The sequence below is a fragment of the Castanea sativa genome, chromosome 2 (genome assembly GCF_040712315.1).
Source record: "Castanea sativa cultivar Marrone di Chiusa Pesio chromosome 2, ASM4071231v1".
Lineage (NCBI taxonomy): Eukaryota > Viridiplantae > Streptophyta > Magnoliopsida > Fagales > Fagaceae > Castanea > Castanea sativa.
In genome coordinates, this window is record NC_134014.1 from 963,137 (window position 1) to 1,024,839 (window position 61,703).

Below are 61,703 nucleotides of genomic sequence, written 5' to 3' on the forward strand. Positions count from 1 at the left end.
TGAAGCTCAACAACTCATGTTTTGCGGTTGAGTCGACTAAGGCGTCAATCCGTGGGAGCGGGTAACTGTCTTTAGGGCATGCTTTGTTCAGATCCGTGAAATCAACGCACATTCTCCACTTCCCATTTGACTTTTTGACCATTACCACGTTCGCCAGCCAGTGTGGGTAGTACACCTCTCGTATGAAGTCCGCTTCTCGTAGCTTCCGCACTTCCTCTGCTGCGGCCCGATCTCGCTCAGGAGCAAACACGCGTTTCTTTTGTCGGACTGGGGGGAAGGAAGGTGATACATTCAATTTATGAACTATGACGGCTGGATCTATTCCCGGCATGTCGTCATGGCTCCATGCGAACACATCTTGGTTCTCTTTAAGGAACATTAAAAGCGCATGTCGAATCAGTTGGTCGACCGAGGTTCCTATCCTGGTGGTTCGATCAGGCCTTGAATCATCTAGTTGGACTTCTTCCAATGTCTCCACGGGTTCTGCCATTATTCTCTGTTCTTCGATGCTCATTGTCTGTACAGGGTCATCCATCTCCATCATGGCCACGTAGCATTCCCTCGCAGTTACTTGATTTCCGCGTAGTTCTCCAACCCCATGTTCAGTGGGAAACTTGATCATCAGATGGTAGGTTGAAGTGATGGCTTTCCATGCGTTGAGTGTAGGTCGTCCGAGTATGGCGTTGTATGCTGAAGAACAATCCACCACTAGAAAGGAGACATTTTTAGTTATTTGTCGTGGGTAGTCTCCTACCGTCACCTCCAATGTGACGGATCCTAAAGGATGGACTCGGGTTCCCCCAAAGCCGACGAGGGGCGCGCGTGCCGGGATCAGGCGCTCCTTTGCAATCCCCATCTGCTGGAACGCAGGATAGTAAAGGATGTCTGCTGAGCTCCCGTTGTCTACTAGAACTCGGTGGACGTTGAAATCCCCTACCTGGATGCTAACCACAAGCGCGTCGTCATGGGGGTGGTGAAGGCGCCGGGCCTCGTCTTCAAAAAACTCGATGCTGGAGCCGTTTCGCCGTATTCTTTCTAATGAAGGTCCCGTCGATTGGACACTTTGTACCGTTCGTAAATAAGTCTTTCTGGCCTTCTTGGACGATCCTACTGAAGCGTTGCCCCCCATTATCATCCGTATGTCTGCTACCGGTGGTCTGGGACGCTCGTTTTCCCGTCTAGGATTCTGCTCCTGAGGATGATCAGTTCTTTCCTTCCTCACGAACCTTTGCAACCTTCCTTGCCTTATAAGGGCTTCAATCTGTTGTTTCAAATCAAAACAATCCGTCGTATCATGGCCGTGGTCCCGGTGAAAGCGGCAATATCTATCTCTCGACCTCTTGTTCGGATCTCCCTTCAACTTACCCGGGAATGTCAAGCTTCCTTCATCTTTGATTTGCATTAGCACTTGGTCAATTGGGGCTGTGAGGGGGGTGAAACTTGTGAACCTCCCTGAAGGCGGTTTGGGTCTCCGGTCTTCTCGTCGATCTCGGGTTCTAGCCACTTTTCGTCCGTTATCTGGTTTCATATCTTCCTCTCTCTCCCTTTTCTTTGGTTTGTAGTCTTCTCTGGTCCAAGGCATCCTCCGCGTTCATATACTTCGTCGCCCTGTAATAGACATCGGACATAGTCTTTGGGTCATTCTTACATAGGGAAAATAAGAACTTACCCTCTTGTAACCCGTTTGTGAATGCTGCCACAAGTGTCTTGTCGTCGGCCTCGTCTATCGAGAGGGATTCCTTATTAAAGCGGGCTATATAAGACCTTAAAGTCTCACCCTCTCGTTGTTTAATTCCCAATATACATGCAATAGACCTCTTGTGCCGATGACTTCCAATGAAGTGTGACACGAACTGTGCACCTAATTCCTTAAAAGTGCCGATGGAATTAGGTGTCAACTTGCTGTACCAATCCCTCGCAGGCCCTTTCAAGGTGGTGAGGAAAGCCCTGCACATGATCTCGTCCGGTACACCCTGAAGATGCATTAGAGTTCTGAAAGACTCCAGGTGATCCAACGGGTCCTTGGATCCGTCATAGTTTTCCACATGGGGCATTTTAAACTTCGAAGGGACGGGGTATGAATTCACCAACGCTGTGAATGGTGAATCCGTTCTATGGACTAGGTCGTCCAGATTGCTGGATACCCTTCCCTTAAGAGCGTTCATCATGGCATCCATACGTTCCCTCATCTCCTGCATCTCGGTGGCTATGTGAGTCGGCACTGTTTCTAAAGCAAGTGGTGGATTGGTTTCTTGTCGCTCGGGTCTAGTTGGAGCGTTGCTGCCCTCAGGTCTTTCCACGTTCCTTCCTTCGGGGCTAGCGCCCTCTTGATCTTCCTGTGGTGCACTCTGATTTGCGGTTATTTGCCGCAACTGTTCTTCCAAATCATGATTCTGCTTAGTGAGGCGCTCAACCGCCGCCGCAAGCGTTTGGACCTGCCTTTCCAAAGCGGTGGCACGTGGTTCGTCGCCTTGATTGTTGTTCGTCGCCATCGATCGGGTGAGTGCCATGCAACTCTTTGTCTCAGGGATAGAGCGAGGCTAAAAATAATCAGAAGATTTTCTTCCTCTTTCCCACAGACGGCGCCAACTGATGATGCCGAAAATATCACCAGTGAGTTGCAAGCGCTCCTCAAACGAAAGCAATACCTGCAAAAAGAAAGCAAAGGACCTATAAGAGAGCACCGGTGTGGTGTCGGCCAAATGCCCTCCGAAGGTCAAGTTAGAATCTCGTTCCTTTAACCCTAGAGTGCTAGAGTTAAGAATATTATGCGTACCCTCATACTTAGGGCTTCTAGGGTATTTATAGTGAGTAGAATTACCTTTCTTTGAGGATACAACTTCCTTCTCAAGTTCCTTTCCATATAGGAGTCTTCTCAAACGTGTGTCGCAAGAAGTCTAAATATACACGTTTGCGTGGGGATAAAGCAAAAGCTTATCTGAAGTATATCAAACGACATGCCACGTGGCATCCATAATTAATTTATACAAGACGGATATTCAGCAACACCTAACCGTCATAGCTGGGTCAATCATGGTGTCGATCCGTCCTCACTGTTTCCGTCCGTTTACTATTTTTATCCCCTTCAATATATATACATATATATATATATATATATATATATATATATATATATATATAATTTTGAGAGAGAATATATGTATATATTATTTTGAGAGATAGTTTCAATCGATGTTATAATAAATGTTGATTTCATGGTTAGAAGTTACAATTTTTTTTATTAATGTTATATATATACTATATTATATGTAAAAAAATGGAATTTGGTAAATAATCTTACAAATATATTTTGCGCATGTGTAGGTTATTCTTTGGATATATATATACATATATATATATATATATATATATATATATATATATATATCTTGGCCCACTTGAAATTTTTTTTTTTTTGGCTTTGCTACTTATTGTGAATTCAAATTAGCCAAATAATCCTTCTAAAAAAAAAATAAAAAAAAAGAAGCCAAATAATGGTGAGTTCCAGTTAGTTCAACTGGTAAAGTCTTGTTTACGCAAAAAACTGATTGGTATCTTGGTCTGATGATAAAGAGCTATTATCAGAAATGAATGTCATAGGTTGAAACTCCTCTAAAAAAAAATTAGCCAAATAATGAAAACTTTATAATAGTTTCTCTAATGTGGTGTGTTTTTATTGGTAATAATGAAAATTTAAATGCCAGAGAGGCTTACTGTATTCAAGCTAATTATTCTTATTATGGCATCAATATGCTGTTTTTGTCTTCATTTGTTGAAACCCATGTTTTCTAGAGAGTAAAGCTACAGATGTCTGCCCTGAGCAAATTTGTCCAATTTTTCATATTCAAATTTCATGTATCACACGATACAACCTTGTTTTTGTTAATTTCTTTTTAGTATTTTCCTCTTTTTAAAAGTTTATATATATAAAATTTTTATTTTGAAAATCTAATATTTTGTGGAAAAAAAACTGTGTTTTTTTTATTTTATATATATATATATATAATTTTTATTTTGAAAATCTAATTTATAAGTGAATAAATTAATTTGAAAATTAATAAGAAAATGGTCATATTTTTTAGGCAATGTTTTTGGGAGTTAGAGTTGCATTTTTACTCGATTATCCTTTAGTTTTGTCTCTACTTAAACATAAAGGTGTAAGGGGATTTTTGAACTAAAAAATGTGGAATCCAAACAGAAGAAGCCCCTTAAATAACAGTGTAGATAAATTTTTTTTTAAAAAAACATAGTTTTTTTTTTCCACAAAATAGGACCACTAACAAAAAAAAAGTCTCATCACACGCGCTAGTATATATAATTTTTATTTTGAAATTTTAATTTATCAATGGATGAAAATTATATATATATATATATATATATATATAGAAAATAAAATAAAACACAATTTTTTTTCCACAAAATAGGACCACTAACCAAAACAAAAACTTCATCGCACGCACAAAGCGCCTGCGATGAGGCTAGTTACATTTAAAGAAAGTACTATCGAAAATGAAATATTATAATAATAGTCTAAAAATATGTGTGTATATATACATGTAAATATTATTTTGAGAAATAGCTTCAATTGATGTTATAATAAATGTTGATTTCATGGTTAGAAGTTCATTTTTTATTTTATTAATGTTATATATATACTATATTATATGTAAAAAAAATAGCATTTGTTAAATAATCTTACAAATATATTTTGTGCATGTGTGTAGATTGTTCTTTGGAGATATATATATATATATATATATATCTTGGCCCACTTGAATTTTTTTTGGCTCTGTTACTAATTGTGAATTCAAATTAGCCAAATAACGAAAACTTTATAATAGTTTCTCTAATGTGGTGTGTTTATATAAACTTTTTATTTTGAAAATCTAATATTTTGTGAAAAAAAAACTGTGTTTTTTTATTTTATATATATATAATTTTTATTTTGAAAATCTAATTTATAAGTGAATAAATCAATTTGAAAATTAATAAGAAAGTGGTCCTATTTTTTAGACAATGTTTTAGTGGGAGTTAGAGTTGCATTTTTACCAGATTATCCTTTAGTTTTGTCTCTACTTAAATATAAGGGTGTAAGGGGATTTTTGAATTAAAAAATGTGGAATCCAAACAAAAGAAGCCCCTTAAATAACAGTATAGATAAAATAAAAAAATACAGTTTTTTTTTCCACAAAATAGGACCACTAACAAAAAAAAAAAAGCCTCATTGCACGTGCTAGTATATATAATTTTTATTTTGAAAATTTAATTTATAAATGGATGAAAATTATATATATATATAATAAAATAAAACACAGTTTTTTTTTCCACAAAATAGGACCACTAACCAAAAAAAAAGTCTTATCGCACGCGCGAAGCGCGTGCAATGAGGCTAGTTACATTTGAAGAAAGTACTATCGAAAATGAAATATTATAATAATAGTCTAAAAATATGTGTGTGTGTGTGTGTATATATATATATATATATGTAAATATTATTTTGAGAAATAGCTTCAATCGATGTTATAATAAATGTTGATTTCATGGTTAGAAGTTAATTTTTTATTTTATTAATGTTATATATATATATATATATATATATATACACAATATTATATGTAAATAAATAGCATTTGTTAAATAATCTTACAAATATATTTTGTGCATGTGTGTAGATTGTTCTTTGGAGATATATATATATATATCTTGGCCCACTTGAATTTTTTTTTGGCCCTGCTACTAATTGTGAATTCAAATTAGCCAAATAACGAAAACTTTATAATAGTTTCTCTAATGTGGTGTGTTTTTATTGGTAATAATGAAAATTTAAATGCCAGAGAGACTTAATGTATTCAAGCTAATTATTCATATTGTGGCATCAATATGCTATTTTTGTCTTCATTTGTTGAAACCCATGTTTTCTAGAGAGTAAAGCTAGAAATGTCTGCCCTGAGCCAATTTGTCCAGTTTTTCATATTCATATTTCAAGTATCACGCGATACAACCTTGTTTTTGTTTCTTTATAGTATTTTCCTCTTTTAAAAGTGAAAAAAAAAAACTATTAGCAATATAAGCAAATGATTCCTTTATTAGCTTTGATTCTTATCCATGATCTTCTAATTCAATCGAATCACAGTTGCCATTATCATTTTCCACTTTTCACACTTACATGAAATAACCATGAATAACCATTACATGTTAAAGATAACCAAATAATGAATAAGTATTCCACAAAATAATTATTTCTTTACTGGATTTATTGTAACCATTTCAAACATGCCCTCATACTTTCCTCATGGGTAAATAACCTTAATTTTAAAACTATTTAACAAAATATTTCTCTTTTTAAACTATTCAGCAAAATGCTCTTATTTTTGGAAGTTGATTTTAACAAAATCGAGTTACAAGTGAAAGTCGACATTAACAAAGTTGAGAATTTAAGTGGAACTCGGCATTGCTAATAATGCCGAGTTCTACTTAAAAATACATATAGAACTATATTTTGATGATATCAAATTTTATACATAACTTAAATTTGTAAAAATTGAGTTCTAAAATCGAGACATTTTGTTACATAATTTGAAAAAAAAAGTATTTTATTACATAGTTTTAATTAAAATTAAAGGTATTTATCCATTTTGCCCTGACTTGAGTTTAAAAATGGAAAATTGCACCAATAGCTATAAGGCCATAACATGGCTGCCTCTTAAGATGGCCCAAAAAAAAAAAAAAAAGCTGCAACAACAACAACCAATCCAACTACCATATCATAGGCCCAAACTGAACCCACAACAGGTTTTGGACCACAGTCCAGTTACCAATAATTCCAACTTCGGTATATATACCCTTCTGACACAACAGGCCCATCAAAAAAAAAAAAAAAAAAACCATGAATTTTTCCTCATGAGCTGGCTCTATAAATGCCACACAATTGAACTTATCCCCCAAGACATGGAACTGGTACAAATTTTACTTTTTAGTTTCATACAATCATACATAATTGTGTCTTCTGCTACTACTGCTACTGCTGCTAATACAGCTGACGCTGCTACTTCTTCCATGACAAATGTTTTTGCTATAGGGAGGTACAAAACAGTGCTTCAAACAGTGGAAACTAGGAGCTGCACCACTAAGTCTACACTTGCTGTCCCTCCTCCAAAGCCACTTTTGATTGCTAGGCCATCTGAAGCTGGAGAATACCCAATACTAGTGTTACTCCATGGTTACCTTCTTTACAACTCATTTTACTCTCAGCTTATCCAACACATCGCTTCTCATGGATTCATAGTCATTGCCCCTCAGGCTAGTCTCTCTCTCTCTCTCTCTCTCACGCATGCACAATTTTGTTCAGTCAAACGCTTGCTTGGCATAGTTTTTAAGTTTGAGTAAGTATGAACCATCATCATGATCACCTGCTCACTTTTTTATATACAATTACTATATTGGTCTTGGACTCTCCAAGTATGTTGACACACTTGGTGATCATGGAAATATTTGCTCAATTCATTAGTTTTGATTTTGGCCCCCACTGCATTGGATCTACGAATCACTGCCACTGAATTAGATTTTTATGGTATAACAATTGAAACAATTGTTTATTTTCCTTTGGATCATACAATCTGTGTGACTTTTTGTACTATTTCGTCTCATAATTCCAAGAAGTGGCCCCCAGTCAAGACCAAAAATAATGCAGGATGTTCATATTACCTTTGATTGCCTACCCCCTCAAAAAAAAAAAAAAACCTTTGATTGCCTTGGCTTAAACAGGGATTTCAAATTCAAAACAGCAGCTTCCAACCCCATTTTTTTCGAGAATTTTGAGATACTTCAACAAAGAAGGCAAAACATGAGAATTATTGACCTATCATTTGCCCTTGCCAAAATAATGAAAGCTTCATTTCACTAGTGAGACGAGTTTATTTTGGTAATAGTGAAAAGATAAATGCCAAAGAGGCTCAATTTTCTCAAGCGATATATTTTGGAGCGGTTCCAATGACAAAAAAAATTACACAGTTTTTTGTCTCAACTCTGACTAGGCAGATTAGGAATGTTTTCCTGTCATTTACACATAAATCCACAACTTTTTCTTCACTAATCACATTTTACAAAAAAGTTGCATAATTTTTTGTGTCACTAGGCTTTTCCTAGATTCTGGCATCAATGTGCTGTTTTTGTTTCATTGTTTAAAAACCATGCGGTTGATATTTCTCCTTTCTTTAAATACTGGAGAGTACTCAGAAACGCTTGCCCTGACTCCTGAGCCACTTGGCCCAATTTTTCACATTCAAATGTCTATATATCACATGATACACACTTGTTTCGTTTCTCCCTCTTGCATTTTCTTCTTTTAAAAATTAAAAACCGAATTAGCAATATGTGCAAATGACTCCCTTTCGTTTTGATTCTTTACTTATTCAAATGAATCACAAACATCATCAACTTTTTCCGCTTTTTTGCACTTTGGTATAAGAGAGGGGCAGGGGAAGTAGGTCCAGACTCCAAAGCCAGTAGTCATTTATAATTTTGTTAAGCATTTTGAGATTTCCACAATAAAAAGAAAAGATTGAACAATGGTAGAACTCAATTTGGACATATGGTACACTTTGAAAACCAAGATATCTCTTAAATTTCAGGGGAACTTGCCTCCATGCTATGATTGGTTTTGGTTAGCTATGTATTAGTATGTACTATGATTTGTGATTTGTGCAGTTGAAACATCTTATTTTGCTCTGTCTATTATCATTTGAAAATGAGCTGATATGTTCCAATCCTATTACCAAACCCAAAGATTAAAAATAAATAAGCACAAAAATTAGTGAAAATTATTGGTATATGTTTGGCTAATAGCAGATTTCATCTTTGTAATCAATAGTTATACATCTTGGCCGGACCGGATACAACTGATGAGATTAAGTCCATGGCAGCAATAACAAATTGGCTATCCAAAGGACTCCATTACTTGCTTCCACCACATGTTCAGCCAAATATAAACAAGCTAGGACTTGCTGGCCATAGCCGCGGAGGAAAGGTTGCTTTTGCACTTGCTCTTGAAAAGGAATCTACTTCTCTTAAGTTCTCTGCCTTAATAGGCCTTGACCCAGTTGATGGAATGGACAAAAGGAAACAAACCCCTCCACCAGTACTCACTTATGTCCCTCATTCATTTGACCTTGATATGGCTGTAATGGTTATTGGGACAGGTTTGGGTGAGGTGAAAAAGAATCCTCTATTTCCTCCTTGTGCTCCTAAGGGTGTGAACCATCAGGACTTCTTTAATGAATGTCAAGAACCAGCTTGTCATTTTGTTGCCAAGGACTATGGTCATCTTGATTTATTAGATGATGATACTGAAGGGCTTAGAGGGAAAACTACATACTGTTTGTGTAAGAATGGCAAGTCTAGGGAACCCATGAGGAGGTTTGTTGGAGGCATTGTGGTTGCATTCATGAATGCTTACCTGCTAGGTGATAACAAAGACTTATTGGCTATAAAAGACGGGCAAAAGACTGTACCAGTGGAGCTCAAAACTAATGTATGTATAGGGTGAAGTTTAAATGTAGAGGCTGCTATATTTGTTAGCTTATAGGAGTCTTTATATTATTTACCTTGAATAAGATTGCAGTTGAAAGTAAACTGCCTTAATTGAGCAAATTTTATTCTGAACTAAACTTAATTTTTGAAGTAGAATGCTTTGGAGATATAAAAAGTTTGTAGTAAGTGAAATATTTTTGGGACTTTCGCCCATAATAGGTGTGCCAATGATTGGCTGATAATCATAGGAGGGACATTCTTACATAGCACGATTATGTGGCTTACTGGACTATTTAAGTTTTTTCATCATAAGAGTCCTCGATAAATGATAATCAGTTGACTACATTTTTTTCCCCTCTCGAGCATAAGGTTGGTGTGATAACTTTTATCTACTGGCTACTTGGCCTTGCTTCCAAACTGTGAATTTTTGTTACATTATAACTTCTCTTCTCTTTTGAGGTTAAGGAAAAAATGAGCATCTTTTACAAAAATTGGATGATTTTGTTTTAGTTACAATTGACCATAGTGGGTAAAGATTAACATGTTAGGCATTGTTACAAAACTTAGGAGTGTCATTTCGTCTATAGTTTGGAGGTGAATGTTATTTTGTAGTATTTGAAATGAGGTTGGTGTGATTTAGCTATTTTTAAGTGAAATAAGCCAATAAAAAGTGAAAATTCCAACAACAAAAAAAAGCCCCAGAGTTTGTCCCATGAAATGAATTAAATCCCAAAATTTGCCCCAGAGTTGGTCCATCATGAGTCTTTGCCGATTAAAAATAATATACTTAAAAGGGGAGTTATTGAAGGTGGTAGCTGTGATGGTTGTAAGTTTGATCTGATGTGGAGGATGGAATTCATGCCTTTGAGTTACAGCTAGGGAATGTTATATGATGTGTCCAGTTTGGGAAGAGGTGAGGATTAAGCGTCAAGCAATTTGTGGATTTTGTAGATCTGGGTAATTTAATTTACCTCATTGGTAATTTGCAATGCCACTGTCACTGTGTGGAGCAATAAGTCTTATTGCTGGCCCAAGGCCTAGGCAACTTAGTAAGGCGTTAAACAAAATATAAAATTCCCTATTAAAAAAAGTTCTTCCTTTGTAAAAGGCCCAAAATTTTATAAAAATATAACATTTTTTTAATAATTGATACTTTTTTTTTCAGAGTGACGCTAAGATATTACAAATTTTACTGTAGGTTTAATTGAAATATTACTAATCGTATAAAAAAGTAATTCAAATACAAATAAATTAAGTTGTTGAAATTCATCAATTACAGTCATTATTGTATTATATTGTGAACATTTTGTAATATCTTTAATTTTTTTTTTTCATTTCTAACAAGGCTTCTAAAATAGGAGATCAATAGAAATTTAAACCAACTAAAACCCTAAAATGTTTCAAAAAAGATGCTACAAATGTGATAGATCATTAATAATGACTAATCTCCTCTAATAGTATGAGACCTTAATTTTTGTAAACTAATCTCCTACAAAACCACACCCCAAATAATATCTATCTCTTTCTCTTAAAAAGAATATATAAAATTAAAATTTAGATTACAACTATGCTTAACTATGCATAGTCATATATCCAAGTTAAAGTAAAATTTTTTTTTAAATAATTTTTTTTTGTTCTTTTTGTTTAAATTTATGGTTCAACTATGATATTCAATTCTCTATATGAAATTAACATTAGTTTAGTTAGTATTATTCATCAAATTCTGTATTTACATCAAATTAGTCTTAATTTAATTAGTATTATATAATTTTATTTAATTAATGTGTACATATAAAAAGGCCTCATATAAAATTTTCACTTTAAGCCCCAAATTTTCTTGGGCCGGCCTTGCAATAAGAGGAATGGAGATTGATTTGAGAGGGATGCCCTGCCTTTAAATCAAACTGTGCACAAAGCTAATGCGATGCTTTTGGAATTTCAACAACTGCAAAGCTAATGTAATGTTCTTAATATATATTTTGATTCTCCAAAACAAAAGTCCATGAAGCCTTGGGAAATTTTGACACCAATTAAATTAATTGATTACCTAAGTATATTATTTTTTTGATACAAAATGGTAGTGGACTTTATTTATTCAATCAATATCATGCTTTACAATGAAAAAAAGAAAAGATAGGCATTTTCCTAACTAAACAATAGCCTCCTCATTCTCTTTTGCCGCGCTAGTAAAAACTAGAGCAACACAGTTAACAGAAACAAAGGATATACTAATAAAATGTTCACATATAAGCTTAATATCCTCCAAAATCCAAGCCAATGCAGAGTTATTGAAGTCCACCAATTCAGCAAGTGTTTTGACAAAACAAAAGAGCCTTACGCATGACGTTAATTAGAAAGCCCACACCAACAGAAGACTTGGACCAAGACTGTGAGAAAGCAAGGTTTAATTTACCCAATTACGTTAATTATGCATAAATCCAATTAACATGTGATGGACACAACTGTACCGGAGATTTTAAGTGCAAAAAATATATAAATTTGACAAATTGTCTTCACACCTCCGTATCCTCTAGCATTAGGAGCAGCCAAATTGCTCCATATGCCTCCAAAATCCCTAGGCAAGAAGCAAATTGGGAAATCATTAAGAATCATTTTCATCACCAAAGTGTAAAACCATAAAGAAATAGACATGAGTCACAATTGTGTTTTTAATTTGTTGTACACAAAACACCAGCTATTAAAAAATAAAAAGCCTAGGAAATTATGTTTGGTTTAAATGGATTAGGTTTAATTTGGAGATATTTGTGAGTAAATCCTAGTTTTACTATGGTGTCTTTCAATATACATGTCTAGTGTAACATATTTGTTTTAATTTTTAAACTTACATATGACCCTCAGCTAACTCTTCCAAAGTCATATATATTGCTGCCTCTCCTTTCATGCGAATTATTTCATGGATTCTAAATAATCTGTTCCAAAGTTGTTTTCATTAGAATGAGAACAATAGAAACAACTAAATTTGTTCAAATTGGTTACAAATAAATACTATAGGATAATAGAAGAGAACCATTGGATCCAAGCAATAGCCCAAACACATAATGACAGTCAACAATCAGAGTCCAACTAGTTGGGCAAAGATAAGCTTACACTATGGCTCGAGCATAAGGGATAAGCTTTCAGAGCCCAGTTGATTGACATATATTTTAAAATGTGTTGTTTGTTGGCATTTTTGACAGTGTCCAGAGCAATCTAAGAATGCTCTTTAATTTGCCAAGAGCCCAAAAAACCAGAATGCTCTTTAACCGAGTTTGTTTCCCTTTGAATTCACTAAGCTGCTTTGCGAGGTAAGGTGTTCTTTTGAGTTTTACGGATGTCAATAAAAACAAGTGTAGAGTTTTATGGTCCAACGATATTATCTAGACTCGTTTATGTGGAGATTGTGGATTTGAATATTACCTCACTTATTTGTTTTATATAACAAGAAACTAATCTTCAAGATTTAGATATCGATGGCAGTAGATTTGAAGCAAGTATGTTTTATAAATTAAAAAAAAAATGATCATAATTTCTTTTTGAATTGTGAAAAAATGGTTAGTAAGAAATCAACAATCTACCAATTTGTTTATAGAATAATTGTACTTATTCTTTGTTGTTTTTACTACCACTACAAAACTATTTTTAGCGGTAAATTTTGTCAAATTTATTCTTCACAACAAAAAGAAAGATGATTTTCTAAACAACTATTTGATTTTGTATATTGAATTCAGCACAAAACTAATCATAGATTATTTTCAGAATTTAAAAGCACACCGTGATCTATTTTTTATTATTGAGTGATTTAAAATCTAAATATTTATATTTTGCTAACAATGAATGAATAATAGTTTTATGAAACTTAGTATATTTTTCATTCTTGAATTTAAAAAAAATTGGCTTATCCTTTAGTCCCAAAAACTAAAATCCGAATTCCACCGCAATTGGGTTTGTGGCACTGGCTTTGAACACCAAGATATTGGTCCAACTACCTTAAGGCAACCTGTAAATGGCTTCAGTCACCAAGATCCTTAGACATCACCACTCTTGTCCTGCTTATACAAAAATACAATGCTGTCGCAAAACTGTTTGATTTTGATGGCTTGGGAGGAAATTTTTTGTTCCTTTAGGATCCTCATTACAATTTTCAGGACCACAAGTCTTGTCCAGATACTTTGGTGTCACATAGCTAGATTGAGCTACGATTTATCAAACAGTGACCAATCACGACAACCGACTTGAACTATGGCACTGGTTTGTACACGATGATACTCAATATTATGTGAAAGCGATTTTTTTCAAAGGGTTCAGGTTCAGTCCTAGAATTCCTATGGGTAAATTGGCAAGCAATTTGTCCTAAATACAAATAGAATTTATTGCTTGTATATGGGCTTGATTGTGATGGCAATCAGCATGTGCTTTAGGTAAATTCATTAAGGAAAGTGAAAGTTTTGGACTTTCATCATAGGTGCAAATGAAAATGAGCCCAATATTGTGACTGAAAGGGGTCCTGTTATATAATATAAGATATCTTTTTGCTAAAACTGTTACACAATTGCACAAGTAATGTGCTCATATGAAAGAGTGCAATAAAAAGCAATTGCTAATTTAAGGGATTTGTTTGTTTAATCAATTGAAGTTCTATGAAAAATGTTTTAACTTCGGAGTAATATATGATAGTTGCTGCCCTGGGGATTTGTATGTACAAAAGATATATATATATATATATATAACATTAGAGAGCACATCCGACATGATCCAAGAGCATCGGCAATAAAAAGGTTGGAAGATGTTGACATAAGACATTGTCCCATTTTTTACCCTTCTCAAATTATTGGGACTATTGGAAGATGTTGATATTGCATTACCTGGTTATTCATATCAATCCATTAAACTGTCTACGATAACATCAGCAGCAACCTCCTTTGCAAGCCCACAAAACCATTTTGCAACTTGTTTTAAAAATTTCTGAACCATGCTTCTTTTCTTCTGTGGCGGATTTCCAGCATCCGACGCGGGTGGAGGAGCGGCAACACAAGAACACGGTGCCGACATCTTGAAGTAAGAAAAGATGACAAAGCTAGAGAGAGAAAGAGAGTAAGAAAAGATGACAAAGCTAGAGAGAGAAAGAGAGTCGAGAAGAAATAGAGTCTGATATCATACAAAGAGAGATCAGAGAAGTTTGGGACATTTATAGGGCCTCAATAGGCTCAGTCACAATACTCATCAATATGCAGATTTTGTCTTAGCAACAACAATTGCATTACGTTATACCATAACTAGCAGCAATATCATAATGAAATTTCCTACAGCAAATATGTTGATTTTGTCTTAGCAACAAAAGAGAAAATATATCATACTATAACTAGCAGAAATATCATAATGAACCTCAAATTCAAAACAGCAGCTTCCAACCCCATTTTTTTCGAGAATTTTGAGATACCTTAACAAAGAAGGCAAAACATGTGAATTATTGACCTTTCATTTGCCCTTGCCAAAATAATGAAAGCTTCATTTCACTAGTGAGACATGTTTTTTTTGGTAATAGTGAAAAGATAAATGCCAAAGAGGCTCAATTTTCTCAAGCGATATATTCTGGAGTGGTTCCAACGACAAAAAAAATTACACAGTTTTTTGTCACAACTCGACTAGGCAGATTAGGAATGTTTTCTTGTCATTTACACATAAATCCACCACTTTTTCTTCACTAGTCACATTTTACAAAAAAGTTGCATAATTTTTTGTCACTAGGCTTTTCCTATATTCTAGCATCAATGTGCTGTTTTTGTTTCATTGTTTGAAAACCATGCGGTTGATATTTCTCCTTTCTTTAGATACCGGAGAGTACCCAGAAACGCTTGCCACGACTCTGAGCCACTTGGCCCAATTTTTCACAATCAAATGTATATATATCACATGATACACACTTGTTTCGTTTCTCCCTCTTGCATTTTCTTCTTTTAAAAATTAAAAACCGAATTGGCAATATGTGCAAATGACTCCCTTCCGTTTTGATTCTTTACTTATTCAAATGAATCACAAACATCATCAACTTTTTCCGCTTTTTTGCACTTTGGTATCGAGAGGGGTAGGGGAAGTAGGTCCGGACTCCAAAGCCGGTAGTCATTTATAATTTTGTTAAGCATTTTGTGATTTCCACAATAAAAAGAAAAGATTGAACAATGGTAGAACTCAATTTGGACATATGGTACACTTTGAAAACCAAGATATCTCTTAAATTTCGGGGGAACTTGCCTCCGTGCTATGGTTGGTTTTGGTTAGCTATGTATTAGTATGTACTATGATTTGTGATTTGTGCGGTTGAAACATCTTATTTTGCTCGTCTATTATCATTTGAAAATGAGCTGATATGTTCCAATCCTATTACCAAACCCAAAGATTAAAAATAAATAAGCACAAAAATTAGTGAAAATTATTGGTATATGTTTGGCTAATAGCAGATTTCATCTTTGCAATCAACGGTTATACATCTTGGCCGGACCGGATACAGGCGATGAGATTAAGTCCACGGCGGCAATAACAAATTGGCTATCCAAAGGACTCCATTACTTGCTTCCACCACATGTTCAGCCAAATATAAACAAGCTAGGACTTGCTGGCCATAGCCGCGGAGGAAAGGTTGCTTTTGCACTTGCTCTTGAAAAGGAAGCTACTTCTCTTAAGTTCTCTGCCTTAATAGGCCTTGACCCGGTTGATGGAATGGACAAAGGGAAACAAACCCCTCCACCAGTACTCACTTATGTCCCTCATTCATTTGACCTTGATATGGCTGTAATGGTTATTGGGACAGGTTTGGGTGAGGTGAAAAAGAATCCTCTATTTCCTCCTTGTGCTCTTAAGGGTGTGAACCATCAGGACTTCTTTAATGAATGTCAAGAACCAGCTTGTCATTTTGTTGCCAAGGACTATGGTCATCTTGATTTATTAGATGATGATACTGAAGGGCTTAGAGGGAAAACTACATACTATTTGTGTAAGAATGGCAAGTCTAGGGAACCCATGAGGAGGTTTGTTGGAGGCATTGTGGTTGCATTCATGAATGCTTACCTTCTAGGTGATAACAAAGACTTATTGGCTATAAAAGACGGGCAAAAGACTGTACCAGTGGAGCTCAAAACTAATGTATGTATAGGGTGAAGTTCAAATGTAGAGGCTGCTATATTTGTTAGCTTATAGGAGTCTTTATATTATTTACCTTGAATAAGATTGCAGTTGAAAGTAAACTCCCTTAATTGAGCAAATTTTATTCTGAACTTAACTTAATTTTTGAAGTAGAATGCTTTGGAGATATAAAAAGTTTGTAGTAAGTGAAATATTTTTGTGACTTTTTGCCCATAATAGGTGTGCCAATGATTGACTGATAATCATAGGAGGGACATTCTTACATAGCACGATTATTTGGCTTACCGGACTACTTAAGTTTTTTCATCACAAGAGTCCCTGATAAATGATAATCAGTTGACTACATTTTTTTCCCCTCTCGAGCATAAGGTTGGTGTGATAACTTTATCTACTGGCTACTTGGCCTTGCTTCCAAACTGTGAATTTTTGTTACATTATAACTTCTCTTCTCTTTTGAGGTTAAGTAAAAAATGAGTATCTTTTATAAAAATTGGATGATTTTGTTTTAGTTACAATTGACGACAGTGGGTAAAGACTACTATGTTATGCATTGTTACAAAACTTAGAAACGTCATTTCGTATATAGTTTGGAGGTAAATGTCATTTTGTAGTATCTGAAAAGAGGTTGGTGTGATTTAGCTATTTTTAGGTGAAATAAGCCAATAAAAAGTGAAAATTCCAACAACAAAAAAAAGCCCCAGAGTTTGTCCCATGAAATGAATTAAATCCCAAAATTTTTAATTTTACCATTTTAACTCAAGAATTTATAAGTCAAGACTCATGACAATCTTTCCATTCCTCTGATATATGATGGGAGGAAAATTTTCATTAGTACTCATTACATGTAAACAACACTATTTAGTCTAGTCAAGTATATTCTCTCTCTATTGTCCATTTTGTCTTTCTCTCTCTTTCGTGTCTCATCCTCTCTTCAAAAAAAAGTTATTAAGTGCTCATTTTTTCTTATATTGATGATGAATTTCACTATTAATTTAATTAGTAATGATGAATGGGAAAGGAAGAAGCATCATCTGACCGTGACTGTACTCTTCTTTTCTAAAAAAAAAAAAAAAACTTTACTGTTGAGAGAGAGAGAGAGAGAGAAGCTCAAGTTGGTTGGTTTTATTTTTTTGAGGCCTTCAATTCTAAAGTCCAATACGCAACCCAAAAAGGGGGGGGGGGGGGGGGGTGGCTGTTGTGTTTTGTTAGCCCAAACTACCAAACCGAAAAAGTGAAAAGAAATGGATCCAATTTGTGTCAAATTCTAAGCCCTAAAGCCCAAATCCGAGACACACACAGACATACAGAGACTGAAAGAGAGAGAGAGAGAGCGAAGAGGAAACCGAGAGCGAAAGAGAGAAGGAGATTGAGAGAGAGATATCTATTTTCCGAAACCCAAAAACAAATATACTTCGGCGGCTCCAGGGAGGCATTTTCGGCGTCTCCGGCCACCCTTCAGGGGATGAAGATGTATGTAGCTTAAGCTTAAGCTTAAGCTTTTATCCCTTTTTGTTTAGAAACTGACTGAAGGTGGGTCATCTTTGTTTTGCTTAAAACTGTTTTTGGTTTGGCAGATTAGAAGCGAATGCAGGTGCGCTTACGAATTACGAAGTAGTAGACTTTTTACGCTCAAAAGGGGCTGCTATCGATTCTACTCGCGTTCTTGCTCAAGTTTCTCCTTCCGAATACAAGGTCTTATTATTCATTCTCTTCTCTTCTTTTTCTATGTGGACTGGACTCACCCCCACTACACTTTTTTCCACTAAAGGCTGCGACTTTAGTAGGCTTATTATTGACGTTTTTATGTGCAGGTGTATGATTATTTGGTCCAGACTGCTGCTTGCAATCAAACCAGAGAGCATATCAATGACTTCGTCGACAAGTGTAAAATCTATGGCCTTGCAAAGGCTGAGGTCCTTAATATCATCAACATTAGGCCTACTTCTATCATTGATATTTATACGGTAAAATTACTTGGAAAACCGTCATTTTTTCCTTTTCTTTTGCTTCATATCTCTTTTGTTATGTGCCATTATGTTTGTACTTATGCCCATGTAGTATTTGAGCTAGTTTGGAACCTTGTGTTCAAATATGTGTAGGGTGATTCAATAGGGATTCACACATTGTCTGTCTGTCTCTGTCAATTCTTGAGTAATGGATATTTATTCATCAGAATTGGGAAAAACAATAAAATGTCATTATTTGTCTTGGAAGCTTGGTCTCGTGCTTCTTTAACTAGAGCTTAATCACCTTCTAAAATGATGAAACATTGGCCATACACAAATAGGGTTCTTTTAGAGCCCCCCCATGGAAGATCTCGAAGGGTTGGTCATTGGTGAATCAGACTTCCTGTAACTTTCTTGCTTGCATGAAGAAACCATCAACTCTATCTATGTGACATTCCATTTACCAAAATGACTTTGTTTTCAAGTGATAATTATTTGGGTTCAGTTTTCGTCTGTATAAAAATGTTGCATCGATGTAGTATTTAAGGCAATATATATTAATTAGAAATGTTTTTTTTCCTCGGATATTATGAGGCAGAGCTGTATTGAGTATATTTTTTAAGCCAGAAACCAAAATAGAGTCATTGGCCTGAACTTAGTGAAAAATATCCTGTGCAGAGAGTATTTTTCCTTGAAATTCTCTTGGTGGAAGCAGATCTTCTTCTATACAATTTACTTGATTCCTTGTACTTTATTCTATTTATTTTTTAATGCTGAGCTCTTCTCTTGTATATTTATCATGTATTTTAGTTGCATGCTTTTGGTGTTCTTGATAAGCTTAACAAATGGTCTTAAACGATCTATCCCCTTTTTCTTGATTTATTCATATAATAGTGACATGGGGCTCTTTCTCCCTCATAAACTGCTAGCTGATTGCTGTCCTCTTTTTTTGGATAATTAGCTGATTGCCATCCCTTTTTTTAATTGGATAAGTAGCCAATTGCAGTGCTTGATAATGCAATTAGCTATGAAACTCTGAATACTCTAGTTCTACATGATAAATTCAACTTAGTAGCTGCTTTTGTTTAAGCCTCCGTTCTTATATTTTACATGTCATTTTCTGGGGGATTTTTGGAGGGGGTAGAGTGGGCTGTTGAGGTGTTGAGCAGTAAAGCATTTTATGTTGTAATTAAGGCTTTTAGAGGCATATAGTTGGAGTGAAGTGTGGGATTTCTTGGGGGCCAGTGGGCGACAGATATGATGAGCAGGCCTCATGGTTGTATTATTTGGAAAAGAACATCAAAGCAGGTTGGAAAGGGCATTTGCCCTTTTCTTTCGGTTTATGGTAGTGGACAATAGGAGTGATGGTTTTTTGTATAACAGGTAGTGTGGGAAGGTTCAGGTTTGTTTCTTGATTTATTCTTAATAGCAGTAATAACATTCTTATTTGGGATACTCAGAAGACAGAGGGAGTCATTCCTTGAATCCCAAGTTTGTTTGAGCTTTCCAGGGCTGGAAATTAAAGTCACATGTTTCTCTGATGGGCCTTCTATACTCTAATCTCACAGTGGGTGAAGGAGTTGATAAGACTTTTGGAAGCCTAACTGAAATAGTATATTTGATGTCAAGTCTTTTTTATGAGGAAATGAAAGGATATGATGACTTGCAATTTCTTTGGAGAAGTATTTAGTGTAACAACGTTCCTAAAATGATTGTAAATTCAGTGAGGAATCAGTTGAAACCCTACTGCTTCATTGCTCAAACTTGTAACAAGTTGTGGTCTTTCATCTTCTCTTTATTTGGAGTCCATTTGGTGATACCCAAGAAGGTAATTAATTTGTATTTTGGTTGGAAAGAACTTTATGGGTGACATAAGAGTAGCTTGGTGGGATGCCTTTTGCCTCGTTTCGATTATGTGGAGAGAGAAAAATAATAACACTCTTAATGGTGTTGAGATTTATACTCTCGAGCTTAAAACTCTATTTTGAAATATTTATATGATTGGATATTGTCTTATGGTGGTGCAGCCCTTGTCTCTTCTTCTTCAGACTTTAGATCTCCTGAATATTCTTTTGTAATCGTTAATTTGACTTTCTGTATGCTTGCTGCATTCATAATCTTTGATATAAGCTTAGTGGAGTTTCCTTGGCATGTAAATAATTCTACAGTGATATCGGGCAACATGATGACCCGGCCAAAGTACAACTGTACAAGACTAGCTCTTGCAAAAGTAAAACAGTTGGACAACGGTTGGTATACTTTTAATTCATAGATCCATGAAATTGAACAATATGTGAAGCTAAAAGAAAATGGGTTGCTACATTTTTTTCATAATTAAACCTGATGACGATCAGATCTGAATACCCCACTTCTGATCTTACACTTTTTGTCAATTGTTCTCCTCAGTTTAAGATTAGCCATACCTTTATATCCCAAGTTAAGATTGTTGGGTTTGGTATTGTCTAATGTTGTTAAGAAGTTGAATACACAAACTGTATTATTTATCTTGTTGGACAAGGAAGTTGATATTACTATCAACCTGTTACTGTAATAAGTTTCTCTGTCAAAATTGTTCCGGAAAAATATCTGCTTAGCCTGCCCCAAATTGGTGTTTGTTAGACAGCTTCAAATTGTTCTGAAGGCATGTTTTTCGTTTTAACAGACGGTAGAATATTATTGCACAATAAGATCAATGGCTACATGAGTAATATTAATTTTTCTTGTTAATATAAATAGGCTTCTGTGCAATGGGTTGATTTTTTATTTTTATTTTTAAGAAACGTAAGAAATTTTATTAAAAAAAAAAAACCAAAGATTGTCTTGTTCTGTAATCTTCCACTTTATGTAATAATTTTGATTTGGATGAAGTGAATCAAGGTCTTTGATAATATTTTATTACTGAAAAAGCAGAATGACACCCATATTGTCATAAGTGGGATATGATAATGAACATAGGTAACCCAATGGGACTAATACTGAAAATGATGTAATACAGGAAAAAAAGTCTTTAAGCATAGCAGTACATACACATTAATTTGTTGGTTTTCGGCTTAATTTGATGGGTGTGTTTGAGGCCTAAAGAGTAGCCAGCCAAGACTACTAAATTAGTCTATGGCTGTAGCCTGTAGGTTCGGTGTGTGAGCGCTTTTAAAATGTGGGGGAGGCCCACCAAAAAATGTGGTTGAGATTTGAGGCCTCTTTTGAGGTGGCTTGAAGGCCGAATTTGTGGAAATGGAGTTTAGGCTTTTTCCTCTTAAAGCTAATGACTCCATAAAAATAAAGTGCTGAAGCTCAAGCTCAGAGCTACTGTATCTACTCAACAGTTATAAGAGGCATTATCTTGTTGATGGATTAAGGAATCAAAGTTTAAGTTCAGCGAGGGAGGCTTTAGTAGCATCCCCTATATTTTTACTAATGAAGCTTCACTATATTGAAATTCATTTGAGGTTTATCCTTTGCTCAATCTCCATAATAACTTAATCTAGAACATGTTTTATTTTGTATATATAACAAAATAGTTGTGCATATAGACAGTACAGTCGTTATTAGTTGCACAATCCATTGAAGTAACCTGTGAACGTGATTGCTGAATTTGCTGCAGCATGAAATCAACATTTCATGCGTGTAAAAATCAATTACAGACTGAAACTTAGTTGACTACCCTTAATCGAATAGAAATGAGAGAACAACCCAAGAGTATTGGACACTGGACAGGGTCTAGCATGAGCAGATGATTATCCAAGTAATGAATTTGACTAGCATGATTCAAGGGTGTGGTTAAAACAGTTGATTATGAACGACATGGCACTGTCATTTCTGCAATACATAAATCATGCAAAACATATGGCAAGATTCAAGTCCAATAACCATTCTTTTTTCTATTTAATTGCACTAGGAAAGGATGCTTGATAATCTGCCTTGTATAGCTTGAGTTACTGCTTGGAAATTTCTCTAGGCATATAGAAAATCTAGAATATAAATTGAACCCTCTTTCCAAAACCGAGGGTAAGATAAACAAAGAAAATCCCACCATGGAGAAGCTAGGCAATAATATAGATATGACAAAACAAAGATACTGTGCTTAATTGGATTTGCATTATTAACCACACTTCTCTTCAATTGGGTAAAAAAGGCTCAAAGTTTCTATATCAATATGACTGTTTGAAGATGCAAAGATATGAGATTGAGAGGAAAAAATGAAGGCTTTTAGCTGTCAGCAGCATCAAGTAAATCGAGAAGGCTGAGAAAGATGTTGACAACATCTAGATACAAGGCAGCTGCAGCCCAGATATAATCATCATAGTAGTAGCGCTTGATTATATTGTCAGTGTCATAAACAAGATAACCGCAGAATATAAGTGATGTCAAACCACTGTAAATCATCATGGACATCTTGCCCAGAGGGATAAAGATCTGTTCATTAAGAAGAGGTTCCATTAGTCCAAATTTGGATGAAGGGTGAGAGAGGAATCAAAACAAGCTGGGAAGTCCCATTTACCTGAATGAGTCCAAACACTACGAGCACAAGGAGAGAAGCAAACAGAAAGGGTCCTAGAAAACTGAAATCTTTTCTTCTCTTCACTGCCTAGAAGGTGTAGAGAGTTAGGCTAACAACTGCAACACACGTGAGAATAGCAGCCTCCAAAATAATTCGTCCTGTTGACAACAAAATAAAGTTTACTCTAAAATAAAAAACACACAACTTGCATTGATTTTTAAGTTTTAACATCACAATAGTTATCAAGTAAGTAAAGGCTTACACTAACTAAACAAAACTAGATACCGAAATACTATTAGAAGAATGTCATCAACATTTTGTTACAAAAATTTAACTAATCAGCATATTCTCAAAAGTTCTTTCTTTTTTCAACTCTCTAAATTAAGCATGTTAGATTGTCTAGAATAATTTTTGTGGTCAAAACATGGATATTGCAAATAGGAACCTGCTTGTTTCAAAGTCCAAAGAGTTCATGAAGAGAAACCGATTCCAACCAACTGGTAACAGAGGTAACAAGAGAATTATATTCATATGGAAGACAGGCAAGAATATAAGAGTTAATTTCATAATCTCCAAGTGAGATTAAGGTAGAGGGAGAGGAGGGAGACAATTGTTTTTGGAGGAGGGGCTGTTCTGCCATGAACATGATGGAGGATTTTGTTGCCATTAATATAGGGTAGAATAGCTGTTTTCCAAGAAAGGTATTTGTCTTTGGCAAGTTTGATTTGGAGATGATTTGATGGAGTAAGTGTTGAGTAGGATTGGGAGGTGGTAGCTGAATCAACAGTAGAGGAGGAAGATGAAGAATTTGACATGGTTGGACGTGAGTCCATTTGCTCTGATAGCATAAAGAGATTTGAAATGTGTAATTAGATTCTAAATGTGATATTTGCTTCTCATGAAATCATTGGGAGCTTCTTCTTGGATTTATAACAATTGAAAATAAAAAAGACATAGTTGTTATCAATCTCCTGTAACTGTTATCTGACATGTTTGATGGTTATCCTCTTGTGGTATTTGACTTAAATTGTTCTGATATGTTACTGGAGTTGTAATCGTGTGAGAGGATGGCTTTAATGGTGTTTGATTCAAATTCGAATTTGTTTTAGCCGTGTGAGGAGATGAGGATAAGGATGTCTCAATAGTCAATAGTAAGTAAGTGCTCAAAAAGCCAGGGGCATTCCACCAATTGTATGTTTCTGGAAACTAATTGTATTGTAACATTGTTACATGTTTAACCTCTTCCAAAACACTGTTAAGTCTCAAAACTATGTTTTCCATGACTAAAAATTGTATTAAACTAGGTTGACAATAAACCACAAAAAGACTTAAAATAAGGCATGGTTAACTAATGCAACTATAACATATACAATGTTCACAAAATGCTAATTGCAAAGACATATGTTTATATATGAACAATAAGATTATGATTAAGAATTAGGAACATAGTCTCAATATTAAATAAACAGGGGCTTCATCAAATTCCTTATCAAGCATCTGTTTCACATGTTTCTCACCTGAAAATGAGATCAATGAGAAACACAGACGTGTGAAATTACTAACTAAAGTATCCACCACAGATTAATGAAGATCAGTTTCTTAATTCCAATAGTGAGGAAAGAGGGAATTTCTTGAAATAATTTATATAACACCAAAATTAGGCCCTGTCTCCTTCAATTAGATATATTCTAAATCTCTTTTATAAATTATTTTAAATATTTTATCATGATTCTTAAAATTCTTTAACAAAATGAAGATTCACACGCATAAACATTAAAGCTGCCCTTAATAACAGACGCCCTTTTCTTCCGTAACATAAACCATATAAAAAATTAAAGATCAATTCAAGCAATATACACAAAACAAAAACCAAAAGGAGAACTAAAGTAAATTGGAATCATCACCACAAATCACTGAAAAATGCAATTAAATAAAGATTCAAACTTTTTTTTTTTTTTTTTTTTCATCAAAGAAGGCTATAAAAAAGTATAAATCTTTATTTAATTTTACATAACAAGAAAAAAAGAAAAAAGATTGAGGTAAAAGTATTCAATACCTTTTGTAAATGCACAAGCAAGTCCCACCGCAAATGAGATTGAAACCGTAAACAGCATGAGAATGAAGAAGTTCCAAGGGTGATGCTTGTGGTAATAGTACAAGGGGCATAAAACTACATATCATAAAACAGCACAGAAACAAAGTAACTGAGTATCAAATTCAAGAACATGTATAGCACGCGCTCAATGTGCAATAAATATACACGATTTTTTTTATTTGATTTGAAATATACACGGTTTTTGCATGGTATGATTTTTTTTTTCTTCCTCTTTTATTTTTCATTCAAATATGAAAATTTTATATTCATGACAGTAATTAACACTAGCCTTTGAGCACGCGCTCAATGGGCAATAAATATACACAGTTTTTTTTTATTTGATTTGAAATATACGCGGTTTTTTCATGGTACGATTTGTTTTTTTTTTCCTCTTTTATTTTTCATTCAAACATGGAAATTTAATACTCATGACAGTAATTAATACTAGCCTCTGAGCACGCGCGAGACTCTTCTATTTTTTGGGTAAGGGTTAATTTAGAGTATTTATTATAATTTGGGATTACTACATTTTTCAATCACAAAAAAAAAACCTAAGGGTGTGATGAGTATTATGTGTTATCTTAGATGCTTATTTTACGTATCTAGAGGTGTGATGAAAAATTATATTATCACACATAATACTCATCACACCCCTAGATACATAATATAAGCATCTAAGATAACACATAATACTCATCACACCCCTAGGTTTTTTTTTTTTTTTTTTTTTTTTTTTTTTTTTTTGTGATTGAAAAATGTAGTAATCCTAAATTATAATAAATGCTCTAAATTAGCCCTTACCCAAAAAATAGAAGAGTCTCGCGCGTGCTCAGAGGCTAGTGTTAATTACTGTCATGAGTATTAAATTTCCATATTTGAATGAAAAATAAAAGAGGAAAAAAAAAAAACAAATCGTACCATGAAAAAACCGCGTATATTTCAAATCAAATAAAAAAAAAACTATGTATATTTATTGCCCATTGAGCATGAACATGATTTAACCATTATACTCCTAGAACACGCATCTCTATCGTGACAAAATATGCACATATATTAATAAAACCAAAAAAAAGAAAAGAATAAATTGGTACCTGAAAAGAAGTACTAAAACTAAAACAATAGTTAAATTTCAAGGTCATTAACTTTTAAACTAGTTTTTTGCTTTTTAGCTTTTATATATAGTTTTTTTAAACCTATTTTTTTTTTAGGTACAAGTATACTTTTGCTAACTTTCAACAAAAATATAAATAAATTGTTTCCAAACAAATACTAAATATAGACATGATAACATGTGCAATCTATCAAACCTTCTTGTCTTGTGCAAAAACTATGCCAAAAATAGCCCAGAAATCTAGCATCATAAAATACTTGAACCTACCTATTTTCTAGGATTGTCTCTAATGGTAACATCTTTTATATATATATATATATATATATATATATATATATATATTTAGAAACAAACACAAACGCACGGGAGAGGAAATGTCATTCTAACCCAAAAAATATTTTGGTAAATTTTTTTTTGAGTAAAATATTTTGGTAAAATTAAAGTTTAAGCTCCATAGTTTAGGGATTGTAACAAATTAAACCTAAAGGTTCAAAAAGTAACAATCAAATCCTTTTTCTTTTTGGCAAAAATACCATTTTAGGCGTTATAGTCAATTTTGTCTTTATGTTTTAGTAACAATCAATTTGATCTATGTTATTTTCAATTTATAGTCAATTTAGTCTTTACCGTTAACTAACTAATTGAAAATGTGTACATAGCTAAAGGATTGCGTAATTGGCACATTAAAAGCTTACATAACTACTAAAATAATAGTGTTTATTTCTATAAAAAAAAACTATAAAATAATAACAATAAAATTATTGGGTATTTAAAAATAACACATTAGCATTTATTATCATTTTCTAATTAAGCTTCCATGTTAGCATTTTAATTGAAGAAAAAAAATCACAAAAAATATTACAAAAAAAATACAAAAATTAAAACAACAAGATTTTCTTTTATTTTCTTAGTAACCAAACATGTAAAAACAAAAATACCTACAAAATCCCATATCAAACCTAGACTAAAATCTAGGAAATTCTAGCATTTTGCCCCTATTTGTAAAAAATTTGGCAATATGCCCCTGTTTTGAAACTCGATTTACTCAAAATCAAGTTCAGCGTCGTTATAAGTCCTTAAAACGTCGCTATAGGGAAAAAAAAACTTGCATGGAACTAGATTTAGAAAAAATCAAGTTTCAAAACGTCGCTATAGGTCCTTAAAACGTCGTTATAGGGCTCCTTAAAACGCTACTATAGGGCTGAACTCGATTTAGAAAAAATCGAGTTTCAAAACAGAAGTATGGACCTAAATAATTTGAAAACAAGAACATATTACCAAATTTTTTACAAAAAAGGAACAAAAGGCTAGAATCTCCCTAAAATCTACTTTCAATTGTCTTCTTCATTCTATATTCCCAATAAAGGTAAACATGAGTCTTTGCCGATTAAAAATAATATACTTAAAAGGGGAGTTATCGAAGGTGGTAGCTGTGATGGTTGTAAGTTTGATCTGATGTGGAGGATGGAATTCATGCCTTTGAGTCACAGCTAGGGAATGTTATATGATGTGTCCAGTTTGGGAAGAGGTGAGGATTAAGCGTCAAGCAATTTGTGGATTTTGTAGATCTGGGTAATTTAATTTACCTCATTGATAATTTGCAATGCCACTGTCACTGTGTGGAGCAATAAGTCTTATTGCTGGCCCAAGGTCTAGGCAACTTAGTAAGGCGTTAAACAAAATATAAAATTCCCTATTAAAAAAAGGTCTCCCTTCGTAAAAGGTCCAAAATTTTATAAAAATATAACATTTTTTAAATAATTGATACTTTTTTTAAAGAGTAATGCTAAGATATTACAAATTTTACTGTAGGTTTAATTGACATATTACTAATCGCATAAAAAAGTAATTTAAATACAAATAAATTAAGTTGTTGAAATTCATCAATTACAGTCATTATTGTATTATATTGTGAACATTTTGTAATAACTTTAATATATTTTTTTCATTTCTAACGAGGCTTCTAAAATAGGAGATCAATAGAAATTTAAACCAACTAAAACCCTAAAATGTTTCAAAAAAGATACTACAAATATGATAGATCATCAATAATGACTAATCTCCTCTAATAGTATGAGACCTTAATTTTTGTAAACTAATCTCCTACAAAACCACACCCCAAATAATATCTATCTCTTTCTCTTAAAAAGAATATATAAAATTAAAATTTAGATTACAACTATGCTTAACTATGCATAGTCATATATCCAAGTTAAAGTAAATTTTTTTTTTAAATAATTTTTTTTTGTTCTTTTTGTTTAAATTTATGGTTCAACTATGATATTCAATTCTCTATATGAAATTAACATTAGTTTAGTTAGTATTATTCATCAAATTCTGTATTTACATCAAATTAGTCTTGATTTAATTAGTATTATATAATTTTATTTAATTAATGTGTACATATAAAAAGGTCTCATATAAAATTTTCACTTTAGGTCCCAAATTTTCTTGGGCCGGCCTTGCAATAAGAGGAATGGAGATTGATTTGAGAGGGATGCCCTGCCTTTAAATCAAACTGTGCACAAAGCTAATGCGATGCTTTTGGAATTTCAACAACTGCAAAGCTAATGTAATGTTCTTAATATATATTTTGATTCTCCAAAACAAAAGTCCATGAAGCCTTGGGAAATTTTGACACCAATTAAATTAATTGATTACCTAAGTATATTATTTTTTTGATACAAAATGGTAGTGGACTTTATTTATTCAATCAATATCATGCTTTACAATGAAAAAAAGAAAAGATAAGCATTTTCCTAACTAAACAATAGCCTCCTCATTCTCTTTTGCCGCGCTAGTAAAAACTAGAGCAACACAGTTAACAGAAACAAAAGATATACTAATAAAATGTTCACATATAAGCTTAATATCCTCCAAAACCCAAGCCAATTCTAAGGAGCAGAGTTATTGAAGTCCACCAATTCAGCAAGTGTTTTGACAAAACAAAAGAGCCTTACGCATGACGTTAATTAGAAAGCCCCTTTTGAGTTCTGGATTAGAAAGCCCACACCAACAGAAGACTTGGACCAAGACTGTGAGAAAGCAAGGCTTAATTTACCCAATTACGTTAATTAAGCATAAATCCAATTAACATGTGATGGACACAACTGTACCGGAGATTTTAAGTGCAAAAAATATATAAATTTGACAAATTGTCTTCACACCTCCGTATCCTCTAGCATTAGGAGCAGCCAAATTGGTCCATATGCCTCCAAAATCCCTAGGCAAGAAGCAAATTGGGAAATCATTAAGATTCATTTTCATCACCAAAGTGTAAAACCATAAAGAAATAGACATGAGTCACAATTGTGTTTTTAATTTGTTGTACACAAAACACCAGCTATTAAAAAATAAAAAGCCTAGGAAATTATGTTTGGTTTAAATGGATTAGGTTTAATTTGGAGATATTTGTGAGTAAATCCTAGTTTTACTATGGTGTCTTTCAATATACATGTCTAGTGTAACATATTTGTTTTAATTTTTAAACTTACATATGACCCTCAGCTAACTCTTCCAAAGTCATATATATTGCTGCCTCTCCTTTCATGCGAATTATTTCATGGATTCTAAATAATCTGTTCCAAAGTTGTTTTCATTAGAATGAGAATAATAGAAACAACTAAATTTGTTCAAATTGGTTACAAATAAATACTATAGGATAATAGAAGAGAACCATTGGATCCAAGCAATAGCCCAAACACATAATGACAGTCAACAATCAGAGTCCAACTAGTTGGGCAAAGATAAGCTTGCACTATGGCTCGAGCATAAGGGATAAGCTTTCAGAGCCCAGTTGATTGACATATTTTAATGTGTTGTTTGTTGGCATTTTTGACAGTGTCCAGAGCAATCTAAGAATGCTCTTTAATTAGCCAAGAGCCCAAAAAACCACAAGAGCCCAAAAAACCAGAATGCTCTTTAACCTAGTTTGTTTCCCTAAGCTGCTTTGTGAGGTAAGGTGTTCTTTTGAGTTTTTATGGATATCAATAAAAACAAGTGTAGAGTTTTATGGTCCAACGATATTATCTAGACTCATTTATGTGGAGATTGTGGATTTGAATATTACCTCACTTATTTGTTTTATATAACAAAAAACTAATCTTCAAGATTTAGATATCGATGGCAGTAGATTTGAAGCAAGTATGTTTTATAAATTTAAAAAAAAAAAATTATCTTAATTTCTTTTTGAATTGTGAAAAAATGGTCAGTAAGAAATCAACAATCTACCAATTTGTCTATAGAATAATTGTACTTATACTTATTCTCGTTGTTTTTACTACCACTACAAAACTATTTTTAGCGGTAAATTTTGTCAAAATTATTCTTCACAACAAAAAGAAAGATGATTTTCTAAACAACTAATCATAGATTTTCAGAATTTATAAGCACACCGTGTTCTAGTTTTGATTTTTGAAGGATTTCAAACCTAAATGTTTATATTTTGCTAACAATAAATGAATAATAGTTTTATGAAACTTAGTATATTTTTCATTCTTGAATTTAAAAAAAATTGGCTTATCCTTTAGTCCCAAAAACTAAAATCCGAATTCCACCGCAATTGGGTTTGTGGCACTGGCTTTGAACACCAAGATATTGGTCCAACTACCTTAAGGCAACCTGTAAATGGCTTCAGTCACCAAGATCCTTAGACATCACCACTCTTGTCCTGCTTATACAAAAATACAATGCTGTCGCAAAACTGTTTGATTTTGATGGCTTGGGAGGAAATTTTTTGTTCCTTTAGGATCCTCATTACAATTTACAGGACCACAAGTCTTGTCCAGATACTTTGGTGTCACATAGATTGAGCTACGACTTATCAAACAGTGACCAATCACGACAACCGACCTGAACTATGGCACTGGTTTGTACACGATGATACTCAATATTATGTGAAAGCGATTTTTTTCAAAGGGTTCAGGTTCAGTCCTAGAATTCCTATGGGTAAATTGGCAAGCAATTTGTCCTAGATACAAATAGAATTTATTGCTTGTATATGGGCTTGATTGTGATGGCAATCAGCATGTGCTTTAGGTAAATTCATTAAGGAAAGTGAAAGTTTTGGACTTTCATCACAGGTGCAAATGAAAATGAGCCCAATATTGTGACTGAAAGGGGTCCTGTTATATAATATAAGATATCTTTTTGCTAAAACTGTTACACAATTGCACAAGTAATGTGCTCATATGAAAGAGTGCAATAAAAAGCAATTGCTAATTTAAGGGATTTGTTTGTTTAATCAATTGAAGTTCTATGAAAAATGTTTTAACTTCGGAGTAATATATGATAGTTGCTGCCCTGGGGATTTGTATGTACAAAAGATATATATATATATATATATATATATATATATATATATATATAACATTAGAGAGCACATCCGACATGATCCAAGAGCATCGGCAATAAAAAGGTTGGAAGATGTTGACATAAGACATTGTCCCATTTTTTACCCTTCTCAAATTATTGGGACTATTGGAAGATGTTGATATTGCATTACCTGGTTATTCATATCAATCCATTAAACTGTCTACGATAACATCAGCAGCAACCTCCTTTGCAAGCCCACAAAACCATTTTGCAACTTGTTTTAAAAATTTCTGAACCATGCTTCTTTTCTTCTGTGGCGGATTTCCAGCATCCGACGCGGGTGGAGGAGCGGCAACACAAGAACACGGTGCCGACATCTTGAAGTAAGAAAAGATGACAAAGCTAGAGAGAGAAAGAGAGTAAGAAAAGATGACAAAGCTAGAGAGAGAAAGAGAGTCGAGAAGAAATAGAGTCTGATATCATACAAAGAGAGATCAGAGAAGTTTGGGACATTTATAGGGCCTCAATAGGCTCAGTCACAATACTCATCAATATGCAGATTTTGTCTTAGCAACAACAATTGCATTACGTTATACCATAACTAGCAGCAATATCATAATGAAATTTCCTACAGCAAATATGTTGATTTTGTCTTAGCAACAAAAGAGAAAATATATCATACTATAACTAGCAGAAATATCATAATGAACCTCAAATTCAAAACAGCAGCTTCCAACCCCATTTTTTTCGAGAATTTTGAGATACCTTAACAAAGAAGGCAAAACATGTGAATTATTGACCTTTCATTTGCCCTTGCCAAAATAATGAAAGCTTCATTTCACTAGTGAGACATGTTTTTTTTGGTAATAGTGAAAAGATAAATGCCAAAGAGGCTCAATTTTCTCAAGCGATATATTCTGGAGTGGTTCCAACGACAAAAAAAATTACACAGTTTTTTGTCACAACTCTGACTAGGCAGATTAGGAATGTTTTCTTGTCATTTACACATAAATCCACCACTTTTTCTTCACTAGTCACATTTTACAAAAAAGTTGCATAATTTTTTGTCACTAGGCTTTTCCTATATTCTAGCATCAATGTGCTGTTTTTGTTTCATTGTTTGAAAACCATGCGGTTGATATTTCTCCTTTCTTTAGATACTGGAGAGTACCCGAAACGCTTGCCACGACTCTGAGCCACTTGGCCCAATTTTTCACATTCAAATGTCTATATATCACATGATACACACTTGTTTCGTTTCTCCCTCGTGCATTTTCTTCTTTTAAAAATTAAAAACCGAATTGGCAATATGTGCAAATGACTCCCTTCCGTTTTGATTCTTTACTTATTCAAATGAATCACAAACATCATCAACTTTTTCCGCTTTTTTGCACTTTGGTATCGAGAGGGGTAGGGGAAGTAGGTCCGGACTCCAAAGCCGGTAGTCATTTATAATTTTGTTAAGCATTTTGTGATTTCCACAATAAAAAGAAAAGATTGAACAATGGTAGAACTCAATTTGGACATATGGTACACTTTGAAAACCAAGATATCTCTTAAATTTCAGGGGAACTTGCCTCCGTGCTATGGTTGGTTTTGGTTAGCTATGTATTAGTATGTACTATGATTTGTGATTTGTGCAGTTGAAACATCTTATTTTGCTCTGTCTATTATCATTTGAAAATGAGCTGATATGTTCCAATCCTATTACCAAACCCAAAGATTAAAAATAAATAAGCACAAAAATTAGTGAAAATTATTGGTATATGTTTGGCTAATAGCAGATTTCATCTTTGCAATCAACAGTTATACATCTTGGCCGGACCGGATACAACTGATGAGATTAAGTCCACGGCAGCAATAACAAATTGGCTATCCAAAGGACTCCATTACTTGCTTCCACCACATGTTCAGCCAAATATAAACAAGCTAGGACTTGCTGGCCATAGCCGCGGAGGAAAGGTTGCTTTTGCACTTGCTCTTGAAAAGGAAGCTACTTCTCTTAAGTTCTCTGCCTTAATAGGCCTTGACCCGGTTGATGGAATGGACAAAGGGAAACAAACCCCTCCACCAGTACTCACTTATGTCCCTCATTCATTTGACCTTGATATGGCTGTAATGGTTATTGGGACGAGGTTTGGGTGAGGTGAAAAAGAATCCTCTATTTCCTCCTTGTGCTCTTAAGGGTGTGAACCATCAGGACTTCTTTAATGAATGTCAAGAACCAGCTTGTCATTTTGTTGCCAAGGACTATGGTCATCTTGATTTATTAGATGATGATACTGAAGGGCTTAGAGGGAAAACTACATACTATTTGTGTAAGAATGGCAAGTCTAGGGAACCCATGAGGAGGTTTGTTGGAGGCATTGTGGTTGCATTCATGAATGCTTACCTTCTAGGTGATAACAAAGACTTATTGGCTATAAAAGACGGGCAAAAGACTGTACCAGTGGAGCTCAAAACTAATGTATGTATAGGGTGAAGTTTAAATGTAGAGGCTGCTATATTTGTTAGCTTATAGGAGTCTTTATATTATTTACCTTGAATAAGATTGCAGTTGAAAGTAAACTACCTTAATTGAGCAAATTTTATTTTGAACTAAACTTAATTTTTGAAGTAGAATGCTTTGGAGATATAAAAAGTTTGTAGTAAGTGAAATATTTTTGGGACTTTTGCCCATAACAGGTGTGCCAATGATTGACTGATAATCATAGGAGGGACATTCTTACATAGCACGATTATTTGGCTTACTGGACTATTTAAGTTTTTTCATCATAAGAGTCCCTGATAAATGATAATCAGTTGACTACATTTTTTTCCCCTCTCGAGCATAAGGTTGGTGTGATAACTTTTATCTACTGGCTACTTGGCCTTGCTTCCAAACTGTGAATTTTTGTTACATTATAACTTCTCTTCTCTTTTGAGATTAAGGAAAAAATGAGTATCTTTTAAAAAAATTGGATGATTTTGTTTTAGTTACAATTGATCATAGTGGGTAAAGACTAACATGTTAGGCATTGTTACAAAACTTAGGAGTGTCATTTCGTCTATAGTTTGGAGGTGAATGTTATTTTGTAGTATCTGGAAAGAGGCTGGTGTAGTGCTTCTCGTTCTTTGAACGTGGAAGCAAGCCAAGTGCTTCTCGTTCTCTGAACGTGGAAGCAAGTCAGGTCTTGCTTTTTGCAAGTAGTTTTGTAGTCTCTCCTGTGAGACTCTCTGTTATTTTTTTTTCCATTACCCTCCCCATCTTGCAACAATACAACTAACCCCTGTCGTCCCTCAATCTCACTGTACCCTCTCATTATGGCCGACGAACTAGAAGAGATATGGAAAAAACTAACCATTACTGAAGACGAAGAAGAGGGAATCTCCCTTGGAAATGATAGTACACAGGCTGCTCAAGAACTGGGAAAAAATTGTCTTCTCATGCACATCCTTACCCAACGAAGCATCAACATTGAAGCACTCAGGAAAACGATGAGAATGATATGGAAACCGAATAAGGGAGTCCTAATCTCAGATATTGAAGAGGACCTGTTCCTGGTTGAGTTTGGAGACAAGAAAGACAAGCAAAAAGTGCTTGACATGTCCCCTTGGAGCTACGAAAAAAACACAGTTCTCGCTCCAAGACTTTGATGGCGAGTCGGTGCCGAAAGATATCAAGCTCATCTGGTCTCCTTTCTGGGTCCAGATTTTCAACCTCCCCCTCAAAAGTAGAACTAGAGAAACCGGTTGGAGTATAGGATGTCACTTAGGCGAGGTCATGAATGTTTATGTGCCAGAAAAAGGAGTTCAATGGGGGCGGTGCCTGCGAGTAAGAATCAAGATAAATGTAACAAAAAAGCTTGTCAGGGGAAAAAAGATCAACTTTGGAGATAACGACCACCGATGGGTCTTCTTCAAATATGAGAGATTACCAAATTTTTGCTACATCTGCGGCAAGATCGGTCATGGAGAAAAGGAATGCACAGAGGGTATCTCACCAAAAGGAAGTGGAAACGAGGGTGCGTACCAATATGGAGCATGGCTTAGAGGCAAACCGGGCAAGAGATCACTAAACAACCCGGAACACCTTCACAGCCACGCCTCCGATCAACCTTCATCGGAGCTCAGGCACACCCACAAGCCGCAAGGAAGGACGGAATACCCACACAAAGGAGATGGAGTTCGCGACACCTACGTGAGGCGCGTGGTTGGCGAGAAAGCCGGGCGACGTGACGGGGACATGTCCTATGCCTCGACCGCTCGAGGTTGGATCGGGACAAGCGGAAAAGCCGGCCTTGAGCGGCGAACCCGACTTGCCGAATGCTATACCATCTCTTCTAACCTTAAAATGGATATTGCCAACCTTGGGAAGCCCATTCCCTCCGTCCTAGGTGTGACGGATGACCTGCAGAGGAAGAAGCACGGCGAGCGGATAGAGATAAGTGAAAAAGGAAAAAGTGTTGTGATAAAAGGTGAAGAGATGCTGCCTAAAGACCTTGAGATTGGAAAAAGTCAACATAACACTTGGACTCAAGAGGATGGGCCCACGGCCATGATTTATGACACCAATATGGGCTGGATTGATGAACCGCCTGGGCCAATAACTAGACATTGGAGGCGTATTACTAGGCCCATTGAAAACACAAGCTCAATGAAAACTCCAAGCATCATTGTGGATAAAAAAAGAGTCGGCCCAACTCCAATCCAAGAATTAGAGCCGAACTCCATAATAATACAACGTAAGAAAAGTAAGAAGGTGGCGACGCAGAATGAGGAAGAACAGTCTAATATGGATGGCGGTTTGGCGGAGGTTGCAATGCAACCCTGCCCAGCTCAATGAGTATTATATCTTGGAACTGCCGAGGGCTTGGGATCCCTCGGTCAGTTCGAGCCCTCAGGACGGTCGGGCGAGAAGCTCCTCTTTTGATCTTCCTCGTGGAGACAAAAGCCAAGGTTTCTCACATATCTAGACTTCAAACTAAACTTGATTACACGCAGGGAATCATTGTTCCGAGTGATGGAAAAAGCGGAGGTCTCGCTCTACTTTGGAAGGAAGGCACTAATGTTTGGACGCACAAATACTCAAACTCTCATATTGATGTAGTCGTCACAAATACCACGTCAAACATGCGTTGGAGAGCTACCGGTTTCTACGGCCATCCGGATACTCAAAAGAGACACACGTCTTGGAAGCTACTAGAATGCATCCACTCACAGCTAAGCCTACCCTGGTTAGTATTCGGAGACTTCAATGAAATAACTCATGTTGAAGAAAAATGTGGGTGGGCAGAGCGAAATGCAGATCAAATGATGGCCTTTCAGAACGCTCTTGATGCATGTGATCTCCAAGACTTGGGCTTTAGTGGCTCAAACTACACGTGGTGTAACGGCAGGTTTGGCTCGCAACGAACTCTTATACGTCTTGATAGAATGGTGGCTAACGCAGAGTGGATGAACCTGTTTCAGGGTGCAATGGTTTATCACAAGTCCATGGCTGCCTCTGATCATTGTGCCCTCGTCCTACACCTGAAAACTAAGCAGCTCCAACGTAAAAAGAAGCCCCGGTTCCGCTTTGAGTCCATGTGGCTTAGGGACCCGGGGTGTAGGGAGGTTGTTGAGCTCGCTTGGGACGCCACCAACCCTTCTGGAGATCTAACAATGCAGGACCGAATCAAGAACTGTCAAAATCAACTTCGTTGGTGGAACACGAATGTATTTGGTCATGTTAATAAGCAGCTTCAGAAGAAACAGGAACAACTTCAGCACCTTGAATCTCTGAACACTCTGCATGACTTCGCAGAGAATATTGCACTACTCCGCAAGGAAATTAATGATCTGCTTGACAAGGAGAATGACATGTGGTGGCAAAGATCCAGAGTTTTATGGATGCAACAGGGTGATCGCAACACCAAATTCTTCCATTCCATAGCCAGCCAACGGAGACAGAAAAATGCCATCTTAGGACTACAAGATGATCACGGAAACTGGCTGGAGAGTGATGAGGATATCGAAAAAATTGTCCTAAATTACTACCAAAGCATCTACCAATCTGACATGCCCTCTTGCTTTGATTCCGTGGTGCAAGCTATAGAGCCCAAAGTGACACCGGAGATGAATGCCAGTCTGACCAAGGAATTCCACCCCGACGAAGTGCGGATTGCACTCCAACAAATGCACCCACTCAAATCTCCAGGCCCGGACGGTATGCCACCCATTTTTTATCAGAAGTTTTGGAATATTGTTGGTCCTAATGTTACTGACTGTGTCCTTAATATTTTAAACTCTGGTGTTATGCCCCCCGACATCAATGCCACCTATATATGCCTTATTCCAAAACGAAACAATCCTCAAAAAGTCACGGATTACCGCCCTATAAGTCTCACTAATGTGCTTTCTAGGATCGTTTCCAAGGTATTGGCAAATCGGCTTAAGAAGATTCTGCCCCATATCATAAGCATGTCTCAGAGTGCATTTCTACCAGACAGGTTAATCACCGACAACATCCTTGTTGCATTTGAAACAATGCATTGCATTAACCAACGTAGGAAAGGAAAGGAGGGCCTCATGGCAATCAAACTTGACATGAGTAAGGCCTTTGACCGCGTTGAGTGGCCTTGTTTGGAAAAGATCATGGTGAAGTTGGGCTTCCATGACCGCTGGATAAATCTGATGATGATGTGCATACAAAGTGTCTCATACTCTGTGTTGTTGAATGGGGAGCCTAAGGGCCTGATCCGGCCAACACGTGGTATCCGGCAAGGCGATCCCATATCGCCGTACCTCTTCTTACTATGCGGGGAAGGTCTCTCTGCCATGTTAAAGCAAGCAGAGAACAGGGGAAGCATCAATGGTGTCTCGGTATGTCGGCGAGCCCCACGGATTTCTCACTTACTATTCGCTGATGACAGCCTTGTTTTTTGCAAGGCCAACATGACTGAGTGCTCCAACATTTGGCAAATCCTCCGGGAATATGAAATGGCGTCGGGGCAGAAAATGAACAGGGACAAAACGTCCTTGTTTTTTAGCAAAAACACGCCTTCGGAAATTCAAGACTCCATCAAAGAATTATTTGGAGCTCAGATCATTAGGCAGCACGAGCAATATCTTGGGCTACCTTCCTTAATTGGCAAAGGGAAGAAGAAAGCATTTAACAAAATTAAGGACCAAGTGGGAAAGAGGATCGCCGGATGGAAGGGGAAGTTACTGTCCAACGCTGGTAGAGAAACACTCATAAAGGCAGTGGCCCAGGCCACACCAACATACTCCATGAGCTGTTTTAAGCTTCCAGACTCATTATGTAAGGAGCTTGGGGCCATGATTAGCCGGTTTTGGTGGGGGCAAAAAAAGGAGGAGAGGAAAATTCTGTGGATAGCATGGGATAAATTATGCAAGCCTAAGGCAGATGGAGGAATGGGATTCAAGGATTTAAAAGCATTTAACCTATCTCTACTTGCAAAACAGGGGTGGCGTCTAATGCATAACCAAAATACGCTCTTTCACCAGGTTTTCAAAGCCAAGTATTTTGCGAACTCCACTTTTCTTGAAGCTGAATTAGGGAGGCATCCCTCCTTTGCATGGAGAAGCATTATGGCAGCCAAACATGTTGTGGCTGAAGGTACCAGATGGAACGTTGGCAATGGCATCAAGATCAATTTATGGGATGATAAATGGCTACCAACGCCTACCCACTTCAAGCCTGTGAGCCCAAGGAAGAATCTACAGCAAGGAAACCAAGTATCAAGCTTGATTGATCCGAGCTTGTGCACCTGGAGGGAAGATATTATACGTAATACTTTCCTCCCACATGAGGCAGAGGTTATCCTCAGCATCCCCCTCAGCTCCTTCCCCATTGAAGACAAACAGGTCTGGTCAGCCACTACCAATGGCTTATTCTCGGTCCGTAGTGCATACCGAATTGCTCAACAACTCCAAGAAAGCGAAGACAGAGGCCAAGGCTCAGATAATACAGTAATGGCAGACCTTTGGAAGACCATTTGGAACCTTAAATGCCCATGTAAATTACGAAGCTTTGCATGGCGGGCATGCAAGAATATTCTTCCCACCAAGACTCGCCTCAGGGACCGCCACGTGCAAGTTGATGTGGAATGCGACATGTGCGAAGGAACAGAGACACCGGGACATGTATTCTGGGGGTGCGGCCTGGCCATGGAAGTATGGACGATCCTCGGTATTAAGCCACCCAATACCTCCTGGGAGCCGAAGGATTTCTGTGACTTACTCTGGCTGTTTAAAGAGCGATACCAAAATGCCGACTGGGAAATTCTTGTTGCAGCGGCATGGGGCATATGGAATAATAGAAATGATGTCCGACACGGTGGTTCCTCTAAAACAGCATTAGTCTTGGTCGCAAATGCTCGCAGGTACATGGAGGAGTTTAGGCAAGCAGCAGCCGCCGTCATTGCTCCACGGCGCGAGCCTATACGGGAGCGGTGGAAGCCTCCACCCGCCGGACGGTACAAGGTAAACATAGATGGTGCAACGTTTAAAGACGTAGGGCATTGTGGGCTGGGAGTAATAGTTTGGAATGATGAAGGAGAGATCATGGGTGCAATGTCGAAGAGGATTCATTTCCCTCTGGGAGCGTTAGAAGCTGAAGCCAAGGCAGCGGAGTGTGGTGTGCTTTTTGCATGGGAGCTGGGGCTTAGAGAAGTCATTATTGAAGGGGATTCACAGGTGGTCATTCATGCCCTGTCTACAGAGCAACCTGCCCCCTTATCAATCCAGCAGCTCATATCAGGGACTAAGACATGGTTGCCAAATTTCAGATCCTGGAAGGCGCGTTTTGCACGAAGGGACTGTAACAAAGCAGCTCATTTGATGGCTAGACATGCTAAGGAAATTGAAGATTGTATTATTTGGGTGGAGGACACTCCCCCTTTTATTGTATCTGAAATTAACTCTGATGTAATTTCTCTGGGTTCTACGCAAGTTTAATGAAATTTGCAAACTTCCAATCAAAAAAAAGAAAAAAAAAAAGAAAGAGGCTGGTGTGATTTAGCTATTTTTAAGTGAAATAAGCCAATAAAAAGTGAAAATTCCAACAACAAATAAAAGCCCCAAAGTTTGTCCCATGAAATGAATTAAATCCCAAATTTTTTAATTTTACCATTTTAACTCAAGAATTTATAAGTCAAGACTCATGACAATCTTTCCAGTCCTCTGATATATGATGGGAGGGAAATTTTCATTAGTACTCATTACATGTAAACAACACTATTTAGTCTAGTCAAGTATATTCTCTCTCTATTGTCCATTTTGTCTTCTCTCTCTTTCGTGTCTCACCCTCTCTTTGAAAAAAAGTTATTAAGTGCTCATTTTTTCTTATATTGATGATGAATTTCACTATTAATTTAATTAGTAATGATAAATGTGAAAGGAAGAAACATCATCTCACCGTGACCGTACTCTTCTTTTCTAAAAAAAAAAAAAAAAAAACTTTACTGTACTCCAGATTATCTAATAAATAATATCTTTTTAGAGTTTTTATCTCTAAGGGGAAAAAAACGTTAAAAAAAAACTAGTACTGTTTAGAGAGAGAGAGTGTGTGAAACTAAAGTTGGTTGGTTTTATTTTTTTTGAGGCCTTCAATTCTAAAGTCCAATATGCAACCCAAAAAAAAGGGGGGGGGGGGGGGGGAGGAGGGGGTGGGGGCAAGCACAGAGGGACTTACGACCCACCTGCTCCCTTTTGGGAGACTCTCGCGCCCCTTTTGTGCATCAATTGCTTTAGAGTGTCCATTTCTTCTTCTTCTTCGGAATTGGAGTCTGGCTGGGCAATCACCAGACCTTGTATCCTCGAAATCTCGGCGGGCGCGTGCTCGTCGTCCGAGAGAATAACAAGTGGATCTCCTCGAGGCCTTTCGACGTTCTTGAGTTGAAATTGGTCTATCTCTTCGTCTAATGAGTGTTGCGAGGACCAGTGGCGGCGCCACGTTATGGTTAGGGTTGTCCCAGGAACACCCTGACTTGAAATTTATACATACTAATTTTTTTTTTACCCTTAAAAAAAAATAGGAACACCCTCAATCAAAATTAGGAACACCCTTAAATCTGAGCCAAAAAAAAAGCCAAAAAAAAATTCAACTAAAATCTGAAAAAAAAAAAAAAAAAAATTTGTAATAGAGAAAAAAAAAATTGTAAGAGCAAAACAACGGACGGCATTATGGCAAGCCCAACATCAAGCCCACGGCAAGCCCAACAAATGATAGAGGAAGCAAACCCACGATTTCTCAAAAAAAAAAAAAACCCCAATATAGATCAGAAACTTCAAATCAGTTATTAGTAGTTCAGGTTCAGTACATCACTAAAGCTTTTCTCAAAAAAAATTAAAAAGATCACTAAAACTAAAGCATTAAGCAAACCTAAAAAGGAAAAACAGAGAACGGCGCCTCCCCTTAGAAGTTAGATCGTTCCAGTCGCTCATCGAACATCGGAGATTGCTAGATCGGTCCAACTCCAGTTGCAGTCGCTCATCGGTGATCGGACATCGCCGCCCCTCATCGCATCGGAGACGGAGATCGGTCCACATCGTCGCAGTCGCAGTCGCAATTCCAGACTTCCAGTCGCAGTCGCTCATCGTTGCAGTCGCCATCGCCGTTGCACATCGCCGCCGTCGCCCAGGTATTTCTCTCTCTTTTCCTCTCTGACTCTCTCTCAGTCTCTCACTCTCTTTATCTCAAATCTGAGACTGAAATGAATATAGGAAATGAAAATAATGAACTTATTATTTATGACTCTCTCTCTCCCTCGTTATTAACTTTTTATGCCTTTGTTTGAACTAGTGAACCGTGATTGGCTCATTGGCTGAAGCAATCAGTTTTTTTTTTTTGGTTGAGAAACTAGCACTCAGTTTAACTTTATTAATTTTTTTTACTTTTTGAATTTGGCATTTTGCTTTTGGCTTTATCTTATGATTGATTCTTATCCGTTGGTCTTGGTTGGTGTGTAATGTGTTGGTGTTGGTTGGACTATTGGTGCGTGTTGGTGTTGGTTGTTGGACTCAGAAACATTAATTGTCTTTTAGTGGTATTGTGATTTGTAAAATTGTGATTGTGAAATTTTCTGATTGGCAGCAGTGTAATGTGCATTTCAGCATATGGAATGTGTAATGTGCACATGATGGACTCTTTTAAGAAGAGGTTCCATTAGTCCAAATTTGGATGAAGGGTGAGAGAGGAATCAAAACAAGCTGGGAAGTCCCATTTACCTGAATGAGTCCAAACACTACGAGCACAAGGAGAGAAGCAAACAGAAAGGGTCCTAGAAAACTGAAATCTTTTCCTCTCTTCACTGCCCAAAAAGTGTAGAGAGTTAAGCTAACAACTGCAACACGCGTGAGAATAGCAGCCTCCAAAATAATTCGTTCTGTTGACAACAAAATAAAGTTTACTCTAAAATAAAAAACACACAACTTGCATTGATTTTTAAGTTTTAACATCACAATAGTTATCAAGTAAGTAAAGGCTTACACTAACTAAACAAAACTAGATACCGAAATACTATTAGAAGAATGTCATCAACATTTTGTTACAAAAATTTAACTAATCAGCATATTCTCAAAAGTTCTTTCTTTTTTCAACTCTCTAAATTAAGCATGTTAGATTGTCTAGAATAATTTTTGTGGTCAAAACATGGATATTGCAAATAGGAACCTGCTTGTTTCGAAGTCCAAAATTTTCAAATTGCTAAAGTCATGCCAAATTGCAACAAAGTCCAAAGAGTTCATGAAGAGAAACCGATTCCAACCAACTGGTAACAGAGGTAACAAGAGAATTATATTCATGTGGAAGACAGGCAAGAATATAAGAGTTAATTTCATAATCTCCAAGTGAGATTATGGTAGAGGGAGAGGAGGGAGACAATTGTTTTTGGAGGAGGGGCTGTTCTGCCATGAACATGATGGAGGATTTTGTTGCCATTAATATAGGGTAGAATAGCTGTTTTCCAAGAAAGGTATTTGTCTTTGGCAAGTTTGATTTGGAGATGATTTGATGGAGTAAGTGTTGAGTAGGATTGGGAGGTGGTAGCTGAATCAACAGTAGAGGAGGAAGATGAAGAATTTGACATGGTTGGACGTGAGTCCATTTGCTCTGATAGCATAAAGAGATTTGAAATGTGTAATTAGATTCTAAATGTGATATTTGCTTCTCATGAAATCATTGGGAGCTTCTTCTTGGATTTATAACAATTGAAAATAAAAAAGACATAGTTGTTATCAATCTCCTGTAACTGTTATCTGACATGTTTGATGGTTATCCTCTTGTGGTATTTGACTTAAATTGTTCTGATATGTTACTGGAGTTGTAATCGTGTGAGAGGATGGCTTTAATGGTGTTTGATTCAAATTCGAATTTGTTTTAGCCGTGTGAGGAGATGAGGATAAGGATGTCTCAATAGTCAATAGTAAGTAAATGCTCAAAAAGCCAGGGGCATTCCACCAATTGTATGTTTCTGGAAACTAATTGTATTGTAACATTGTTACATGTTTAACCTCTTCCAAAACACTGTTAAGTCTCAAAACCATGTTTTCCATGACTAAAAATTGTATTAAACCAGGTTGACAATAAACCACAAAAAGACTTAAAATAAGGCATGGTTAACTAATGCAACTATAAAATATACAATGTTCACAAAATGCTAATTGCAAAGACATATGTTTATATATGAACAATAACATTATGATTAAGAATTAGGAACATAGTCTCAATATTAAATAAACAGGGGCTTCATTAAATTCCTTATCAAGCATCTGTTTCACATGTTTCTCACCTGAAAATGAGATCAGTGAGAAACACAGACGTGTGAAATTACTAACTAAAGTATCCACCACAGATTAATGAAGATCAGTTTCTTAATTCCAACAGTGAGGAAAGAGGGAATTTCTTGAAATAATTTATATAACACCAAAATTAGGCCCTGTCTCCTTCAATTAGATATATTCTGAATCTCTTTTATAAATTATTTTAAATATTTTATCATGATTCTTAAAATTCTTTAACAAAATGAAGATTCACACGCATAAACATTAAGGCTGCCCTTAATAACAGACGTCATTTTCTTCCGTAACATAAACCATATAAGAAATTAAAGATCAATTCAAGCAATATTCACAAAACAAAAACCAAAAGGAGAACTAAAGTAAATTGGAATCATCACCACAAATCACTGAAAAATGCAATTAAATAAAGATTCAAACTTCTTTTTCTTTTTCTTTTTTTCATCAAAGAAGGCTATAAAAAAGTATAAATCTTTATTTAATTTTACATAACAAGAAAAAAAGAAAAAAGATTGAGGTAAAAGTATTCAATACCTTTTGTAAATGCACAAGCAAGTCCCACCGCAAATGAGATTGAAACCGTAAACAGCATGAGAATGAAGAAGTTCCAAGGGTGATGCTTGTGGTAATAGTACAAGGGGCATAAAACTACATATCATAAAACAGCACAGAAACAAAGTAACTGAGTATCAAATTCAAGAACATGTATAGCACCAAATACTAAAACAAAAACCCCACAAAGAATTTCAAGAAAAGAACAGAAGAGAAGTTTTACGTATGAAAGGAAGTATGCAAATGACGATATAGACAGCAAGGCCAGCAGCGGTTTGAGTGAAGAAGTTTGGTATGGGGCGGAAGAACACAACTGTTGCGGCAACCGCTGTGGTTAGAAGCATTTGGATGCATAAAATGCTGTAGACTTTGCGAATAAACGCCCATCGGAGAGGGCTCTCAAGCATCTCGGGGTAGAGTTGGTCGTTGTTGTTGCCAGACTCTACGTCACCTTTGTTGCTACGAGTCATTGTGTTTGTGGTAGTGACAAGAGTACGTTGATAATTAACGATGAACAGTGAGTTTTGGTTTTGGAGGATATGAAACTATGAAGGATAGCTTATGTTGCCTAATTGAAGGCTATATATGGATAGCTTATGTTATGGGCAATAAATATACACGGTTTTTTTTTTTTTTTTTTTAATTTGATTTGAAATATACACGGTTTTTTTATGGTACGGTTTGTTTTTTTTTTTTCCTCTTTTATTTTTCATTCAAATATGAAAATTTTATATTCATGACAGTAATTAACACTAACCTTTGAGCACGCGCTCAATAGGCAATAAATATACACAGTTTTTTTTATTTGACTTGAAATATATGCAGTTTTTTCATGGTACGATTTGTTTTTTTTTCCTCTTTTATTTTTCATTCAAATATGGAAATTTAATACTCATGACAGTAATTAACACTAGCCTCTGAGCACGCGCGAGGCTCTTCTATTTTTTGGGTAAGGGTTAATTTAGAGCATTTATTATAATTTAGGATTACTACATTTTTCAATCACAAAAAAAAAAAACTAAGGGTGTGATGAGTATTATGTGTTATCTTAGATGCTTATTTTATGTACCTAGAGGTGTGATGAAAAATTATATTATCACACATAATACTCATCACACCCCTAGATACATAATATAAGCATCTAAGATAACACATAATACTTATCATACCCCTAGGTTTTTTTTTTTTTTTTTTGTGATTGAAAAATGTAGTAATCCTAAATTATAATAAATGCCTAAATTAACCCTTACCCAAAAAATAGAAGAGCCTTTGAGCTCGCGCTCAAGCGCGTGCTCAGAAACTATTTTTTTTTTTTTTAATCTCTTCCATATTTTGGAAAAAAAAAACTACACGTTTAAAAAAATCTCATGTTCTATCTATGTATTATTTTAAAAAAAAATATCTCACTTTCTATCTTACGTTTAAAAACTACCCAACCACCTGGTACATGGCTTTCATGCTTGGATTGGGATTTGGATGCTTCTACTAATATTTACAATAGCTGAGTATCCAATGAGTTTAAAATTGACAAATTATGATTATCAATACTTATATTGCATTTTTATAAGGTACATAAGTAAATTAATAAGTTTTTTGTTAAAGGAAATGCTCCTAGAAAGATCCTAAAATTTAGTAACTACACATCCACCTTTGTTTGTTTGTTTTTTTTTTCCCCCTTTTTGGTGTTGTTGATGTTGTTTTTTTTCTCAACTTTTATGTATGGCAGTTATAATTTTTTGTCTAATCCTAAAATGTAGCTTTTTAATCCTAAAATTTAGCCATTTACTAAACATCCATAACATAAGTAAATACAAAAGATGTTACAAATTATGTTTAAGTTTGCTTTTTTTTTTTTTTTAATTTAGAAAATATTGTGGGTCATCATAAGTTGACCCGACCACGAAAGAGTAAGAATAGTAACTTGTTTTAGTTTGACTAATCATACCTGCCTAACCAGACTCGGTTACTTTGTCTACCAATAACATGTCTTGTATACAAATCCCAAAAAAATCTTTTCCAAAGACGATGGTTAAAGTTTAGTACTTTTTTTACCCAACAAAATTTATTCATAAGGATTTGAGAATTTTTAAATGGGTTTGGGTTTTGCACAATATGTTCTAAAACCTACCCAATTAGGTATTTGCATTACTAAAATATTTCAATTATTAATTTTATTTACACAAAAATATGTGGTTTCTATAACAAAAGTATATATGTGTTTCTTTCTTTAAATATTGTTGAATTTAGTGTATTAGTGTTCACTAATACCTCAATTTAGATCAATAGCATATCAGTTGTTTAATTATAGGTTCATCCAAAATAACTCAACTCATTCAACCAAACAAATGGTTAGATAAGAAAGGAAATGCTAATGAATGCTTTTAGGACAATGGTTAACAATCTATTTAAATAAAAATTTTATAAAAAAAGTAATTAATGTTTTGATATTTTTTTTTCTTATTTCCCATAAAAGTAGTATAAAAGGTTTTTTAAAATAAATTGTTAATTATTACCTTAAAGGCACTCATTAATATGACCCTAGATAACATGGGCATGTACGAGTGAAGTAGTGAACTTCTTACCATTTCCAATGCATTCTATTTAGGAGAGAGAGAGAGAGAGAAAGATGCATGCCTTGATAATGCCATTTAGAACATGATTAATGATTGATTGGAGTTGCTAGAGAAGAAATAGATGGGCAAATCCCCAAACAGTGTTTCCCGGAGCCAAACACTGAGACAAAGGGGGAGCACATAAACATACCATGTGACAGCCAGCTAATTGTTTCGTTATAAGTAAACAATTAATAGATAATAATGCAATTTTAACTCATCTATGATGGGTGAGATGGGCCAGACCTCATTAACTCAATGTTCATGAACTAACCACCGCCAGTTCTAGAGGCTGTAATTATTTATTTATTTATTAAAAGGAATTATTCTTTTTCTGATAATGAAGGAATTTTTCTATTTGGATATATTATACAAATATACTTGGTTAGGATTTAATTGGTCTTTTTTTTGCGAATTGTTTATATAATGCAAAATAAAAGGTAGATATGATCAAATCAAATGCAGTGATTATCATTCAATGACCAGAGAAAATAAAAATGCATTCGTTATGACTAAATGAAGTCCTGGGGGTACGTATATATTAATTAATCATCATGCTGATTTTATTACACTAGTCATAACCCGAATTAATCTAATCCAAGACCTATATATGAGAGGGGTAAAAAAAAAACTACAGATATATGGTTGGCAATTTACTAAGTTGCATGGATATTGCGTGCGAAAGATTTTGCTAGTGAAACATTAATTTCTTCTGGGTCCAACAATGTAAAATTTTTATTTATTATTAATAAGAGTGATATGGATTAGTGGCATTACTCGACTCTTTTATAAGAGGAATTTTAGGGAACATGAAAAATAGAGGAGGAAAAGGATAAGAGGAAATGTCATTTTCTCTTATTTGGGAAGGGAAGAAATTAGGAAAGAAAAATGGGTATGAAAGAGTGTTTCCCTCCATGCTCACAAATTTTTTCTCTCCAAAATAAAAAGAAAACTTGAGGGAAGTAAAATATCAAAATTACCGCAACTTTTCAATTTTTCTAATAAGAGCATAATAATAATTAATTTTATATCCTTTCACCTTTACATCCTTTCCAAGAAACACACATGATGAAAAACATAAACATTTTCTATCTTTCCAACCAAACAAAAACCTTATTTTGATTAATTCCCCCTTTTCCATTCATTGTAAGCAACAACTAAAAATTTTGTGCATAAAAATTATTCATATCATATAAAAAAATAAAAAAAAATAAAAGAAGAAGAAAAAGAAAGAAGAGCACTGTTATTGTCACGAAAAAATGCACTATAAGTATATATTAGCGCAAAGAGTCGAAGCAATACCTAACCTAAAGGAGATGAATAACGGATAGAAGCCCTAAAAATCAGCTAGTGAAAAATGCTATAAAAAAAAAAATGATGAAGAATGAAAAGCAATGAGGTTGATGTAACTTTACTTTCAGTTTTATGAAGTGTTAAAGTTCTATTAAAATCATGGATTGTAGATTTTGCATGCTTCTATCATATGTGTCCAAATAAAGAATGATGGCAAAAATGGGCTTTTGCCCATTTCGCCCAAAAGATGCAACAAAATGCCTCTGTTCAGAAACTATCTAGCAAAATACTCCTATTTTGAAACTCAATTTTCTAAAAAGCGAGTTTTACATTGAAACTTGATTTTTAATAAATCGAGTTATAGGCAATCAAACTTAAAAAAAAAAAAAAAAAAAAAAATTATGAAACTCGAGTTTCATGTGAATTTTTCCAAATAACTCAATTTTCATCAAATCGAGTTTTATATTGAAACTCGATTTTTAGAAAATTAAGTTTCAAAACAGAGGCATTTTGCTAGATAGTTTTAGAATAAGGGCATTTTGCTACATCTTTTGGCCAAAGAATGATACATGTGTAAGTCTTGTAACAAGTGGTCTCAGAGTTTCTCTTATTGCTTCAGTCTTATTAGGTAGAGAGATGTTTTATTAAAAACATAGGTTTTAGATTGTGAATGCTCCTACCATATGTGTTCAAACAAAGAATTGGTTAATAAATATAAATATATAAGCCTTGTTACACGCCTTCACAGCCCATACCTACTCTTCCTTGTATGCATCATTTTTCACATTTAATCATGATCTACACAGCTTATGGTCACGTACCTAACTAATGGTCCCTGGTACTAGTAAAGCAGTAGATCATATTAAACTAAAACAGCTTTTCACACTCCCTTAATAGCAGTGCATGGCTCTCTGATAAAGCTAAATAAAAGCTTTTTGGGGACACACTTTTGAATAGAGGAGACACAACACAATGAAAAGATTGGTGGGATAAGGATGACTTCCTGCATGGTCTTGGTATCTGCAGGGTGAGCTTACTTGGATCATGGTCCATTGGAAAGCTTGGACTTGACTCCAACACCAAGAGCTAGCTAGCTACTGGCTAGGATAGAATGAGTGAGCACATGTTCACCACCCAGGTCCCTTGTTCATACACTTGTTTGTGGACCCGAACAAGAGGTCTTTCAATTTATAAATTCATGAGCCCCCCAAATGGACAGCTTTCCCCACCAAGATATGAGTATTTTACACGGATTCTGCATGTTCATGAACCCATTTTCACATGGTTTCTGATCCTCCATATCCAATAGTAAACCACAATAAAATAAAGTGACCTAAACACCCTAGCTGACTATATCACAATGAGGATTAATGACAAGGACAAAATGGGTAGCTGACAAAAAGGTCAATTAATCAAAGGTAAAGGAATCTCTGCCTTAAACTTCCAGGAGAGAAGCAAGTGGCTTATTTGGGAGTTTCCTCTTTGCTTCTTTCCCCCATCAACATGGCCATACCCTATACGAAAATTTTCACAATTTTTAACATATTTTATTGTGATTGGAATAATATTATGTTTAAAATTATCCACCGATGACACCACTTTCATTTATTATGTACTAATCATAACGTGTTATTTTAACCGCAGTTGTGAAAAGTTGTTGTGTCACTAAACTTACTGAATAAACAATGATTGATCAAAGAGCAAACCATCCATTGTAAATGGTAGTAATGACAGAATTGATAAATGAGATGGGGTAATAGAACAGTGAAATTAGGCTGTCCAAACAAAGAGCAATAAGTTCAGTACTAATAAGCTGGGCCATTATAGTGTTGAATGCAGTTTCTCGAATATAGACAGAGTGAGATCTAACAGTACCAATTTTTGCTTTCTCATATGTATGTTGTTGCAGTGTGATACAATTGCAGCTTAGAAAAGAATTGACGATAATGGGGAAGACGAGCAAATGGCTTAGAAGCTTGTTGACAGGGAAGAAAGACAAGGAAAAGTGTGCTCCAAGTAATCAAATTTCTTGCATTGCCATTGAGAATAATCCAACAACTCCAATTTCGAGTCTACAGACGACCCCAAAAGAGAAAAGGAGATGGAGTTTTCGAAGATCATCAGCCACTGCAGCATCAGCAGCTCCAAAGGACTCGATTTCTACAGAACAGATTGCCACCACGCCACAAGCGGCACAGAATGCATTGGACGTTGAGAATGAGCAGAAAAAGCATGCCTTGGCAATGGCAGCAGCCACGGCTGCAGCCGCTGATGCAGCCGTTGCTGCTGCACAGGCTGCAGCTGCAGTGATCCGACTCACAGCAGTTGCCAATGAAAGAGTAACCGCAGTTGAAGAAGCTTCTGCAATAAAAATTCAATCCGTTTTTCGTTCTTATTTGGTAAGAAACTCTATCAGTAGTTACGTATAACAGTGAATATCTCTGTTTTAAACTCAGAGAAGTTGTCAAGAGCTTTATAACTCGGTGGTATTACCTAGTTTCCTTAACAATTGAATTATATAACAAATACCACAGATAATGACACAGATGTTGGAAAGATGAAAATGCTAATTGTGAGCTATTTCAATGGTGTTGTTACAGGCAAGGAAAGCACTGTCTGCATTAAAAGGATTAGTGAAGCTTCAGGCACTGGTGAGAGGTCACCTGGTGAGGAAACAAGCCACAGCTACACTAAAGTGCATGCAGGCATTGGTGACGGTACAGGCTAGAGCTCGGGCACAGAGGATCCGGATGGCTGAATTAGAAGCAAATCCTGTTAACCAGAGGCAATCTACTCACAGAAAATCAACACAGGACAATCGGTTCAGTCACACCTATCATGTTAGTTATTTCATTAATTTCCCTATTTGAGATCTTTACTATGAAAGAGAAATTACTTGCAATGCCATCTTTCAGAAATGGTTCATTCTATATATTTCCAAAATTGGGAATATATTTATTATTTGATTGTAGCCCTTAATATATGTTCAACAATAATGATGCTTGAAACTTGCCAATTTAGTTTGAAATTTCATTTATTCTCTATGGGTTTCTCTTAGCACTAGAAAAACATTCCTTTCTTTGTTAATTTTACTTCTTTGCCTGATTCTCCAAAAAAAAAAACAAGGAAGGAACACTATTGATCATGCAATTTGGTAAAGAAGTAACACAACTGATGAAAATTGATATGCACTTTGGTTTTTGTGCATCCAGGAGACGGATAAAGGAATGGAGGAGAATATTAAGATTGTGGAGATGGATCTTGGTGAATCAAAAGGAAGTTTAAAGAGCAGAAATAGCTGTTCTTCTAACCATACACAAAATGAAAGAGAGGAGCAGAGAATATCCACTTATTATGCAGCACAATGTGCATACTCAAAGCAAGACAACTACCAGGCCTCTCCAGTTCCATCAGCTCTGACTGAATTGAGCCCAAGAGCCTGCAGTGGCCATTTTGAGGACTATTCCTTCACCACAGCACAAAGCAGTCCTCAGTACTACTCTGCTGTGTCCAAACCTGATCCAACAAGAATTCCTTTTGCATTTCCCAGGCCAGATTATGCAGAAACTATGTCCTATGACTATCCATTATTCCCAAATTACATGGCTAATACAGAATCCTCAAGGGCTAAAGCCCGTTCACAGAGTGCACCAAAGCAAAGGCCACCAGACTCAATTGAGAGGCAACCTAGTCGGCGTAGAGTATCAATGGAAGGAAGGAATGTCCCAAGGGCAGTGCGGATGCAGCGCTCTTCTTCACATGTGGGTTCAACTGCTCAAAACTACCAATATCCATGGTCAATCAAGCTTGACAAATCCACAGTTTCACTCAAAGACAGTGAGTGTGGATCCACCAGTACAGTGCTCACAAACACAAACTACTGCAGATCTCTTGCTGCATATGATGTGAGTGTAATTTGTTAGAATAATGGTTAAATTATTATCTTCATCATTTTCAATTAGCTTAAACTTTTGGGAGAATTGGTAATTTATTATGGTATTAGAGTCAGTGGTCATAACTCATAAATTGAAACCATGTCTACACTCTAATTCCCATTGAAAATTTAAACATGTATCATTTCCTAACAGTTTAAACTTTTGAGAAAATCGGTAACTTATCATAATTCATCCAGAAAAAAGGGAAACAAGTTAAAGAACACTTGAAGAGGAAAACATAGAAATTCTCTAAAAGAAGACAATTTGCTTGATGGTAGCTAATCTTAATCAACACCTGATCAAGTTGTATCGTCTTTTTGTTGTGACTGCAGCCTCATGGAAATAGGTATTAACAATGCATCTTTCACCACAATAATGACTGAAACTTGTATATGGTCCAACCAGAAGAAACATGCAGATACTAAGCAGATAATGAAAGCATCAGCAAGGAATGACCAAATATGGTGAAATGTTTGATATAGAAGCTGCTAAGTTTTCTGACTTATTTTCCCCCTTAATTTCTGGATTTCAGTGTTATTGCAAGGTAGTGCCATATTGTAAGTCAATTTTATGTAGAGTCAATATCTTTTTCCCACTTGGTGTTTCTTCATATTTTGGCTGAATGTGTTCCTGAGTTGAAAAATGTAAAGTTAAGGTTAACTTCAGTCTTCATGAGACATGATTTATTTACTTTCTGATTTGTCTATAAAATTTATGAAGTGTGATTTTCCAGTCATATAGTAACAAGCTTTTGTTTGCATTTTTTTCTTAGTATGCATATATTGAGTAAGATCTACATAGTTTGCAATACTGATTCACACATCTCCCTGCTAATGTTCTACTGCAAGGTCCTTTGTATTACCCCTTCCATAGTCATAAGGTTATCTAGAGTACTGATCATGAATAAGATCTCCATTATGCTCAGGCCTAGATCCTCGACATCTACTATCCTATCAGATAGCCGTGCTTGGCAACAAATAAACCTCATAATACAGAAACCAAGTTCCTTATGTTGTCCTGCAACATTGAGGGTTTTTTTAGTCATCTGTAGCTTGATACTCCCATTCTGAGATGTAAGTACTTGTTCTTGTAGGATGGTCCAGTTGAAGTGACTGAACAAACTCAAAAGGTTTTGGTTGTATACGTTATATGCGTCAGTCCTATCCATATTCTCACCTCCAAAGCCATGGTTTTAGAAATTACATCATGAGAAGAATATAACACTAGTTACTTTAGTAGTAACTACTAACTTATAAGAACCTATGTATACCTTATTTGTGGACTATGCTTTAAGGTACAGAGTGCATGTCATCTGAGAAGAATAACATATGGGAAAGTAGATTAGTGAATGAGAATTTGGAGTCCAAATATCATGACTCTCAATTGAGGCCATTAAGCACCCCACTCCTGTGAGTCACTAGAACAGGCATCCTTCATGGATGATAGAAATGATGCTATAAGTATATCTCTTCTAAATCTTGACTTTAAATGATTCGTAACTCAAAAATATATATAATCATGTCAAAAAAGAAGGAGCGAATTACATCAGCAACTGAAGATTTAAGGTCAAGAATCTCATTGGAGGCATATCTATGTTTCAAATAATTACTTTCAGTCTCTTATAATGTGGCCAAACTAAAAACTGATATGTCATCACTCCGTTAGACACATTTAAAAATAGTCACTATAAATTTAATAGAGACTAAAATTGTTTGTGAGCTAAAGTTTAGGGACCAATGTGTAATTTTGACTATAAATTTTATTCAACTATTCATGCAGCAAGGTATAGACAAAGATATTCATTAAAGTTTCAAATTATATAAACATGGTAGAAAAAATCACAAAATTGAGAGTCAAAAGAATTTACAAACAAAGATGGGATAAGTGACAACATTGTGAGTTCAAAGATGGATTTAGTGAATCACTACATTATAGCTATTGATTGATCCCATTGCAATCTCAATGTTAACGTACACTCCATTTGTTACAACAAATTTGTTAAGTGTAGGAATTGAAACAAAATCTTTACTATCCAATTTCCTAGTGTAGAAGCCTATCCGAGTTCTAAGAGCCCATTCAAATCAGCCTACTAGCATTATGGCTTTCAGTAACGGGCTTTTAGAAGCCCATGTTAGAATTTAAAACCAGTTTTTTTATTGGACCATACAGTACTCCTCCAAAAAATAAAATGAGTTTTCAGCTGCAAGCTGTAATTGGGCCTAAACAGATGAAATTTTTAGATCACGGTCTAATTTTCTTCTATGCTTGGCCCAAAAGGCCTATAGATGCACAGATGAATGAAAAATCGAAGTGGTTGAAGAACTAAAGGCAAACTATCTTTGACAAAATCCCAACTCAGTAGGACCCTATGGAGATTGGTCCGATTGGAGATAGTAGATTTGGTTCTATTCAACAAAACAACACATGGGCCATACCCATACAGATGCAGTGCCACTGACTAATTGGATTTACATTCAATCCTCACCCTAGTGACTAGTCCTACTCAAACTTACTTTCTTGTTGATATTGTCGGAGTTTCAAATGTAGCCCAAAATCATTATTTTGATTCCTATGGCTATGATAGCTTATGGGTCGTATTCTTTTTGCTTTTCCTTGTCAATCTATTTAACAAAACCGAGACAAATAATAATAGTAATAATAATAATAATAAAATATATGTGACTTAATTGAGAATTCTATTGTCTATTTAAACTCTTAATTAAAATTTGTCACATTACATTTTTATTAAATCATAGAATAGATAGTTCCATATATAAATACAATTATAATAAATACTAATTACCATAATTACATATTGAATAGTTCCATATACAAACACAGTAATAATAAAAGTTTATTAATAACTGTCATGATTATCAAATTTATATTTATACAAAAAATAAAAATAAAAGAGAGTAATTTTTATTAGATAAAATCATATTTTATTAAATTTTTTCATTCATTGCATGAATTACTAACTAATTTATAAAAGTTCACAAGAAAATGGCTAACCTGTTTTTACTACCAAACATTGATACCATTTCACTCTCATACAATTCTCGTGTTGCAAAATTTATATATGCAATTTTTTTAATGAACTTTTTATCACTTTATAAAAGTGATCATTTTTTTTTCATACAATGAAGTGGTGTTTAACATTTGACTAGACTATTTCACTTCCTACCGATGAGACATCCTAGAAAACTCATGGACAAATATTACAGTGGATTGAATGTGGGACATCCAGATTTATGTCACACTCAAGCTAATAAACCCACCACTAGTACCACCACGAAGGATGTGATAGGTTATGATTGATCGATGTAAAAGTGAGGATAGCAGTTTTTTTTTTTTAATATTATCATCAATTATAAATTACCACATTTACCAATTGTGAAAAACAAAAATTGTAAAATATTTTATGTCACAACGTTACTCTTGTTAGAAAATATCATGCATGACTTAAAACTCTACCCTTTTTCTTTAGGAAGTTGATATTTTGTGTCGTTGTATATAACATTCCTCACATAAGGATTAGTCTCCCACAACTACAAATGTAAGACTCATCCCATATGAACGGAATATATGAATTCACACAATGTGAATGGAATATATGTAACTCTTATCCAAAATAATAAATCTTTTCCAGGGGGGCTATTGGGAGTGACAATTTTAGTCGTAAAAGATATTTTTGGTATGACCCCTTGCCTCTTATTATATACTTGCCTATGATATATATGTGGTGTCTCCTATTATGTATAGAAGAGTGCATATTTACCAGCCGAGTGAGCCTTCTACCTCTCTGTACGTAGTTGCTTTCCCATATATTCTGTCTTATTTATGTTTTTATCATTAGTATTTAATTAGTTTGTTTTCTTTGATTGGATCAAATCATTTATGTCGGTTAGTCTGTATGGGTAGAATGTTCATTCCCTAACATTTTCCTTGATTTGAAATCTTAAAATCAAGATCATCTTGAAAGCATCGACCATTATTTCTCGAATAACCATTTGTTTCAAACTTTCAATTCATCACCATGTCCTTTAGCCTAATACATAAGTCTTGCTAAGAAACAAAATGTGGCAGAGAAACACAACGCAGTGGGTAGAGGCAGAAAAATTGGACTTCGAAGTTCAAATTGACCCACTTATCTAATGACAGAGCTAGAAATTTATCTTTGCGGCGCCAGACTAAAACTATAATGATTAACTTTTTTCTTTTTCTTTTTTACGTACTATATATTATGTTATATATAGTAGTATAAAAGATTATAAACTGAAATCATGATTTTTCTTTAAAAAAAATCATGATACAAATGAAATATTTTATAAACCGTTAGATGAAGAAACAAAAAATACAAAAACTAAATAACCCCTTGTTAAAATTGTAATATAAGTTCTTTTAAATAACTAAAACAATCAGGTATCAAATCCAAATTGAAATTCCCAGTAATTTCCCCTTGGGAAAAAAAAAAAAAAAACTACATCCTTGAAGATTAGAAAAGATGCTCTTTGGGAAAGAAGGTTCAACATTAAAATCCAAGGTCTATTGCTTTCTAAATTGTTGACATATTTTCTTTTTTCTTTTTCTTTTTTAAATGTATTAACAGTTCTCATCAACTTGGCCTTATCCAAATTTTAAATCTTAAATTATAATAAGGATTAATCATTATTAAAAAAAAAATCGTAGTTCATAGTAACACAAACACTAGTTTTTTGATAAACACACAACACTAGTTAGATTTAATAAGATTAGATTTTAAAAATCAAGAATCTAGTATAAATATATTGAAGCAATAACATTATTTTGAACAGAATCAAATATGAATGAGGACTAAGATTTCTTTTCCTTAAACAAAAGATATCAATTAAAATCCCAGTAATAAGAAGGTCAAAAGATTGGCAAAAAGAAATAAAGTAATTCTAGAAGAAACTTACATGTTTTTGCTATGGCCTAAAATGGGAGAGCAGTGTTGTGGTGAACGTGAAAGATGTGCACAGCGAAGTGTAAAAGAAAATTTTGACATCTTAATTGAGGAGTCACTTGATAAACAAACACAAACTACGATAATTTTTTTTTTTAATTGATTGAAAAATTTTAAGAAATAAAATTAGATATTTAAACTTTTTTTTTTTCTACTTTGGGGGCCATGGCACTTTGACCCTCCAGTAACTCCATCATTAAGGTCTAATATACAACTTTTGTATTAGTTTTTTTCAACTTTGGAGGGCCATGGCCCCTTAATGGATCAGCCAAAGCACTCACCCACGTGTTTAAGCAATGTTTTGGTTTGGGAAACCCATCTCCTATGTAGCAAATAAACAAACTAGAGACAAACATTTCACCAATTGCTTTTATGACATGTAATTTCAGCATTATAGTGAATAGGTTTTTATTAGAACTGTGATTGTGTTTGTGTGGGGTACTTCTTATTCTTCTATTTTAAAGAACATAGAATCCTTATAAAACTTATAATCTCTTTAAAAAGAGTATAGAAACTTCAGAGAATATTTTCATTTCTTCTTACTTAGTCAAAGGTCTTATAACTGAATTGGTATCTCTCCATGTACAAAGTGCTGGGAGGTTTAGGGGAGAAATGATTTGAGATACAGGGTTAGCAGTATATTGTAATTATCTCTAAAAAAAAACTCTCAAAATAATCCTATAAAAAAGAAACTCTCAAAATAAGAAAATAAACCAAATATTCCTCAAAAATCAATTTCAAACAATTCCATTTATTTTCATTCTATTGGGCAGAGGCTTAGTGGGCCAAGTCCAACGTCCAGTAAAGGCGAAGGCCATGTTAGGTCAAGTCTCAATTAACCCATTAGTTTTGGGCTGCCATCTTTTAAGAGAATAAAGTTGTGCATTTTCCATCAACTATAGTTTTTTTAGTGTAGCAGGTAAGCGCATTTACCATCAACATATTCATTTCAAATTTTCCAAATAAGTTGTAAGCATTTCATGTCAAGTGAGTACAGGAACATTGTGCATGATCCTAAGTAAATGAAAATGAATAAAAAGAGAAGCACATTTTGATAGCAGAAGCTATTCATGGGTCTGAGAGGGCAGGAATTCCAATCTGCCCCGAACATACTGTGTGGTCCTTTTTCCATCGCTTTCTTTTGTGGAATCCTATCAAAAGGAAAAGAAAGAAGGCCACTCTTTGAGATATCTAGTGAGATTCCATCCCATTAGTCATTAGAAAGTCCACTTCTTCTTCAATAATTTGAAAAAAGTCCACTATATGATCATCTCTGCACTACCAACTTTCCTTTTGCATCTCCTTCTTCCTTCATTATGGTCTTTTTTGATGATTGCTCTGCCAGTTTTCAATATTAAAATCCATAAATTTGATGAAACTAGAGTATGTACTAGAAAGCATTTCACTTTTCACCTTAATATTGATAATTTATACTAAACTCATATACAGTTTGACTGATATTCATTTTAAAGTGAAGTTAAGATTTTGTTTTGCTATGATGCACGTTTCATAAATAACACCAGGAAGAAAATTTCCACCGAGCCTAATGGGTGATGTCATTTTTGTTATCTAGAGAAGGAAGAGACTGGCAAGATTATAATTGTAGTTGGGTAGAATAGTGAAGAAGAAATAACATGTGATCAAATGACTACTGAGGGAGGACCACTAGTCGTGCTTTATGCACAGTGGGTTCAGAAAGATCTTACAAATGTATGTGGTAGCTAACTTTTTTCCTTTTTTTTTTTTTTTTGTGTAAAATATTATTTTAGTCCCTAAATTTTATCAAAAATTTGTTTTTCATCCATAGATATTAAGAAGTTCATCTTTCTTCCCTGAACTATTGAAAAGTTCATCTTTCGTCCCTAAACTATTGAAGATGTTTTATTTATATCCCTAAACTTTACTAATGTTTTTATCCTTAAACTATTGAAAAAAGTTTTTCTTTCATCCTTATTTTTTTCTCTAAACTATTTAAAAAACTCTTTACAAAGTTTAGGGATGAAAAAAGAATTTTTAAAGTTTAGAAACAAAAAAACAAACTTTTATTAAAGTTTAGGGACCAAAATAATATTTTATCCTTTTTTTTAGAGAGAGAGAGAGAGAGAAATCTCTCTATTAGTTTACTTGTTTTATAAGTGCATGACCCTCTAATAGGATTGCGCATTTTGGAACGTAATATTTCTAAAACTATTCATTTCCTGGTTGATATTTTATATCTTAAATCTAACAATATACAAAGCGTCACATTATTTAAAATTTTAAATTATGTGGCATTAAATGCAACTTTAAATTAGTAATATTTAATTTGAATAATTAAGTTAATCTATCTCGAGTGTTAGTACGAGTATTCTTGATGTTATCTCTAATTAATTAGTTAGTGGAAAATGAAAAATAAGCAATGGTATCCATTGCTTTTGCAATAAAAAATTTCAAGAAAATCTCCTTGTTGATTAATTGGTCCCCTATCTACCTTAATGGCAAACAGGCAAAGATACCTATTTGTATAATTTCTGACAAATGCATGCATCTGATGTGGTGAAGGATTATGATATTTCTAAACCACCATTTTAATGTGCAGTAGCTTTTCGAGCTATCACTTTGTACTGCTAATGGATTTTTGGGCTGAAGCGAATCTTACACATGACTGAGAGGGCTGACTTTGCTAAAAGCAACCATGTAATGTTAGAAAGAGATTACAGGCTACAGCATCATGTCAATTTGACATATCCTGTTGGTACCTCTCTGTCTCACTTTCTTTTGTCTTACCTTTAGAGCATTAGCAATGGGTACAAAAATCTCCCATTCTTTAAAAAACCCCCCAACATCTGGGTATATAAACCCATTTTTTTGCATCTAGCTACAGTGAGGTTGCATATGCAACCTCACTGTTCATAAGGATGTAAAGATTATATAATTTTTTAATCTTCTCTGTCTTCCTCTCACTTCAGACATTGAGCTCTCTCTCCTCTTTTTCTTTTCTTTTTATATTATTTGATGGTGTAATTTATATTATTTTAATGAATTGTATATAAAAATAGAAACTGAAATATTGGGTGAGTTGTAAAATAAGATGATAAAATAGATTTTAAGATTGTAAAATATAACTTTTTTGGCATCCAAGATGCTAATGCTCTTAGCATGTTGTTGCTAGGTTGTACCATATACCACTATTCTTGGACAATTTTGTGACGACATTCCTCTATACAATTCCTTGCACAAAAAACTATTAGCAGTTCCCTAAGCTCATTCAGAATTTTATATCTTTTGCTATAATGTGGCATGTTGTGATGAGTGCAAGATTTTTTTGTAATTGTTGACTACAGCGAATTTCAAGTTTATAGGATTACAGCTGAAGATGTCTTGGAGGCTTCCCTCAAAGTTTTCAACATTTCTCTCTATTGTTGTTTTAAATTTCTCTGACTTTACCGAGTTGACTACTCTCTGATTCTCGAATTCAAATGAAGTGTCATCTATCACTCAAATGTATAGTCACAATCCTTTACAACAGTAGCCATTCCTTTTTAAGTGTACAATATGTCCTATATTGGTGAGTCACATAGTTTAATAGGAACAAGGCATTGCGATTTGCGAGACTAGACTACGGGTGGATTGGCCTTGCGGATAGAATAAAGATTTGTTGGGGGGGGGGGGGGGGGGGGGTTCATACGCATGGGTTATTTAATGGGGCCATGTAGCATGAAAACTATTTCTTGCAGTAAGTCTAGGACCTGAGGCCACAAATTTCCTTGATAGTACAACAAATGTGTTTCATGGTACCACTACCACATAACAAAAGCAGCCCCAAAACCCTTTCCTTTTATCAGTGCGGACCTATAGATTGTTGAGACCTGGAATGTATCACTAAAATATTGCTGAATCATGTGGAATATTGTACAGAAAGGGTCCTAGGGGCGAAGTT

At 35.0% G+C, this 61,703-nt stretch overlaps 5 protein-coding genes and 2 non-coding genes across 7 annotated transcripts; 4 read left to right on the forward strand and 3 right to left on the reverse strand.

Annotated features, from left to right (window-relative positions):
• The first annotated feature begins 6,951 nt into the window (after positions 1-6,951).
• LOC142623608 (chlorophyllase-2-like) lies at positions 6,952-9,714 on the forward strand. The gene is made up of 2 exons (XM_075797047.1): positions 6,952-7,299; positions 8,870-9,714. Exons 1-2 carry the CDS (start codon positions 7,057-7,059, stop codon positions 9,542-9,544), a joined length of 918 nt encoding a protein of 305 aa, XP_075653162.1. The 5' UTR covers positions 6,952-7,056; the 3' UTR covers positions 9,545-9,714.
• Positions 9,715-14,497: 4,783 nt separating this feature from the next.
• Positions 14,498-16,995, forward strand: LOC142624259 (chlorophyllase-2-like). Its single transcript, XM_075797787.1, has 2 exons — positions 14,498-14,583; positions 15,984-16,995. Exons 1-2 carry the CDS (start codon positions 14,498-14,500, stop codon positions 16,678-16,680), a joined length of 783 nt encoding a protein of 260 aa, XP_075653902.1. The 3' UTR covers positions 16,681-16,995.
• A 928-nt stretch (positions 16,996-17,923) lies between these two features.
• Positions 17,924-19,134, forward strand: LOC142624101 (uncharacterized). The gene is made up of 3 exons (XM_075797606.1): positions 17,924-18,135; positions 18,240-18,357; positions 18,477-19,134. The coding sequence occupies exons 1-3, from the start codon at positions 18,128-18,130 to the stop codon at positions 18,762-18,764; spliced, it is 414 nt and encodes a 137-aa protein (XP_075653721.1). The 5' UTR covers positions 17,924-18,127; the 3' UTR covers positions 18,765-19,134.
• A 3,683-nt stretch (positions 19,135-22,817) lies between these two features.
• Positions 22,818-45,430, reverse strand: LOC142623609 (protein LIFEGUARD 4-like). Its single transcript, XM_075797048.1, has 4 exons — positions 45,184-45,430; positions 44,943-45,056; positions 42,840-42,997; positions 22,818-23,024 (listed from the first exon to the last, which is right to left on the reverse strand). The coding sequence occupies exons 1-4, from the start codon at positions 45,428-45,430 to the stop codon at positions 22,818-22,820; spliced, it is 726 nt and encodes a 241-aa protein (XP_075653163.1).
• On the reverse strand, positions 23,557-23,689 carry LOC142626531 (small nucleolar RNA Z247). The gene has a single exon (XR_012842527.1). It is a non-coding gene; the product is annotated as a small nucleolar RNA Z247 (small nucleolar RNA).
• LOC142626534 (small nucleolar RNA Z247) lies at positions 43,328-43,464 on the reverse strand. The gene has a single exon (XR_012842530.1). It is a non-coding gene; the product is annotated as a small nucleolar RNA Z247 (small nucleolar RNA).
• A 5,250-nt stretch (positions 45,431-50,680) lies between the features above and the next one.
• LOC142623954 (protein IQ-DOMAIN 19) lies at positions 50,681-53,487 on the forward strand. Its single transcript, XM_075797446.1, has 4 exons — positions 50,681-51,264; positions 51,466-51,705; positions 52,078-52,770; positions 53,133-53,487. The coding sequence occupies exons 1-4, from the start codon at positions 50,812-50,814 to the stop codon at positions 53,151-53,153; spliced, it is 1,407 nt and encodes a 468-aa protein (XP_075653561.1). The 5' UTR covers positions 50,681-50,811; the 3' UTR covers positions 53,154-53,487.
• Positions 53,488-61,703: the final 8,216 nt, after the last annotated feature.

Coding starts and splice junctions, on each gene's coding strand:
- LOC142623608 (XM_075797047.1), top strand. CDS start 7,057: ATGACAAATGTTTTTGCTATAGGGAGGTACAAAACAGTGCTTCAAACA. Junction 7,300..8,869: donor TCATAGTCATTGCCCCTCAG/GCTAGTCTCTCT, acceptor TGTAATCAATAG/TTATACATCTTGGCCGGACC.
- LOC142624259 (XM_075797787.1), top strand. CDS start 14,498: ATGCTTCTTTTCTTCTGTGGCGGATTTCCAGCATCCGACGCGGGTGGA. Junction 14,584..15,983: donor CACGGTGCCGACATCTTGAA/GTAAGAAAAGAT, acceptor GGCTAATAGCAG/ATTTCATCTTTGCAATCAAC.
- LOC142624101 (XM_075797606.1), top strand. Junction 18,358..18,476: donor TTTCTCCTTCCGAATACAAG/GTCTTATTATTC, acceptor TTTTATGTGCAG/GTGTATGATTATTTGGTCCA.
- LOC142623609 (XM_075797048.1), bottom strand. CDS start 45,430: ATGACTCGTAGCAACAAAGGTGACGTAGAGTCTGGCAACAACAACGAC. Junction 45,057..45,183: donor TTGCATACTTCCTTTCATAC/GTAAAACTTCTC, acceptor TATGATATGTAG/TTTTATGCCCCTTGTACTAT. Junction 42,998..44,942: donor TGCTTGTGCATTTACAAAAG/GTATTGAATACT, acceptor TGTTGTCAACAG/AACGAATTATTTTGGAGGCT.
- LOC142623954 (XM_075797446.1), top strand. CDS start 50,812: ATGGGGAAGACGAGCAAATGGCTTAGAAGCTTGTTGACAGGGAAGAAA. Junction 51,265..51,465: donor CCGTTTTTCGTTCTTATTTG/GTAAGAAACTCT, acceptor GTGTTGTTACAG/GCAAGGAAAGCACTGTCTGC. Junction 51,706..52,077: donor GGTTCAGTCACACCTATCAT/GTTAGTTATTTC, acceptor TTGTGCATCCAG/GAGACGGATAAAGGAATGGA.